The sequence below is a fragment of the Macaca mulatta genome, chromosome 19 (genome assembly GCF_049350105.2).
Source record: "Macaca mulatta isolate MMU2019108-1 chromosome 19, T2T-MMU8v2.0, whole genome shotgun sequence".
In the NCBI taxonomy this organism is placed as follows: domain Eukaryota; kingdom Metazoa; phylum Chordata; class Mammalia; order Primates; family Cercopithecidae; genus Macaca; species Macaca mulatta.
Window position 1 is genome coordinate 12,376,166 of NC_133424.1, and position 71,482 is coordinate 12,447,647.

Consider the following 71,482-nt stretch of genomic DNA (forward strand, 5'->3'; position numbering starts at 1 on the left):
AATTAAACATCCTTTTCTTTTTTCTTTTTTTTTTTTTTTGAGATGGAGTCTCACTCTGTCACCCAGGCTGGAGTGCAGTGGCACAATCTTGGCTCACTGCAACCTCCGCCTCCTGGGTCCAAGCAATTCTTCTGCCTTAGCCTCCTGAGTAGCTGGGGCTACAGGCTCTCACCACCATGCCTGGCTAATTTTTGTATTTTTAGTAGCGACGGGGTTTCACTATCTTGGCCAGGCTGGTCTCGATCTCCTGACCCCATGATCCACCCACCTCAGCCTCCCAAAGTGTTGGGATTACAAGCATGAGCCACCGCGCCTGGCCAATATATTTTTCTTCCCAGTCTCAGGTACGTCTTTATCAGCAGTGTGAAAATGGACAAATACATGATTATTTCACATTGTATGCCTGTCTTAAAATATCTCTGGGCCGGGCGCGGTGGCTCAAGCCTGTAATCCCAGCACTTTGGGAGGCCGAGACGGGTGAATCACGAGTTCAGGAGATCGAGACCATCCTGGCTAACACGGTGAAACCCCGTCTCTACTAAAATACAAAAAAAATTAGCCGGGTGAGGTGGCGGGCGCCTGTAGTCCCAGCTACTCGGGAGGCTGAGGCAGGAGAATGGCGTGAACCCGGGAGGCGGGGCTTGCAGTGAGCTGAGATCCGGCCACTGCACTCCAGCCTGGGCAACAGAGCCAGACTCCGTCTCAAAAAAAAAAAAAAAAAAAAAAAAAAAAAAAATCTCTTGTACCCAATAAATATATACACCTACTATGTACCCACACACACACAAAAGATAGTGTTCTTTGTGTTTTTAAATAGGTTTTGCCTTAAAGTCTAGTTAGTATGATAATGGTATATTCACTCTTGTTCTCTTTTGGTTGCTATTTGCATGGAATACTGTTTTGCCTCTGTATTAGGCTTTTCTTGCATTGCTATAAAAATACCCAAGGCGGCCGGGAGCGGTGGCTCAAGCCTGTAATCCCAGCACTTTGGGAGGCCCAGACGGGTGGATCACGAGGTCAGCAGATTGAGACCATCCTGGCTAACACGGTGAAACCCCGTCTTTACTAAAAAAATACAAAAAAACTAGCTAGGCGATGTGGCGGGCGCCTGCAGTCCCAGTTACTCGGGAGGCTGAGGCAGGAGAATGGCGTAAACCCGGGAGGCAGAGCTTGCCGTGAGCTGAGATCCAGCCACTGCACTCCAGCCTGGGCGACAGAGCGAGACTCCGTCTAAAAAAAAAAAAAAGTTATGGATTGGTTTCATTTAATGGCCTGAAAACACATGTTAACATTCTCCAAATCCCTGGTTCTTCTCTCTTGATAACCCTCATATGATGATTGCTCTGTGGTTCCTAAAGCTGCAATGTTTTCAGGTGCTGAGATATGTGGCAGTGTAGATAAGTCAGGGGATATCAGTTTAACTTGAATTTTCTATCAGGACATCCGGAAGATCATCTGCCGGAAGAACTAACATCTGATTGCAGATGTTGCCTCTTTGGTGGAAGGTCAATAACACAAATGTTGGATCTGTGGTGTTTGAGGGCTGAAAATATTTAAGCATTGAAGTTTCAGTCTTTTTTCTTTTTTTTGAGGTGGAGTCTCTGTTGCCCAGGCTGGAGTGCAGTGGCGCCATCTCAGCTCACTGCAACCTCTGCCTCCCAGGTTCAAGCGATTCTCCTGGCTCAGCCTCCTGAGTAGCTGGGATTACAGGTGGACACCACCATCCCCTGCTAATTTTTGTATTTGTAGCAGAGACAGGGTTTCACAGTGTTGGCCAGGCTGGCCTTGAACTCCTGACCTGAGATGAGCTGCCTGCCTTGGCCTCCTGAAGTGCTGGGATTATAGGTGTGAGCCACTGCACCCTGCCGAAGTTTCAGTCTTCATAATCGCAGATGCTTTAGTTGGAAACATTGTTATAGGAAAAGCTGTTTTTTCTTTCTCTTTGAATCATCAAACACATCTTGCAATGGTTTTGGCCATGTTATCTCTGGTGACCTGGAAGTGACTTTGATATTAAGCTTCAGAGTATGCTCAAACAAGTTCAAGACTTTTGGTGCTGTTGGAATGGTATGGATGTATTTTGCATGTAAGGCCATAAATTTAGGGGTCAGGTAGAAAATTATTGCTTTATTTGTCCCCTGAAATTCATATTTTTTTTTGAGACAGCGTTTTGCTCTTGTTGCCTAGGCTGGAGTGCAATGGCACAATATTGGCTCAATGCAACCTCCACCTCCTGGGTTCAAGCAATTCTCAGCCTCCCAAGTAGCTGAGATTGCAGGCATGCGCCACCACACCTGGGTAATTTTTTGTATTTAGTAGAGACAGGATTTCACCATGTTGATCAGACTGATCTCAAACTTCTGACCTCAGGTGATCCACGCACCTTGGCCTCCCAACGTGCTGGGATTATAGGGATGCGCCACCATGCTGGGCCCTGAAATTCGTATTTTGCAACCTTACCCCTAATGTATGGAATGAGGAGATTAGGATGCCTGGGAGGCAATTAGGATTAGTTGGGTAGGATTATGAGGGTAGAGTCCTCAGGAATGGGGCTATAAGGTTCCTTAGAGAGCTTGCATTTGCTGTCTATTATGTGAGGACGCAATGAGATGAAGAAAGCCTCATTTGAACAAGGAAGCTTGCTCTTACCACGCACTGAATCTACTATCACTTTGATCTTGGAGTTCACAATCTCCTATATACTGAGGAGCAAATGTTAGGTGTTTAATATGCCCAGCTTATGGCATTTTGTTTTAGGAGCCCCCGGTGGGTAAAGCACAACCCCATTAAAAGATAGGTCAAGGAGTTGAATAGACATTTCTCTAATGAGGATATACAAATAGACAATAATTACGTGAAGAAGATGTTCAGCATCACTCATGGTTTAGGGAAATGCAAATCAAGAGCAAAATGACATCTATATCCCCTCACCCTCATTAGTTTGCTTCTGTCCAAGAACAAAACAACATGCTGGCAACGATGTGGAATAATGAGGACCCTTGTACGCTATTGGTGGAAATGCAAAATGTCACAACTACTGTTGAAAACTGTATGGCAGGTAATCAATACTTTGAAAAAATGGAAATAACATCTACCATTTTTCCCTTCTGGGAATATAACCAAAAGAATAGAAAGAGGGGTCTGAAATGGGTATTTGTACACTATATTTAATGGGTATTTGTATGCTATAGCAGCATAACTTACCAGTAGGGAAAATGTGGAAGCAACTGTCTTGTATATTGACAGATGGATGATTAAGCAAAAGGTAGTATATGCATAGGATAGAATATTACTCTGCCTTCAAAAGGAAGGGCAGCCTGAGAAATGCTACAACACTGATGAACTTTGAGCACATTATGCTAAGTGAAGTAGTCCATTCATATAAAGACATACTTTATAAGGTCGAGTCACTTGATTTCTTGCAACCTTTCTCCAGACATGGGCTCCTTAAACTCCAGACCCAAAATGTTTTTGCTTATATGAGGTACTCAGAGGAGTCAAATTCATAAAGTAGAATGGTGATTGTGTGGAATCAGGGGAAGTGGGTAATGGAGACTTATGATTTAATGGCATAAAGTTTCAATATTGCAAGATGAAAAGGGTTCTGGAGATGGATGGTGGTGATGGCTGCACACCAATATGACTGTACTGAAAGCCAGTAATTCTACACTTAAAAATTAAGATGGGCCGGGTGCAGTGGCTCATGCTTGTAATCCCAGCACTTTGGGAGGCTGAGGCAGGTGGATCACCTGAGGTCAGGAGTTGGAGACCAGTCTGGCCAAAATGGCAAAACCCTGTCTCTACTAAAAATACAAAAATGAGCTGGGCATGGTGGTGCATGCCTGTAATCCCAGCTACTCAGAAGGCTGAGGCAGGAGAATCACTTGAACCCGGGATGCTGAGGTTGCAGTGAGCTGAGATTGTGCCACTGCACTCCAGCCTGGGAGACAGAGTGAGACTCTGTCTCAATAACAACAAAATTGTTTAGATGATAAATTGTATTTTATCTGTATTTTAGTACCATTAAAATGTGTGGGCTTGGTCAGAGTGGTGGGGAAAAACTGTAGAGAAAGGATGCAAACCTTCTGAGAGGTTGGAAGGTTCTGCAGAGCTCTGGGGGAGAATAGCTGAAGGCAGCTGTTCTATAACCCTGAGGCAGAGGGCATGGAGTAAGTACAAGGGAGTGTGGGGGAATTTATCTTTTTTTTTTTTTTTTTTTTTTGAGACGGAGTCTTGCTCTGTCACCCAGGCTGGAGTGCAGTGGCCGGATCTCATCTCACTGCAAGCTCCTCCTCTCGGGTCCACGCCATTCTCCTGCCTCAGCCTACCGAGTAGCTGGGACTACAGGCACCCACCACTTCGCCCGGCTAGTTTTTTGTATTTTTTAGTAGAGACGGGGTTTCACCATGTTAGCCAGGATGGTCTCGATCTCCTGACCTCATGATCCGCCCGTCTGGGCCTCCCAAAGTGCTGGGATTACAGGCTTGAGCCACCGCGCCCAGCCCAGGGAATTTATCTTAAACAGGCTTGTTTACTTGTGTTGACCAGGAACTGACCTTTGATCTTCCCTGTGCCTGATGTTCCCTGATAGGGGAACAATAAGTGTTAATTACCTACAGGTTGTGTTGGCTGCAGGTTTTCAGCATTGTGCCTGGACTGAATAAAAGCAAGCAGCTCCAGCTTCTTGGGGCTGCTTTCTGGCCACTAGAGCCAGGCAGTCACCTAGTTGCTGTTACTGTGCATACCTGTGTCTGGGTACTCATTTCATCCGTTGGCCAGGGTTTTCAGGACAGACCCGGCAGGTGGTGCCCCGTGTGAGGAATGCTGCAACAGATCGCCACGGATCCCTCAAAAATGAAAGTGAAGTGAATGTGCAGTAAGTAATTGGTGCCTGCTGGGGGTTTCCAAGTTCAAGGGGATTTTCAAGCTAGGGTTCCATAATGGGACAACAGTTATCAGCTCAACAGCAACAGTATATAAAGTATTGAAACACTGCTCTCTGGCCACTAGAGCTAGGTAGTCACCTAGCTGTTCTTACACTGCATTCCTGTGTCTGAGTACTCATTTCATCTGTTGGCCAGAGTCTGTGGGACAGACCCAGCATTAAAAGAGTGGGGAGCACAGTAGTGCAAAGACCCCACCGGACCACCAACATACCAAGCAGTCCTTGGTTCAATCCCTCCTTAACACTGTTTTTCCATTTTTCTTGTCCATGGAGGACTTGTTTCCACACGCTTGCTTTGACTCTGATGTCACCTTTCGATTTGATCCTCAGGTGTAGCTCACTTACTGCCTCACCTTTTCTCTACTGATCTTGTTGTTGATGGCTGCTGTGAGACCTTGGTTGTTGCCTTTTTAGTTTAAAAGGATTCAAATGAGACATGCAGCAAAGGAGATGCAGTATATGGCAATTTATTGCAAATAAAAAAGAGTATTTTGAAAGTTAAATGCAGAACAGACAGTATGCCCTGAGAGAGCGAGAGAGAGGATTCGGGGCAGGCTGCTCATAAGGATGAGACAGCAAACTGGCACTAGGGAGACTTTTTTTTTTTTTTAAGTTTAATAATTAGACTTTGGCTCTTTTGAGTGTTTTCAAGTCTGCTGTGGAGGAAGGGGGTAGGGGGAAGGTGGATATGCCCTGAGAGGCAACAGACTCCAGAACATTCCAGATACAGCCCTTCAGAGGCTGGCTAGTATTAAGGAAAGTGGTTAGGTTTGTGAGGTGTAACAGTGAATGATTGTGGCTTTTCCACAGTGTGTGCACTCAGGCCAGCTTGACTTGGAGGAATGCCATTCAACACTCTTAAAATGGCGCCATCCAGCCCTGGAGGTAACTGTGAAACAGGGTTTGTGCCTCCTCCATCATCCTCAGGGCACTGTGTGTTTCAGGATACTCTGTGGCACTGCTTTATTTCTTTTCTTTCCTTTTTTTTTTTTTCGTTTGGACGGAGTCTTGCCTGTTGCCCAGGCTGGAGTGCAGTGGCACGATCTCGGCTCACTGCAAGCTCCGCCTCCCGGGTTCACGCCATTCTCCTGCCTCAGCCTCCTGAGTAGCTGGGACTACAGGCACCTGCCACCATGCCCGGCTAATTTTCTTTTTGCATTTTTAGTAGAGACGAGGTTTCACCATGTTAGCCAGGATGGTCTCGATCTCCTGACCTCGTGATCTGCCCACCTTGGCCTCCCAAAGTGCTGGGATTACAGGTGTGAGCCACTGTGCCCGGCCTCTTTTTTTTTTTGAGATGGAATCTCGCTGTCGCCCAGGTTGGAATGCAGTGGTGAGATCTTGACTCACTGCAAGCTCTGCCTCCTGGGTTCAAGTGATTCTTTTCCCTCAGCCTCCCAAGTAGCTGGGACTACAGGTGCATGCCACCATGCCCGGCTAATTTTTTTTATTAGTGGAGACGGGGTTTCACCATGTTGGCTAGGCTGGTCTTGAACTCCTGACCTTGTGATCCGCTTGCCTCGGCCTCCCAAAGTGCTGGGATTACAGGTGTGAGCCACCATGCCTGGCCGGGAGACTCCTTTTATGGGCATCTTACATGATTATTCATAAGGGGCTGGGAAGAGGTGTTACTAGTAAGCACATTCTGGGTGGTCTTTTGGGTGTGTATGCACAGTAGCTGCACATTCTTGTTCATACCTCTCATCTCATTAGCATCTTAAATCGCCACCCAGGGGTGTGGTTTTTACTATTATAATGAGCAAAGGGTCAATCTGAAGACAGGTAAAATCAAAATACGCATGTTCCCTACAGGGGAAATTCCCTACTGGAGAGAGCTTTGCTTGAATGAGCTTGACTACAGTGCGAATGCTGAGGCTTATTGTGTTGACTGTACGATTACCAAGTCTCCAGGACATGGTTACTTCTTTGGCTACCTATCCTGTCTCATGGTCCTCCCTCACTTCACACCCATGATGTATGCTAACACCCTTTGGTTATCTGTTTAGAAGGGATAACTTTTCTTTGTTTTTTTTTTTTTTTTTGAGATGGAGTCTCACTCTGTTGCCAGGCTGGAGTGCAGCGGCACGATCTCAGCTCACTGCAACCTCTGCCTTCTGTGTTCAAGTAATTCTCCTGCCTCAGCCTCCCAAGTAGCTGGGACTACAGGCACGTGCCACCATGCCCAGCTAATTTTTGTATTTTTAGTAGAGACCGGGTTTCACCATGTTGGCCAGGATGGTGTCGATCTCCTGACCTCACGATCCGCTTGTCTCAGCCTCCCAAAGTGCTGGGATTACAGGCGTGAGCCACCGCGCCCGGCCTAGAAGTTATAATTTTAACTTTCCCTGCAGAACACTCATAAACATAAGTTAAGGATTGCAACGTTTTGTTCACAAACAAATCTTCCAGACTGTGAGGGTTAAGCAAGAGAAATGGAAAATAATAATAATGCGATACAGATTTTCCTAACTATAAAAAATTGAGGAAACATACTACAAAATGTGGAATGATTGCCCTATAATTCTACCTGGGCTGGAGGTTCAAGAAATGGACAGAGGGGGTCACTACATCCTCAGGAAAGAATTTCCTGATTTCAATAGTAGAGCAATGTCAAAGGAGAAATATGTGCTGTAACATGGGAACTTCAAAGTAGGATGAATGAAGGAAATCTTACCCCCCTAATAATATGGAATTTATGCAGAATCAATTTTTACTTCAGAAGGTCAGTAAATTCTGCTTTCATCCAATGTCTTTACATGTAGAATTATTTTTCATTATCATTGTTCTTACCTTTTGTAGTGATTACTCTGTTGTTTATCAAGTAAATGATAACTCATGACCATCAGCATCACTTTTCCTGTGATATGTCTAATTTTCAGTGATGTACAAAAATATCAACTACAGCTTTCATATTTTTGCATTCTTGGGGTATTTTATTACATGTGTAACAACTCTTGGGATTCCACACATAACAATACATTCTTAGGATTATTACTTTGCCATTGGTAGTCACTGGGTTTGTCCACTTCCTGTATGGTGTTATTTGCAAAAGAAACACACACATACTACATTTTTATATGTGTAGGTCCAACAACCTATCAACCGATTATTTCACAGGTAAAGAAATATACATTTAGTCTGTCTTTTATACTTACAATATTCTTTAATAGTCATCTTTGTTTTCCCCTTTTTGCCATCATTTGATGTCAGACTGAAGAACTTTCTTTGGTCTTTCTCGTAGGACTTGTGTGCTGGAAATAAGTTCTCTTAGTATGTATGCTTAAACCTGGGAAAGTCTTTGTTTTGACTTGTGATTTGAATGTGAGCTTTGGTGGATATAGAAATGTTCTATTATATATGTTTCAGAGTAGAGGAATAGCACCTAACTAAAGCAAATATGTCTGTTTCACCCAAACACTTATCGTTACACTAGTCTATATAAGTTAATGTCAAAAAACAATGAGCAATAGGAATAGGATGGAAGAAGGAAATACCGTGATTGAAGATGAAACCGTTGTTTGGGAAAGTAAAGACAAAACAACTGGAAAACTTTTTAAACTGGGGAGGGAGGCAGTTTGCTGTTTATGGACCAAACATATGATTGAATTAAAATCACATTTTTTGAAAATGTATATTAATTTCTGAGAATAGGACTAACACCATATGCCGTATCTGTGGAAAGGTATGAGTATTTCCTGATGAAATGACTGGCATGTCACCTCTATAGGTTTATATATGACTTTGGATTGAAGGCTCCTCATCCCAACCCTCACTGTAGAGAAATGGTTTAAATGTAAGTAATTCAGGAATCTGATCCAAATTAACTCTTGTATCATGTTGCAGAAAAATTCACAACATTGAAGAAATGTTATAAAATTTATACTTTTTTTTTTTTTTTTTTTTCTGATAGAGGGTTACACTCTGTCGCCCATGCTGGAGTGCAGTGGTGTGATCTCAGCTCATTGCAGCCTAGACTTAGACTCCAGAAAGCCTCTTGCCTCAGTCTCCCAAGTAGCAAGGACTACTACACACATGGGCCAACACACATAACTCATTTTTTAATTTTAATTTTTTTTTTTTGTAGAGACAGGGTCTCACTATGTTGTCCAGTCCAGACTGCCACAAACTCGTGAGTTCAAGCAATCCTCCAACCTCAGCCTCCCAAAGTGCTGGGATTATAGGCCATTGCTCCTGGCTTATTTTTAAATTAAATTTTATTTTATTTTATTTTTGAGATAGAGCCTTGCTCTGTCGCCCAGGCTGGAGTGCAGTGGTGCCATCTCAGCTCACTGCAAGCTCTGCCTCCTGGGTTCACGCCATTCTCCTGCCTCAGCCTCCCAGTAGCTGGGACTACAGGCGCCTGCCACCACGCCTAGCTAATTTTTGTACTTTAAGTAGAGACAAGGTTTCACCATGTTGACCAGGCTGGTCTTGAACTCGTGACCTCAGGTGATCTGCCTGCCTCAGCCTCCCAAAGTGTTGGGATTACAGGCGTGAGCCACCGCGCCAAGGCTATTTTTAATTTTTTTAGTCATGGGTTAGCTAGATCACTCAGGCTGTTCTAAAACTCCTGGACCCAAAAGATCCTTCCCGCCTCAGCCTCCCTCTCGGGTAGCTGGGACCACAGGTACTTGCCAACTCGCCCAGCCTTTTATTATCAGTGCCTAATGCTTAAGGAGGATGTGGGCTACTTTTTACTTTCAGATAAAAAACATTGAGGTGAGATAATTGTTAATTTTTTTTACACAAAGTTTCATAACTTGAATAGTTTCTCGCTTAAAGTGTTTAATTAAAATTTTTTTTCATTTTGTAGTCTCTTGGATCTTGGAGTTGATTGAAGTGTATTTTTAATAGCCAAATAGATTCACTTTTATATGGTTTAAAAATTGTTGGGTATATAAGGGGCATTTGAAACATCAGATTTTTGTATTTGCTGTGATTTTCCTACTGGCCGGTGTGCCAGGTACCGGATATCCTCCCGAACTGCAGGCAGGCCCGTCTCTTTCCTGTGAGAGTCACAACCGCCTCTTGGCGGAAGCGGAAACCCTTTCCTCCATCACGTTTCGCCCCTTGCAGGCCGGAAGCAGGCCTGCTCGCCTGGGAGCATGTTTGGTCGAATCTGGGTTGGGCGGCTTGGTCGCAGTGTGCCTGTGCTAGACTCGCGGCGCATTCATCGCGGCGCCCACAGCCACTCCAGTTCTCTGGTTGTTCTCGCGCGCCAGGAGCCGTGGGCCAGGCCATCAGGCCATACAAGTGCTGCTAAAGCGGCCTCGCCTTAGGCTGCATCATCTCGGGGATGTTTCACTTGTGTCTTCTCCCAGTTTCAGCCCCAGCCCCTCGAACCCACCGGGTCTCCACATCGCACTCTGATCAATATCCCACAGGTGAGGAATATGAAATACTCTCTAAAGTGGAGGCTGGTAAGTCGTTCTTTTCAAACTTTAACAAGAAACTACAGATCTTTTTAAAAGATTCTGATTCAGCAGGTCATTGGGGAAGGCCTGATGCTCTGCATTTCTGACTCGGTCCTCAGTGTAGTCCATGCTGCTGGTCCACGGACCGCAGTTAGAGTGCTGAGATAACAATAGACCTGGTTAGGCAGGCAGGCGGGGAACTGATCCCATGGAGCCTGGTGGGCCATATTGAGGACTTTTACTGGATTTCGAGCAGAGAAGCGATGTGTGGGTTGTGTTTTAAGAAGCTACAGAACAAGTTCTGCCGAGGTGGAAGCAAAGACAGGTTACCCGCTCTTCCTCTTTTGCCTCCCTGTCTGTTGCCTTGTCGCGGGTGAGCTATGACTATCTGGGCCGGTGGTGCGCCGGGTGTAAAAGAATTTACCAAGACAGTTGTAGGTAAAGGAAGGCAGGTTTATTAGATATAAGTGTGAAAATTCGTTGCGAGGAGGCAACAGGCAGGCCAGCAGAAGAGAAGTTGAATGCAGGAAAACAGGCTTGCTGAGGATTTTATAGACTGGAACTTGGGCTGATCGATAACGCCAAGGCAGCAGGGAGCTAATTTGCATTTTTTCTGGCGGCTGTGGTGTTTGATAAATTGAGGCTTTTGATAAGCAGGAAGTTTGTGAGTTACGTATATGAGCAGGAGGGCCCTATGTCCTGGGCCATAAAGAAAGCAGGCCTATAGCTTATCTTCCTCTTTTTGTTTATATGTCCTGGACCATGAAGGAAGGCAGATTTGTAGCTTATTTACTTTATCTCTTTGCTTTCTGCTGCTGTCGCCAGCCTGATTTTTTTTCTCCCTTAATTAGGACTCTGTGCCTGATTGCTTTTCTCTGCCTTCCTTACTTGCAACTCCCAAGGTCATGTGTCCCTGAGAGCGGCGGAGGTTGTTGCCTCCTAACTCAGCCCCAAAATACACAAAAAAAGGGACTGGACGGGGCTAAGGCTTCAGAAAAGCGTGGGCCTTGAGTAAGATGTTGCAGCTGGTCCAGCACCCTCGTGCCCCATTGCCCAGGCCTTGGCAGTCCAGAATTGAGTAACACATACCTAGATAACCCTCCACTGGTAAACCTGGAGGAAGATCCATCCTGTAGGAGATGAGAGCCTGGGAAAAGGACATCACTATGGAGGGACCTGAAGTTGTAGTGGAGGTCAGTGGATGGGGTATTGGAAGTGGCTTGGGGAGACCGGGAGATGAGTTTAAAGACCTCAGGTGCCGGTGGGTAAAGTTCTGACAAAGGAACCAGTAAGAAATAGGAGTCAGGTGATGAAACTGATCAGGACTGGGGAGAAAAAACAAGGACCCAACCTAGCGATCTAGATTAAACAATTATTCTGGGCAGGCAGGGGCAAGAAAGAGATAATGATCTGGAAAAAGAAATCGCCGGTGTAGGAGGGATACCAGCTGAGAAGAGTTGGTCCAAGGCTCTTAGTCTACACTTCACATCCTGGGGGGTGCACCTGGTGGGCAACTAGGAGAGAAGGAGGACCTGATGTCCAGTAAGGGAATCAGAATGTGAATGCAGTATTGCTGTGGGGAAGGAACCCAGGCCAGCTGGAGCCACCTAAGTGAAAACAAGGGTCAGTGCCTAGGGATGGAAGGATCTGAATGGAAACTCACTTAAGGCCAGGTGGGGTGACCTGAGTAGCAAACAGGTAAAAGCTGGGAAGGAGGACCTGATTTGGATGAGGCCGCTCACTGTGATGTCTATGAAGCTATCATTCCAGCTGCTGCCCACCTGGGAGCAGTTGGTCAGTACAGTCAGCTGCGTGTCCCATCTTGTGTATGAGGGCAGTAGTGAGGGCTGCCCTTCATGCCTGCCTTGATCACTGGCGGGAGACAGAGGACGTGGAAGTATGGGCTCTTTGGGGGGATGGTGCCTATGAGGAAGGTCTGATCCCAAATCTAGAGAATGGGAGTGTGGGCTGTATCATGGATTGTCAGGCCAGGGGTCTGGAGGGTATCATGTCCTAAATGCAGATGTTTTCTGGGCTGGTAGCAGGGAGCTGAGACCCAGCCTGGTGAGGCTCCAGATGAATCAATAACACTGGCTCAGGAGAGCTGGTGTGGGATCTGTTAGACCGAGGGGTCTGACTTCCTTACCTCCCACTCTACCTCTGTAGAAGTGTCTGTCTCTAGCATCATGTCAAAGCAACTGATGGCTTCCCTACCCCAGGCATCGCTGAGCTAAATTGGGTGGCAGGAAGGTGATCACCACCCAAGTACTCTTTTTTTTTTTTTTTTTTTTTAGACGGAGTCTTGCTCAGTTGCCCAGGCTGGAGTGCAGTGGCTCCATCTTGGCTCACTGCAAGCTCTGCCTCCCGGGTTCACGCCATTTCTCCTGCCTCAGCCTCCCAAGTAGCTGGGATCACAGGCACCCGCCACCACACCTGGCTAATTTTTTTGTATTTTTAGTAGAGACGGGGTTTCACGGTGTTAGCCAGGATGGTCTTGATCTCCTGACCTCGTGATCCACCTGCCTCGGCCTCTCAAAGTGCTGGGATTACAGGCGTGAGCCACCTCACCTGGCCCACCCAAGTACTATCTTATCCCTTGTCTCCTTTTCATCCCAGTCTGTGCCCACTGATCCCTTGGTTACTGGTCCCATTATCCACTCCAGCTCTTGGTACCTCTCTCCTGGGTACAGCTGAACCACCTGGGAGGAGCAGGCTAAGGAATTCTGGTGCCCCTCCTGCAGCAAGGCTATCAGTGGCCACAAGAGGATCGGGGGGTGGGCTGGAGTAAGTCCTACCCAGAGCAGGAGGGAGCCCCACGCAGTTCTCCCTCAGCTGTTAACTTCCCGGAGACCCACCTCACAGTCGAGAGCACCAACAGGCACTCCTCCCTCCACTCCCCTTACTGGGTCACCAGTTTCTTTCCACCCCAGGCATTGTTCACTATCCCCAATTATTTCAATTCCCACGACTCACAGGAAGAAATAGGCATATTGTACTGAGATTTTTCTTTTTTTTTTTTTTTGAGACGGAGTCTCGCTCTGTCGCCCAGCCCAGGCTGGAGTGCAGTGGCGCGATCTCGGCTCACTGCAAGCTCTGCCTCCCGGGTTCACGCCATTCTCCTGCCTCAGCCTCCCGAGTAGCTGGGACTACAGGTGCCCACAACCGCACCCGGCTAATTTTTTGTATTTTTAGTAGAGACGGGGTTTCACCGTGTTAGCCAGGATGGTCTCGATCTCCTGACCTTGTGACCCGCCCGCCTCGGCCTCCCAAAGTGCTGGGATTACAGGCATGAGCCACCGCGCCCGGCGTACTGAGATTTTTCTAAATGACATAAAAATATGTATTCATGAAACAGTCTTTTCAAGATAAGGATCCCATCCCTACTGCTTCCTCTCTCTCAGCCACCCCGATGGAATCTTGCAGTTTGTACTGTTCTGTCAGGCTCCTTTCACTCAGCATAATTGAGCTTCATCCGATAGTTTTTTGTTTTGTTTTGTTTTGTTTTGTTTTGTTTTTTTTATTTTTTATTTTTTATTTATTTTTTTTTTTGAGACGGAGTCTCGCTCTGTCGCCCAGGCTGGAGTGCAGTGGCCGGATCTCAGCTCACTGCAAGCTCCGCCTCCCGGGTTCACGCCATTCTCCTGCCTCAGCCTCCCAAGTAGCTGGGACTACAGGCGCCCGCCACCTCGCCCGGCTAGTTTTTTGTACTTTTTAGTAGAGACGGGGTTTCACCGTATTAACCAGGATGGTCTCGATCTCCTGACCTCGTGATCCGCCCGTCTCGGCCTCCCAAAGTGCTGGGATTACAGGCTTGAGCCACCGCGCCCGGCCCGTTTTGTTTTGTTTTTGAGACAGAGTCTTGCTCTGTTGCCCAAGCTGGAGTGCAGTGGCGCAATCTCAGCTCACTGCAAGCTCCACCTCCCGGGTTCACACCATTCTCCTGCCTCAGCCTCCCGAGTGGCTGGGACTATAGGCGCCCGCCACTATGCCCAGCTCATTTTTTTTTTTTGTATTTTTAGTAAAGATGGGGTCTCACCATGTTAGCCAGGATGGTCTCTATCTCCTGACCTTGTGATCTACCCGCCTCGGCCTTCCAGAGTGCTGAGATTACAGGTGTGAGTCACCGCACCCGGCCATCCAATAATTCTTTATTGTACATGAATAATATTCCATTTTCCAGAGTAAGCAAGATTTATTTCTCCAGCTATTGATGGATATTTGGGTTAATTTCAGTTTTTGGCTATTAAGAATTAAACATGAATATTCACATACCAGTGTTTGTAAGAACGTATCATATTTCTTTGTTTGAGACAGAGTCTCGCTCTGTCACCAGGCTGGAGTGCAGTAGTGTGATCTTGGCTCACTGCAACCTCTGCCTCTCGGGTTCACGCCATTCTCCTGCCTCAGCCTCCCGAGTAGCTGGGACTACAGGTGCACGCCACCACGCTCAGCTAATTTTTGTATTTTTAGTAGAGACGGAGTTTCACCATGTTGGCCAGGCTAGTCTTGATCTCTTGACCTTGTGATCCGCCCACCTCGGCCTCCTCAAGTGCTGGGATTACAGTTATGAGCCACCGTGCCAAGCTGATATTTCTTTAGAAGATTTTATTTTATTCTGCCTAGGAGTAAAATGGCAGGGTGTTGTGCCAGGTGTATGTTTAACTTCTTAGGAAACTTCCAAACTGTTTTCCAAGTGGCTGTTCCATTTTGTATTCCCACCAACATGATATGAGTTCCAGTTGCTTTGCATTGTCACCAACATTTGATACAGCCAATCTTACTAACTTCAGACGCCCAAATATGTGTAGTGGTATTAGAATTGTGGCTTAAATTTATATTTACTTAATGAATAATGATGTTGAATGATACTTCATGTTCTTATTTGTCACTGAAAAATATCCTATGGTCAAGTATTAATGACATTGATTGTTTTCAGATTAGTTTTTGAGAGTTCTTTATATATTCTGGATATAATTCCTGCATCAGATTATGGTTTGTAAGTACTTTCTCCCATCTGTGGCTATTCTTTAAAAATCCTTAGCAGTCTGTAGGCTGGGCGCGGTGGCTTACGCCTGTAATCCCAGCACTTTGGGAGGCCGAGGTGGGTGGATCACCTGAGGTCAGGAGTTCGAGACCAGCCTGACCAACATGGATAAACCCCATCTCTACTAAAAATACAGAATTAGCCGGGCATGGTGGCACATGCCTATAATCCCAGCTACTCAGGAGCCTGAGGTAGGAGAATCGCTTGAAGCTGGAAGGTGGAGGTTGCAGTGAGCTGAGATCGCGCCATTGCACTCCAGCCTGGGCAACAGGAGCAAAACTCCATTAAAAAAAAAAATCCTTAGCAGTCTCATGCCTATAGTCCCAGTGTAGCAGGATGAGCCACAGACAAAACTCCTCAGACACTGAGTTAAAGTAGGACGGGGTTTATTCGGCTGGGGGCATCGGCAAGACTCCTGTCTCAAGAGCCGAGCTCTCTGGGTGATCAATTCCTGTTCCTTTTTAGGGCTCACAACTCAAAGAGGGTATGTGTGAGAGGGTTGTGATTGATTGAGCAAGCAGGGGGTACGTGACTGGGGGCTGCATGCACCGGTAATTAGATGGGAACAAAACAGGATAGGGATTTTCACAGTGCTTTTCTATACAATGTGTGTAATCTATAGATAACATAACCGATATGTCAGGGGTTGATGTTGACCAGGCCCAGGGTGTGGTGCCGGGCTGTCTGCTTGTGGATTTTATTCCTGCCTTTTAATTTTTACTTTTTCTTTCTTTGGAGGCAGAAATTGGGCATAAGACAATATGAAGGGTGGTCTCCTCCCTTACCAGTACTTTGTGAGGCCAAGGCAGGCATATCACTTGAGGTCAGGAGTTTGAGACCAGCCTGGCCAACGTTGTGAAACCCCATCTCTACTAAAAATACAAAAATTAACCAGGCGTGATGGTGTGCTCATAGTCCCAGCTACTTGGGATGCTGTGGCAGGAGAATCACTTGAACCTGGGAGGTGGAGGTTGCAGTGAGCCGAGATCGTGCCACTGTACTCCAGCCTGGGTGACAGAGAGACTGTCTCCAAAAGAAAAAAAAAAAATTCCTTAGCAGTATCCTTCACAAAGCAGATTTTTATTTTAATGAAGTTTAATTTCTCAATTTTTAATGGATTCTGCATCTTTGTCATATGTATGCAATTGTAATGTAACCCAAGGTCAAATGTCACCCACATTTTCTTTACATTTTACAGTTTAGATTATACATTCAGTTTTGTGATCCATTTTGAGTTAATGTTTGTATATAGTGCAGGATATAGATCTATAGTCTTTATTTTTTTGCATATGCATATTCTATTTTTTAGCATTATTGAAAAGAGAATTTTTGACTGAATTGTTCACTTTGATGAAAAAACTACTGGACCACATATGTGTAGAAATGTAACTGGAACATTTATTCTGTTCCATGGATATATTTGTCTACTTGCCAAAGACATTGTCTTAATTAGGATTGCTAAATTTTCTTTGTTTTTTTTTTTTTTCAGAAGTGTTTGGCTATTTGTTTGGTTATTTCAGGTATTTTTTTTTTTTTTGAGATGGAGTTTCACTCTTGTTGTCCAGGCGGAGTGCAGTGGCGCGATCTTGGCTCACCGCAACCTCCGCCTCCCGGGTTCAAGCGATTCTCCTGCCTCAGCATCCCAAGTAGCTGGGATTACAGGCATGCGCCACCACACCTGGCTAATTTTTTGTTTTTAGTAGAGATGGGGTTTCTCCATGTTGGTCAGACTGGTCTCGAACTCCCGACCTCAGGTGATCCTCCCGCCTCGGCCTCCCAAAGTGTTGGGATTACAGGCATGAGCCACCATGCCTGGCCTTCATCATAATTTTATAACTTCATAATACGTTGTTAGTTTTCTTTTTCTTTTTTAAAAGGTTCAATGATTTTTTTTAAAGCAATAAAAAATGTAAAAAACCCTTTGTGTTTCCTGAAGTGGTTATCATTCCTGGTGTTCTTTCTTTCTGGATTTCCATTTGGCTTCATTTTTCTTTGCCCCCATGAAGTTTAGTGACGTGTCTTGTGGAGCAAGTATGCTGATTAGAAAGTCTTTCACTATGGCTGAATTAATAATTTCTTTTCCCTTCATTTGGAAAGATATTTTTTTGCTGGATATAGGATTCTCAGTTGACACACTTGTTCTTTTATTACTTTAAGGATGTTCTGTGGTCTCCTGATCTGCATTATTGCTGGTAATAAGTATGTAATGAATCTTATCTTTGGTTCACTGTAGTTAATGTGTGTTTTTCCTGTTGCCTTAAAGATATTTTAGTTGTTCCTGCTGTGAAGTAATTTACTGATGATGTGCCTTGGTGTAGATTTATATACATTTATGTTCATGGTTTGCTGAACTTTTTTGATCTCTGGGTTTATAATTTGCATCCAGTTTGGAAAATGCGAAGCCAATATTTGTGGAAATATTTTTTGTCATGTTCTTTCCTCTGCCAGAAAGTCTTGTTATTAGCAGATTATGTCACTTGTAATTTTCCCACTGCACAACTCACTTATGTTCTGTTCACCTTTTTTTTTTTTTTTTCCTGGATGCTTCATTTGGGATGGTTTCTACTGCTAGGTCACATGGTTCACTCATCTCTGCAGTATCTGATCTGCTGTTTATTCCACTCAGTGTAATTTGTTATCCCGAATGTTGTTTTCATGCCTAGTAGCTTGAATCATGTCTTTTTTTTCTTTCATTTTTAAATTGTTTGGAGGTAAAATATACTAACAGAGAATTCGCCATTTCAGTCATTTTAAAAATGTGCCATTCAGTAGTAGTAAATACATTTACAATGTGGTGTAACCAACGCAGCTATTGATCTCTAGCATTCTCTCATAACTCTAAACAGAAATTCAGTACTCATTGAACAAATCCCCAGTCTCCCTTTCCCCCCAGCTCCCAATAATGTCTATCCTACTTTCTCTATGAATTTGACTATTCTAGGCACCTCATAAAACTGGCAGCATACACTGTTTGTCCTTGTGCTGGGCATGGTGGTTCATGACTGTAATCCCAGCACTATGGGAGGCTGAGGTGGGTAGATCATGAGGTCAGGAGTTCAAGACCAGCCTGACCAACATGGTGAAACCCCGTCTTTACTAAAAATACAAAAATTAGCCGGATATGGTGGTGTGCACGTGTAATCTCAGCTACTCGGGAGGTTGAGGCAGGAGACTTGCTTGAACCTGGGAGGCGGAGGGTACAGTGAGCCAAGATCACACCACTGCACTCCAGCCTGGATGACGGAGTGAGACTCTGTCTCAAAACAAAACAAAAAATTTGTCCTTGTGTGTCTGGCTTATTTCACTTAGCATAATGTTTTCCAGGTTCATTCGTGTTGTATCATGTATGAGGAATTCATTGCTTTTTCTGTCTGAATGATACTTCATTGTATGGATAAACCACACTTTGTTTATCTACTTTGAACACTTGAGTTCTTTTTTTGTAAAGATTTAAAAAATATATTTAAAAAAAATAGTTTGAGGGTAACTGAACTCAATCATTGGCTGGAAGAGTTGTTTCTACAATAGTACAATAGTATTTTGGCTACTGTGAATTAAGATGGCTGTGAAATTGGTGTACATGTGTCTGTGTGAGACCCTGCTTCTTTTGAAAGTATGCCTAGAAGTGGAATTGCTGGTGTAAAGAGTAATTGATGTTTCCCTTTTCTAGTAATAGCCATAGTGTTATGTTTGTTTGTTTGTTTGTTTGTTTGAGACGGAGTTTCGTTCTTGCTGCCCAGGTTGGAGTGCAATGGCGTGATCTTGGCTCACTGCAACCTCTGCCTCTCAGGTTCAAGCAATTCTCCTGCCTCATCTTCCCAAGTAGCTGGGATTACAGGCGCCCGCCATCACACTTGGCTGATTTTTGTGTTTGTGTGTTTTTAGTAGAAACGGGGTTTCGCCATGTCAACCAGGCTGGTCTCAAACTCCTAACCTCAGGTGATCCGCCTGCCTCGGCCTCCCAAAGTGCTGGGATTACAGGTGTGAGCTACCGCACCTGGCCTAGCCATAGCGTTTTACACAGTGGCTGCAAGGTTTCACATTCTCCTCAGCACCACACGATAGGGGTTCCCATTTCTCCACATCCTCATCCATACTTGTTATATTCTTTTTTATTTTCTTAAGAGATGGGGTCCCACTATATCCTCCTGCCTCAGCCTCCTGTAGTGTTAGGACTACAGGCATGAGCCACCGTGCCTGGCCACACCCTTAAAACAAAAACAAAAACCAAAACCTAATAGCCACTTTAATGAGTGTGAAGTGGGATTTCATTGTGGGTTTTATTTGCATTCCCTTGATGATCAGTGATAATGAGCATCTTTTCATGTGCCTACTGGTCATTGACCTATTGTCTTTGAACAAATTTGTTTTCATTTCCTTTGCTCATTTTGAATTGGGTCATTTGATATATATATATATATATATATATATATTTTTTTTTTAGACAGAGTTTCACTCTTGTTGCTTGGCTAGAGTTCAGTGGTGTGATCTTGGCTCATTGCAACCTTTCCCTCCCAGGTTCAAGCAATTCTCCTGCCTCAGCCTCCCAGGTAGCTGGGATTACAGGTGGCCACCACCACACCCAGCTAATTTTTGTATTTTTAGTAGACACGGGGTTTCTCCATGATGGTCAGGCTGGTCTCGAACTCCTGACCTTAGGTGATCCTCCTGCCTCAGCCTCCCAAAGTGTTGGGATTACAGGTGTGAGCCACCATGCCCAGCCTGATTTTGTTTTGTTGTGGAACTGTAGGAGTTCATATATTCTGGGTACTAATCTCTTACGAGATATGTGATAGGAACATATGTTCTCTCATTCTGTAGGTTGTGTTTTTATTCTGTTGAGAGCATCCTTTGGTGCACAGAAGTTTTCAATTTTGATATAGTCCAGTTTATGTATTTCGGTTGCTGGTGCTTCAGGCAACCAAAGCACATATCTGAGAAATCCAGTATCATGAAATTTCCCCCAATATTTTTTTCTAAGTCTTTTTTTTTTTTTTTTTTTTTTGAGACAGAGTCTCGCTCTGCCACCCAAGTTGGAGTGCAGTGGCGCGATCTCGGCTCACTGCAAGCTCCGCCTCCCAGGTTCATGCCATTCTTCTGTCTCAGCCTCCCAAGTAGCTGGGACTACAGGCACCCACCACCACACCTGGCTAAATTTTTTTGTATTTTTAGTAAAGACGGGGTTTCACTGTGTTAGCCAGAATGGTATTGATCTCCTGACCTTGTGATCCGCCCGCCTCGGCCTCCCAAAGTGCCGGGATTACAGGCATGAGCCACCATGCCTGACAATTGTTTTCTAAGTCTTTTATACTTTTAGCTTTTAAGTTTAGGTCTGGATTAAATTTAATATTTGTAAAAGATGTAAAGTGATGGTCCACCTTTATTCTTTTGCAGGTAGACACCCAGTTTTTCCAACACGAGTGTTTGAAAGATTGTCCTTTTTCTATCAAATTACCTTGGCACTGGTGTCAAAAATCATTTGATCATATATGTGAGCACTTATTTCTTATTTCTAGACTTTCTATTCTGTTCCATTAGCCTGTGTGTACTTATGCCAGTACCATATGCCTTTTTTTTTTTTTTCTCATTGTAACCTTGAATTCCTAGGCACAAGCATTCTTCCTGCCTCAGACTTCCAAGTAGCTAGGACTACAGGCATGCACCATTGTGTCTAGCTAATTAGAAGAAAAAATTATGTGGAGATGGGGACTTGCTATATTGCCCAGGCTGGTCTTGAATTCCTTGCCTTGAGCAATCCTGTCACTCTGGCCTCCCAGAGTGTTGGGATTACGGGCGTGAATCACTGCACCTGGCCTCATGGTCTCTTGATTACTGTAGTTTTCTAGGAATTTTTGTAATCAGGAAGTATGAGTCCTCCAACTTTGTTCTTTTTCAAGGTTGTTTGGATATTACATGTCCCTAGACATTTCAAATGAATTTTAGAATGGGTCTTTGTATTTCTATATAAAAGGCTGTTTGGATTTTGAGAGGGACTGCCTTGACTCTGCAGATTGATTTGGTTAGTATTCTCATCTTGACAATAGTAAGTCTTGGAATTCATAAACATGTGATGTCTTTCCATTTATTTATGTCCTTTCAAATTTGTTTCAGCAACATTTTGTTGTTTTCAGTGTACAGGTTATTGGCCTCTGAAATTTATTTTAAGTATTTTACTGCTTTTGATACCTTTTAAATTTTTATTGTTAGCTCTTTTTCAGATTGTTCATTGTTAATTCATAGAAGTGCAACTGATGTTTGTGTGTTGATTTTGAATTCTGTGACGTTGCTGAATTTATTTTTGTGTTCTAGTATTTTATTTTTGCCCTGTGGGGTCTTGAGGGTTTTCTCTATATAGGATCATATAATATGTAAATACAAATAATTTCATACTTCCTTTCCAAATTGGATGTCTTTGGCTTGTTTTTCTTAATTTATTTCCCTTGCAACTCCCAATACTATATTGAATAGAAGTGGTAAAAGTGGGAATTCTTGTCTTTTTCATGATATTAGGGGTAAAGCTTTCAGTTTTTCACCATTGACCAGGTTACCTGTAGGGTTTTCATATATGCCTTTATCCTCTTAGGGAAGTTTCCTTACATTCCTGGTTTATTGAGTGTATTTTATTTAAAATCAAGAAAGTATTCAATTTTGTCAAATTATCTTTTTGCACCAATTGAGATGATAAATGCTTTTTTTCTTGGTTTCATAAATGGTGCATTACTACATTGCTACATGTTGAAACATCTTTGCCTTGCAGGAACACAGCTTCCATTTACAATCCTTTTCATAATCCTGCTGAATTCAGTTTGCTGGTATGTTGTTAATGATTTATGCTTCAATATTCATAACGGATATTGGTCTGTAGCTTCTTACAATGTCTTTGGCACTGCTTTCCTTTTTTTACTTTCTTTTTTTTTTTTTTTTTTGAGACAGTATTGCTCTGTCGCCCAAGCTGGAGTGCTATGGCGTGATCTTGGCTCACAGCAACCTCCAGCCTCCCAAGTTCAAGCAGCTCTCCTGCCGCAGCCTCCCGAGTAGCTGGGACTACAGGAGCGTGCCACTACACCCTGCTAATTTCTGTAGTTTTAGTACAGATGGGGTTTCACTGTGTTGGTCAGGCTGGTCTCGGACTCCCGACCCTGTGATCCACCTGCCTCAGCCTCCCAAAGTGCTGGGATTACAGGCATGAGCCACCACGCCTGGCCCATCTTTGGCACTTTCATATCAAAGTGAGGCTGGCCACATGAATGAAATGAATAGAAAATGTTCCCTCTTTTTCAATTTTATCTTTTCCAAACACTAAGTTTTTGGATTCTCTGTTGTTTTTCTGTTCTCTATTTCATTTATCTCTGCTCTAATCTTTATTACTTACCTCTGTACTACCCTTTAAAAAAAAAGAAGATGAAGTCTTGCTGTGTTGCCCAGGCTAACGTGCAGTGGCTATTCACAGATGCAGTCATGGCGCACTACAGCCTGGAACTCTTGGGCTCAAGTGATCTTCCTGCTTCAGCCTTCTGGGTAGCTGGGTCTATAGGCATATACCACCGTACCCAGCTTTTCCACTATCTTTAAAAAAAAAAAAGCTTACTCTTCTTTTTCTAGTCCTGTAAGTTATACAGTTAGATTATTTATTGGAGATCTTTATTCATTTTCAGTGAAGGCATTCTCACTATAAAATTTTCTCTTGGCACTGCCATTGCTGCATCTCAAAATTTCGGTGTGTTTGTTTTCATTGGTCTCCAGGTATTTTCTATTTTCTCTTGTGATTTCTTATTTGACCCATTGGTTGTTGAAGAGTGAATTGTTTACTTTCTGCATATTTGTGAATTTGCCTTCGAATATTGACTTCTGGTTTTATTTTAGTGTGTTAGGAAAAAGATACCTTTTATGATTTCAGGTTTTTAAATCGTATGAAGATTTGTGTCTTAATTATGGTCTGTGCTGGAGCATGTTCTGTGTGCACTTCAGCAGAATGTGTATTCTGCTGTTATTATGTAGAGTAGTTGTTTCATTGTGTTGTTCAAGTTCTTTATTTTCTTATGGATCTTATGTCTGGTTCTATTCGTTTTTGAAATTGGAGTAGGAAGTCTCAAACTCTTACTGTAGAACTGACATTTCCTTTTCTTTCTTTTTTTTTAGACAGAGTCTTGCTCTGTCACCAGGCTGGAGTGTAGTGGCGTGATCTTGGCTCACTGCAACCTCTGCCTCCTGGGTTCAAGTGATTCTCATGCCTCAGCCTCCCGAGTAGCTGGGATTACAGGCATGCACCACCACACCCAGCTAATTTTTGTATTTTTAGTAGAGACAGGGTTTCACCATGTTGGCCAGGCTGGTCTGGAACTCCCGACCTCAGGTGATCCGCCTGCCTCGACCTCCCAAAGTGCTGGGATTACAGGCGTGAGCCACTGTACCTGGCCTTCCTTTTCAATTTTTAAAATGTTTGCTTCATCTGTTTTGGGACTCTGTTACTTAGTGCAATTATATTTATAACTTATATATTCTGTATGACTTGAGCCTTTTATAAAGTGTTCTTCTTTGTGTCTTTTTAACAGTTTTTGACTTAGTCTATTTTGTATGACACTTGTATAGCCACCCCTGCTCTCTTTAGCTTACTATTTGCATGGAATATCCTTTTCTTTCATTCTCTTTCAACTGACTTGGGTATTGAGATCTACAATGAATGTGCTGTAGACAGGATACAATTTGATCATATTTTAAAAATTCATTCTCCCTACCTCTGTCTTTTTGTTTGGCAAGTTTATTCCATTTCCATTTAATGTAATTACTGATAACGAAGGCATTATGTCTGCCATTGTACTATTTGTGTTCTGTATGACTGATAGCTTTGTTTCTCATAAAAATATGAGGAATTCCTTATGTTTTCAAAATCAATGTCTAGTTTCTTGGCTTTTGATTGGAAACTTTAATTTATTAACACTTAAAGTCTTAATGGAGGGAGCATATCCACACTCTGCAGAGGGGACAGGAGGGCAAGTTGAATGAGCCACCTTGCCGGGCTAATTTTTGTATTTTTAGTAGAGACGGGGTTTCACCATATTGGACAGGCTGGTCTCGGACTCCGGACCTCAGGTGATCCATCTGCATCGGCCTCCCAAAGTGCTGGGATTACAGGCGTGAGCCACCGCACTCAGCTTCTGGGGACCCGTTTCGACCGTCTGGCACCCATGGTTGGGAATATGTTTAACCTCCTGAATTGGGGTTTTCCTGCTGAACTGCGTCTGAAAAACTGCTTCTCTGAGCTAGCTCGTGGTTTTGCTTTTCCTCTCTATTGATTCCTTTATAGAACATTGCTGCCATATAAGTCCAGCTTTTCCATGAATTTAACAGTTTTATCCTGTTGTCGATGTGTTTTTATTTTCTTGAAAATAAGCAGATTGGGCCGGACGCGGTGGCTCACGCCTGTAATCCCAGCACTTTGGGAGGTCGAGGCACGCAGATCACGAGGTCAGGAGATTGAGACCATCCTGGCTAACAAGGTGAAACCCCGTCTTTACTACAAATACAAAAGATTAGGCGGACGCCTATAGTCCCAGCTACTCGGGAGGCTGAGGCTGGAGAATGGTGTGAACCCGGGGGGCGGAGCTTGCAGTGAGCCACTGCACTCCAGCCTGGGTGACAGAGCAAGACTCTGTCTCAAAAAAAAAAAAAAAAAAAGAAAAAGCAGATTGAGATCAGGTGGGAGAAGGGCTTGGCCATATCGCCAGCAGCCTCATGCCAAATTCCTGATCCCTGGAGGACATCAGACACCCCTCCTCCTGCTCTGAGGCCAGGAGGTGGCGCCACTGGACAGTGAGTCTGGGATTCCTAGCACACACTTATGATTGCCCGTCCAGCAGAAAGAATCAGGAAGGGCCACTGAGTACAATCAATCAGGAAATTCTGCTTAAGAGCAAATTTCTCCCTAGGAGGGGTCGGGTCACTGCACTGGGAGGAAGCCCGTCTGCCAAGGGCTGTGTCTGGAACCTTTTCATCCGGCTCCACTCAGGGCCATTGGGTACAATCAATCAGGAAATTCTGCTTAAGAGCAAATTTCTCCCCAGGAGGGGTCGGGTCACTGCACTGGGAGGAAGCCGCCTGCCAAGGGCTGTGTTCATCCGCCTGCACTCAGCAGAGAGATCGCCTCTTCTGTTATTCAGTCTCCAGGGGGCAGGACCTGCAGCCCTATCCAATCATGGCCACGGGGTAGGGTCCTGAGAACTGTGGATCAGGCGCTGCCGGGAGGTGGGTGCGCGACGTCTTCGCCCCTCTAAACGCGGCTCCTACTCTGTAGCTAACAGACACCCACAGACGTGTCTGTAGCATCCTCTGTAACACTGGGACCCGTACTGCCAGCAGGAGCCGTAGGGAGGACCCTGGGACACCTGGAAGCCAGGAAATGGTGAGTGTGCGGGGCTGAGGGTCCCGAGACTAGGATGAGACTGGTTGGAACCGGCAGGAATAGGCTGTGGCGGGACCTGGGCCTCTTCGTGGGTGACTCCGGGATCTGGGACCCATGTCCCCCTGGCGCACCTCGGCCCTGGTTCCTCTCAGGCCGCAGGATGGGGCTGCGACGGCAGCCGGGACCCCGGGCCGTCCCGTCCGGTCCGGTCCCTTCACAATGGTCTGCGGCCCCGGCCCCGGCCCCGGCGCCCTCTCTGGTCAGCTCCGTGCCCGCTACCCCGCGTCTCCCCAGATTGTACGGGGGCCACGGGAGGGTCATGGGGGGAATCCTGCCTCGAGTATGGGTTCGTGTGAGAGGAGCGGTAGGCTGTGGGGTCCCCAGTTCCCCCTTTCTCACCTGGGGCTTTGAATTTTATCTGAGTTTCCCAAATATACGCAAAGCAGGGTCTCAAATCCGCGCCTGTGGTCCCTAGGCTGCCTTCTAAGGCTGGCAGCAAATTTGGGATTTCCTGATCCCTCTCTGCATTTCATAACACGGATTTCCTTTATTCAGTTCACAACAATATCCCTTCTTCGTCCTCCAGGCTATGTTTCAAACACAGGCAGTATTTTAATTGTCATGTTTTAGAGGGCAGATACAGCTCTTTTAAAAATATTTGCTTCGGGCACGGTGGATCACGCCTGTAATCCCAGCACTTTGGGTGGCCGAGGCGGGCGGACCGTAAGGTCAGGAGATTGAGACTATCCCGGCTAACACGGTGAAACCCCATCTCTACTAAAAATACAAAAATTTAGCCTGGCGTGGCGGCCTGTAGTCCCAGTTACTGGGGAGGCTGAGGCAGGAGAATGCAAGCTCCGCCTCCCGGGTTCACGCCAGTGAGCCGAGATCAAGCTACTGCACTCCAGCCTGGGCAACAGAGCGAGATTCCCGTCTCAAAAAAAAAAAAAAAAAAAAAAAAATTTGCTTTGTGTTTGTGAACATTTGAGAGAAAAACCTCCTGACACTCCACCGTGAACAATCTTTGTGTCTCTTTTTATCTGCCCTAGACACAGACACCTTCCCAGAATGTCTTGGGTTGAGATTCCTCTTTGGAAACTTTACAGTGGTGTGACCTCAGCCCACCCTCTGCCTTTTCCTGATCCTGGATTTCAGGACTACCTGGGGCTGGCCCAAGATGCCCACAGCTGCCAAGTCTCTTGGGGAAGTCTAGTGGATATCATCCCCTAGGTCACTCCTCCCAAAGAGCCTGCGGTGTGGGGGTGAGGCCTCCCCAGGGAGCAGCTGGATGCCCTGGGGTGGGAGCAGTCTCCTATATCATTATTGCAGAAAACTAATCCCTTGGGACAGGCCTTTTCTTCCCCTGCCATTCCTTGGGGACACATGGCTAGTCAGCCAATCAAATTCTGGTATGGAGATCAAACAAATTACTTCCGTCCTATAATCCTAGCACTTTGGGAGGCCGAGGTGGGCGGATCACCTGAGGTCAGGAGTTCGAGACAAGCCTGGCCAACATGGTGAAACCCCAACTCTACTAAAAATTCAAAAATTAGCTGGGCATGGTGGTATATACCCTTGTAATCTCAGCTACTCGTGAGGCTGAGGCAGGAGAATTGCTAGAACCCGGGAGGTGGAGGTTGCAGTGAGCCGAGATCGCGCCACTGCACTCCAGCCTGGGTGACAGGGTAAGAGTCCGTCTCAAAAAAAAAAAAAAAGATTTCTGTCCTCTGGATTCTCTGTCTAGTGAAAGGAGAAAACCACCCTCATTGAGGTGTTGCAAGAACCTGAAAAGCACAGTTTAGTGTCTTCTGGGAGGGTGGCCACTGAGCACTTCAGGGAGCAGCGTGGAGGTGGGGGGATGTCCTAGGTGATAGGATGATGTGACCTGACACTTGAGTCCGACACTTGAGTGTTCCAGGTCAGCACTGCCCCTCCCTGGGTTTAGCACCTTGAAAAAATTGGTTTATTCATTTCAGCTTCAGTTTGTTTGTTTGTTTTGTTTTTTTGAGACGGAGTTTTGCTGTTGTTGCCCAGGCTGGAGTGCAATGGTGCGATCCCGGCTCACCGCAACCTCTGCCTCCTGGGTTCAAGCGATTCGCCTGCCTCAGTCTCCCAGGTAGCTGGGATGACAGGTGCCTGCCACCACGCCTGGCTAATTTTGTATGTTTAGTAGAGATGGGTTTCACCATGTTGGTCAGGCTGGTCTCGAACTCCCGACCTCAGTGATCTGCCCTCCTTGGCCTCCAAAAGTGCTGGGATTACAGGCGTGCGCCACCGTGCCTGGCCATCAGGTTCAATTTTTTAATAACTGTAAAATGCACTGTATCATTAGAGATTGATGGAGAAGATAAAGTATTTCAAAACATGCCAGAAGAAGGTAGGTTTCAGGGAAAAAAAAGTCTTATATTCCCTTATAAAAATTCTTATTTTTCTTCCCAGAGCCTGTGTAGTAAGTTTCTCAGCTCCTTTTTCTATTGGGTGATTTCAAATGGAATTCTAGGCCTTAGCACGAAAATACTACCAGGGAAAAGAAATAGGGAAAAAACCTCTCTTCCATTTTGGTTACAGAAAAAATGAGTTGCCTTCAGAAGAAAGTGTGGTGGATTATACTGGTGAATTACAAAGATGTTCCATAACCTCAGTTCTTCTCCTTTGTGGGTTGAAGAATTTGTGACTGTGGATAAGTGTGTTTCCTGTTACGTGAACTTGGCAGATGAATGCTAAATCCTGTGGGACAGCATTTAGCAACACCTAAAGTACTCAATTATGATTTTTTGTGTACTAAATGATTATTATGGAAACAGTAATTCTGTGTCGAAAGAACACACTCAGAACTCCAAAGGGTTTTTCTGTTCTTTCAATAACAACCATCAACACAGAAGACTTTTGTGACCACAAGTGTGAGTTTTCTCCCTACCAAAAGGCAAGCAGTGTATCCTGCGGTGGACAGCAACTGGGTCTCTTCCAATTCAGTTTTTTTTTTTTTTTTTTGAGACGGAGTCTCGCTCTGTCTCCCAGGCGGGAGTGCAGTGGCACGATCTCAGCTCACTGCAAGCTCCGCCTCCCGGGTTTACGCCATTCTCCTGCCTCAACCTCCCGAGCAGCTGGGACTACAGGTGCACGCCACCACGCCGGCTAATTTTTTGTATTTTTAGTAGAGACGGGGTTTCACCATGTTAGCCAGGATGGTCTCGAACTCCTGACCTCGTGGTCCGCCCACCTCGGCCTCCCAAAGTGCTGGGATTACAGACGTGAGCCACCACGCCTGGCCCCAATTTAGTTTTGACATTATCTACCCTTGAGATAGTTTCAGAGCCCACAGATTGATGGCTCAGTCCCCACATCCCTCCCTCCCTGCCCGCCACTCCCTACCGTTCAGGTATCAGTGGTAAGTCTGGGCCAATTATAACCCACAGATTTCAAGTTGGAGTTCCTGTGCCGTCGTTGGGTTTAACTTGCTATTGTGGCTCGCAGAACTCATGGAAACACTTACTCATCTTCACAGTCATCTTTCATTTCATTTATTTATTTATTTATTTCTCGTAGAGTTGGGAGTCTCACTATGTTGCCCAGTGATCTTCCCATCTTGGTCTCCCAAAGTGCTGGGATTACAGGTGTGAGCCACCATACCTAACTCTCAGGTTTCTTTCTTTTTTCTTTTTTTGAGACAGAGTCTTGCACTCTGTGGCCCATGCTGGAGTGCAGTGGTGCAATCTCAGCTTGCTGCAACCTCCACTGCCCAGGTTCGAGCTATTCTCCTGCCTCGGCCTCCCGAGTAGCGGGGATTATAGGTGCACACCACCACGCCTGGCTAATTTTTGTATTTTTAGTAGAGACGGGGTTTCACCATGTTGGCCAGGCTGGTCACGAGCTCCTGACCTCAAGTGATCCACCCGCCTTGGCCCCCCAAAATGCTGGGATTACAGGTGTGAGCCACTGTGCCCAGCCAAGGATAGTTTAAAGGATACAAATAAACATCCAGGTGAAGAGACATATAGGGTGAGGTCTAGAAGGGTCTTGAGCACAGGAGCTTCTGTCTCTGGGGTTGGGATGTGCCACCCTCACAGCTGATGGATAAGTTCTTGTTTACCTTCCTATAAGCCTGCACGTGTTGAGCTGTCCAGGAGCTTTCCGAATCCTGTCCTCTGGGGCCTTATTTTGAGACCTCCTTGGATAGGCATGATTCACAACTATGTAGAAATTGGCTGGACAAAAAAGGTAGAATCTAATGCTGATAGACCGAATGGAGAAATCCACCAAGCCCTGTCTGTTCAGATTTTTTTTGGCTTCTCTATGTAGCATTCCTTCCTCCAGGGTATGGGACAGGACCCCTTCTGAAATGAGTGTCTGATGACCACAATCAGAAAAGCTGGGAAGATTAGACTCCTTCCTTGGGCAGGTGAAGGACAGCAGGAGAAGGTCAGTGAGAGAGAGTCTGTCTGCTGAGCCCTGCCTCTGAAGCCTAAAGTGCCACAGCAGTATAACAGGGCTGTGAGAATTATAAGCCAGGAGAAATGGATGAAAACCAATGTATATGTATCATAATATAGTAATGAAATGACATTTGTTGCCAGAGGAGGATGCTTTTCCTGCTGAGCTATAAAATATGGCTTAGTTTCCCTCCCTCCTATAAACATTGAATTTGAGTGATTCTGCTGGATTCATCACATATGGGTATTTTCCTTTAAATATCCATGGAAAGCTTATAAAGAGAAGTAGGTAGCCTTGACCGGGGAGCAGAGACCTGGGGCCGGTGGCTCTGTTAAGGCCAATCTGGACCCTGCAAAGGGAGGTAATTGCAAGTCATGTCATTGAGTTGGTTCTTTTAGGGAGCCTCCCCTGGAGGTGTCCCAGCTTGACCCCTTTATACTGAGAGAAGCTACAGAGCCCTGGAAAGCTGGGGATCCACAGGCAGAGGGGTTGGGGTGATGCCCTGTCTGAAGTTGTATTTGTTATTGTTGTGGGGGTGTTGCTAGACATTCTTGAGTAAAATCTAGATTTAACTAAGAAGTGACTTCATTCTAAAGGAGTACTGCAAAAGGGGGATAGCTCCAAGCATCAGATCTGCAAGCGTCTGTAAGGTTAGGGAGAAGAGGGTTTGTGTTTCAAAGGGAGGAGCAAACAAGATTACAAAGAAGGTGGGACGGGAGGGCAGGATGGAAGATGAAAAATCAGATCCTACATCAGAGGCTTTTACCCTGAAATCAGTCTGGTTTTTTTGTTTTTTTGTTTTTTTGAGACGGAGTCTGGCTCTGTCGCCCGGGCTGGAGTGCAGTGGCATGATCTCCACTCACTGCAACCTCCGCCTCCCGGCTTCAAGTGATTCTCATGCCTCAGCCTCCCGAGTAGCTGGGATTACAGGCACGTGTACCACATGCCTGGCTAATTTTTATATTTTTAGTAGAGACGGGGTTTCACCATTTTGGCCAGGCTGGTCTTGAACTCCTGACCTCAAGGGATCTGCTTGCATTGGCCTCCTAAAGTGCTGAGATTACAGGCATGAGCCACCGTGCCCGGCCTGTTCTGAGTTATTAATGAAGGCAGAACAGTTCAGCAGGTCATTTATGAGGCAAAGAATGAGAATTTGGAGAGTCTTTATTTGGCCTTTTTATAGGTTAAAAAGAGAGGAGGGGAGAGGGGACATATTCGAAGTAATAGGAAGGTTGCTTCTCTGCATTTGGCAGCTTAACACAAAGACTTAGGTGGTGGGGGGTTGAGGTGATTTCTTCAATTAGAGCTATTCACCAGGACTGTAGAACTTAGATAAAATTCAACATTATTAGCAGTTTGGTTCGCATTCATTGAGTTGGTGGAATCAGAGCATACATTGCATAAATTGAGAAAGTCTGTCAGGGCTAACCTAGGGAAAGACTCCTTTCATCCTGCCTGATAGAGAAAGGGTTTATGAATATGATAGTTATTAGGGTCTCTGATAAAAAAATGTCTTCTTTGTTCCTAGTTCCTGGCATAGAGGTCTTAAAATTGTTGGATTTTCCTGAGTGATAGAAGCGTGTCTTGTTATTCCAAACAAGCTCCTTTCAGACCACACCTTAACTGATGCTGATGAGGTCCTCAGAGTGGGGCCACGAGATAACTTGAGGGTGGACACTGGTGACCAGAAAGAACACCACATGACGAGAACGTTGGGACTTTAAATGTCATCTTTGGACCTCAGGAAAAAGAGTTTGGAGATTGAGTTATATAAAAATTTTTTGGCCGGGCACAGTGGCTCACACCTATAATCCCAGCACTTTGGGAGGCCGAGGCGGGCGGATCACCTGAGGTTGGAAGTTCGAGACCAGGTTGACCAACATGGAGAAACCCCGTCTCTACTAAAAATACAAACTTAGCTGGGTGTGGTAGTGCATGCCTGTAATCCCAGCTACTTGGGAGGCTGAGGCAGGAGAATCGCTTGAACCCGTGAGGTGGAGGTTGCAGTGAGCCGAGATTGCACCATTGCACTCTAGCCTGGGCAGCAAGAGCAAAACTCTCTCAAAAAAAATTTTTTTTCTGACAACATTGGGACAGCTTCCAGGCTGGTGAACACGCTGATATGTTGGGTGAGTGGTGACCCAGCAGGGGAAGCATTACCCATCTCTCCCCTTTTCTTGCTGTATACCTCTCCTCCACCTGGCTGTTCTTGTGGGGTTTTTTTGTTTTTTTTTTGTTTTGTTTTTTCCCCTGAGACAGGGTCTTGCTCTGTCACCCAGGCTGGAGTGCAGTGGTGCAGTCATAGCTCACTGCAGCCCCAAACTCCTGGGCTCATGTAGCTGCAAATTTTATTTTATTTTATTTTTTCGTAGCAATAGGGGCTCTCTATGTTGCCCAGGCTGGTCTCGAACCCCTGGCCTCGAGTGATCCTCCTGCCTTCATCTCCCAACATGTTGGGATTACAGGTGTTTAAGTTACTATACTTGGCTGCCATCTTATATAGCAAATTGAAAACCTTAACTAAGTTGTTTTGCTGAGTTCTACAAGTAGTTCTAGAAAATTATGGATCCTGGCCGGGCACAGTGGCTCACTCCTGTAATCCCAGCACTTTGGGAGGCCAAGGCGGGTGGATCACTTGAAGTCGGGAGTTCGAGACCAGCCCAGCCAATATGGTGAAACCCCATCTCTACTGAAAGTACAAAAATTAGCCAGGCATGGTGGTGCATGCCTGTAACCCCAGCTACTGGGGAGGCTGAGGCAGGAGAATCACTTGAACCTAGGAGGTGGAGGTTGCAGTGAGCCGAGATCACACCACTGCACTCCAGCCTGGGCAACATAGTGAGACTACATCTCAAAAAAAAAAAATTACTGAGGATGAAGTTGTTGGATTTATACACAGTTGGCTACAAGGTTGGTTCCCGGGGCTTGCAGATAGCATTTGTAGTTGGAGCTGGGTTGTGGGACAAGCTCTTAACTTGGGGATCTCTACTCACACTGGGTGGTATCAGAGTTGAATTATTGGACACCCAGTTGTTGGAGAATTGGTTGGTGTTTAGTAAAAGGCACATATTTGTTGTCTGAAGTGGCCTTGGGGAAAAAGACAGCCCAGGTCAGAATTTTCAACTGATTCTGAGTGGGTGTTTGTGATTCTTTATAGGCTTACCAAGTATTTTTCCGGAAGCACTGTTTACCTCCTTTGAGTTTTCAGTTACTTACTATCACCATTAATATTGTGCGGAAAAGGGTTTGTGTGTATGTGGCGGGGGATGTGCCTCCGTCTGTCTCACATGCTGTCTGAGGCTGTGGATCACCCGATTTGCTCACGTGCTCCACTGCTTATAGGACTTGAGTTCTCTCGAGTTTGATTGTTTTTCATTTATTTCATTGCAGAGAGTCAGTGATGATCATATTTTTAAAAAATCTTATAATATCACTCTTGTTTTTGTCCCTAAGTGGTAATGCTTCATGCTTTTTTTCTTCTTTTTTTTTTGAGACGGAGTCTTGCTCTGTTGCCCAGGCTGGAGTGCGGTGGTGCAATGTCGGCTCACTGAAAGCTCTGCCTCCCAGGTTCAGGCCATTCTCCTGCCTCAGCCTCCTGAGTAGCTGGGACTACAGGTGCCCACCACCATGCCCGGCTAATTTTTTGTATTTTTTAGTAGAGATGTGGTTTGACGGTGTTAGCCAGGATGGTCTCGATCTCCTGACCTCAGGTGATCTGCCTGTCTCGGCCTCCCAAAGTGCTGGGATTACAGGCGTGAGCCACTGCACCTGGCCCATACTTTTTTTTTTTTTTTTTGTAGAAAAAGTCAGTGATGATCATGTTTATTTTTCCCATTGGTCTGACATCTTGGCATAATGAAATATCCCATAAAACGTACAACATAAACATCTACAGCCAAATCCACTAAATCCCCACCAGGGCAGGGCTACAATTTTTTTTTTTTTTTTGAGACGGTCTCACTCTGTTGCCCAGACTGGAGTGCAGTGGCGCAATCTTGTCTCACCGCAATCTCTGCCTCCCATGCTCAAGTGATTCTCCTGCCTCAGCCTCCCGAGTAGCTGGGATTATAGGCATGTGCCACCATGCCCATCTAATTTTTGTATTTTTTTTTTTTTTTGTAGACACGGGGTTTCACCATGTTGGCCAGGCTGGTCTTGAACTCCTGATCCACCTGCCTTGGCCTCCCAAAGTGCTGGGATTACAGGTGTGAGCCACCATGTCTAGCCCAGGGCTACATTTTATAGCTAGTCTCCAGCAAGACACTGAAAGATCAAACTAGAACACATATAACACTTGAGAAAGACAAAAGTAAAACATTTTCAGAAGGCAAATGGTTTTATGACTTCAAAGTAGGAAGAATTTTCTTATGTAAGAAAATTAAGTAGGTCTAAAGGAGGGGACTGTTATAACAGATAATTATAATTCTAGATCAATTCAAATTTACTAGGAAATGCTAATAATGTGTGTGGAACAACAGTCTGGCCACTCATGCATGTGTGTTAATATCTTGTAAGTATTTATCTTCTTGGGATTTTATATCTTTTCACTGATTAGTATTAGTGTTGAGCATTTGTTCTATGTAGTGTTTCATCTTCTGGGAAATAATTTTTAGTCATTTTTTCGTGTTTGATTCATTTGTATATTTATTGCTTTATTTTAGCATACTCTGCACACTAATCCTTTTTATTTTATGTTAATTTTTTTTTTGAGATGGAGTTTTGCTCTTGTTGCCCAGGCTGGAGTCCAATGGCGTGATCTCAGCTCATGGCAACTGCCGCCTCCTGGCTTCAAGCAATTCTCCTGCCTCAGCCTCCTGAGTAGCCGGGATTACAGGCGCCCGCCACCATGCCCAGCTAATTTTTGTACTTTTTAGTAGAGACAGGGTTTTAGCATGTTGGTTAGGCTGGTCTCAAACTCCTTGACCTCAGGTGATCCACCCGCCTTGGCCTCCCAAAGTGCTGGGATTACAGGCGTGAGTCACAGTGCCCAGCCAGGTTTATCTTTTTACTCCATTATACAGGGACTCTTATTAATTTTTTGAGATGGATCTCTCTCTGTCACCAGGCTGGAGTGCAGTAGTGTGATCTCAGCTCATGCAACCTCCGCCTCATGGGTTCAAGTGATTCTTCTGCCTCAGCCTCCTGAGTAGCTGGGACTACAGGCGCACACCACCATACCCAGCTAATTTTTGTAGTTTTAGTAGAGACAGGGTTTCACCATGTTGGCCAGGAAGGTCTCGATCTCTTGACCTTGTGATCCGCCTACCTTGGCCTCCCAAAGTGCTGGGATTATAGGTGTGAGCTGCTGTGCTCTGCCAACTCTTCTTAATTTTAATTATGTTGAATTTGTCAGTTCTCTTCTTTGTACTTACTTTCTTACATAAGAAAATTCTTCCTTTGCCCCTGTGGCTTTGCAGGGTTTAGCCCCATAGCTGCTATCATGGGCTAGCATTGAGTGCCTGTGGCTTTTCCAGGTGCAGGGTCCCAACTGTTGGTAGATCTACCATTCTGGGGTCTGGAAGATGGTCCTCTTCTCAAAGTTCCACTAGGTACTACCCCAGCAGGGACTCTGGGGGCTCCAACCCCACGCTTCTCCCCCATACTGCCCTGGTACAGGTTCTCCATGAGGACTCTGCCCCTGCAGCAGGCTTCTGCCTGGACATCCAGGCTTTTCCATACATCCTCTGAAATCTAGGTGGAGGCACCCAAGCCTCAACCTTTGCATTCTGCACACCTGCAGGCTTACCACCACATGGAAGCCGCCAAGGCTTATGGCTTGCACTCTCTGATACAGTGGCCCAAGCTGTATCTGGGGGCCTTTGAGCCAAGGCTGGATCTGGAGCAGCTGGGATTTAGGGTAGTGTTGTCATGAAGCCATGCAGGGCAGTGGGGCCCTGGGTCTGGCTCACAAACCATTCCTCCCTGCTAGGCTTCTGGGCCTGTTATGGGAGGGGCTTCCATGAAGGTCTCTGAAATACCTTAAAGGCTTTTTCCCCAGTGTCTTAGCTGTTAACACTTGGCTCCTTCTTGCTTATGCAAATTTATACAGCCTGCCTGATTCCTTCCCTGAAAATGTGGTTTCTTTTCTACCACATGGCCAGGCTGCAAATTTTCTAAACTTTTTACTCTGCTTCCCCTTTAAATAGAAGTTCCAGTTTTGTGGCATTTCTTTGAGCATAGGCTGTTAGAAGCAGCCAGGTCATATCTTGAATGCTTTGCTGCTTTGAAATTTCTTCCACTAGATACCCTAAGTTATCATTCTTAAGTTCAAAAGTTCCACAGATCCTGACTGGGCACAGTGGCTCACACCTGTAACCTAACACTTTGGGAGGCTGAGGTGGGCGGATCACCTGAGGTCAGAAGTTTGCGACTAGCCTGGCCAACATGGTTAAAACCCTGCCTCTACTAAAAGTTCAAAACTTAGCTAGGCGTGGTGGCACATGGCTGTAATCCCAGCTACCCAGGAGGCTGAGGCAGAAGTGCTGGAACCCAGGAGGCGGAGGCTGCAGTGAGCCGAGATTGTGCCACTGCACTCCAGCCTGGGTGACAGAGTCACCACTCAGTCGCAAAAAAAAAAAAAAAAAAAGTTCCACAGATCCCCAGGGCAGAGGCACAGTGCAGCCAAGCTCTTTGCTAAGGAAAAACAAAAATGACCTCTGCTTCAATTCCCCATAAATACTAATAAGTATTGTCCTTTCCATCTGAGACTTCCTCAGCGTGAACTTTATTGTCTATATCACTATCAGTATTTTGGTCACAACCATTCAGCAAGCCTCTAGAATGTCCCAAACTCCCTTATCTTCCTGTTGTCTTCTGAGCCCTCCACACTCTTCCAACCTCTGCCTGTTAAGAAGTTCCAAAGCCAGTTCCACATTTTCAGATATCTTGATAGCAATGCCCCATTTCTCAGTACCAATTTTCTTGTATTACTCCATTCTTGCAGTGTGATAAAGAAACACCTGAGACCGGATGATAATTTATAAAGAAAAGAGGTTGAATTGGCCTATGATTCTGCAGACTGTATAGGAAGCATGGTACAGGAAGGATGGCATCTGCTCAGCTTCTGGGGAGGCCTCGGGAAACTGACAATCATGGTGGAAGGCAAAGGGGGAGCAGCACTTCACATGGCCAGAGAAGGAACAAGAGAGAGCAGGGCAAGGTGCCACAGACTTTTAAATGACCCGTTCTCACAAGATCTTACTATCACAAGAACAGTCCCACAGAGATTGTGCTAAACCATTCATGAAGTACCACCATCCGATCACCTCCCACCAGGCCCCACCTCCAATATTGGGAATTAGAATTTGACATGAGATTTGGGTGGAGATTCAAATCCAAACCATGTCCTTTTGCTTTTTTCTGTTTTCTGTTTGCAGGGTAGATTTTTCTCCATCCCTTTACTTCGAGCCTAAGGGTGTCACTGTGTGTGAGATGGGTCTCTTGAAGACAGCATACCATTGGATCTTGCTTCTTTATCCAAGTTGCCACTGTGCCTTTTAATTGGGGCATTTAGGCTGCTTACAGTCAAGGTTAGTATTTATTTATATGTGTAGACTCGATCCTGTCATGTTGTTAGCTGGTTATTATGCAGACTTGTTTGTGTGGTGGTTTTATAGTGTCACTGGTCCGTGAACTTAAGTGTGCTTTTGTGGTAGCTGGTAATGGTCTTTTCTTTCCATATTTAGCACTCCCTTCAGGACTTCTTGTACAGATGTTCTCTTTTATTGTAATCGCACAGGATGGGCTCTGTCCCCCAAATAATGTGTAGTGATGAAACACGTGAAATGTTATCTGCCAGGGTCACTCATTACAGACTCTGTGCCCAGAGTATTTTTTCATGGCTCTGTTTTCTGTTAGTTGTAATAGAATACCTGAAATCTGGCTGGGCATGGTGGCTCATGCCTGTAATCCCAACACTTTGGGAGGCTGAGGCAGGTGGATCGTTTGAGGCCAGGAGTTTGTGAACAGCCCAGCCAACATGGTAGAACCCCATCTCTACTGAAATACAAAAACAAAGCCGGCATGGTGGTGCATGCCTGTAATCCCAGCTCATTGGGAGGCTGAGGCATGAGAATTACTTGAACTGGGAGGTTGAGGCTGCAGTGAGCCAAGATTGCCCCACTGCATTCCAGCCTGTGCAACACAGCAAGACTGTTTCAAAACAAACAAAAAACACCCCTGAATTTGGGTTAATATGTAAAAAAATACCTATTTTGTACAATTCTCAAAGTTTGGAAATCCAAGGGCAAATGGGGTACATCTGGTAAAAGCTTCTTGCTCTTTACTATCTGAGGCAGTGGAGATCACTAGGCAAGGGGGCTGATTGTGCTAACTCTGGTCTGTTTCTCTTCTTACAAGGCCACAAGTCTTATTTGTAGGATAACCCATTAATTCATTACCTCTTCAGTTCATCAGTGGATTAATCCATTCATGAGGCACAGTCCTCATGACCTCTTAAAGGCCCTGCTTTCAGTACTGACACATTGGGGATCAAATTTTGTTATGAGCTTTGGAAGGGGAAATTATTCACACCTAGCAAGGGCTGATTAGGTACACTGCCTCAGCTGAAAATATCAAAATGAGGGAAAATGGGAATTAGGCAAATACCATATTGTTTGCATAAGTAGTTAAGGAACACACAACCCCATGTGTTAGTTATGTTGGTGCAGGTCTTCCTAAATCTAGCCCCTAGATACCATCAAAAGTTCAGCTTTCTAAATAAATATGTATGAATATGCAGTTATGTTTGGGACTCTCTCATGAGAGGTTGTACTGACCCACTATACAGAGACACACTAGAGGTGATCCAGGGAGCATATCTCAGTCTCTGAAATCATCAGTGAGAGGCATGTCCCTGTTGGCTGTTACTTTACTGAATATATTCAGTTCTAGTATCAGAATTGCTGTGATGGAGAAAGTGAGTGTAGACAGAAGAGGCTGACCAAGTCATTGAATAAATGTTTGGAGTCTGTAGCATTGTGTGAACTTCCTCTAAAGTGAGTGTAGATTCCTAGCGCTGTCAGTCTGAACCTTCCTCCTCTGCACATGTGGGATGTTTCAGGACTCAGTGACCTTTGAGGATGTGGCTGTGAACTTCACCCAGGAGGAGTGGGCTTTGCTGGGACCTTCCCAGAAGAATCTCTACAGAGATGTGATGCGGGAAACCTTCAGGAACCTGATGTCTGTAGGTAAGGATGACATCATTTCTTCACTTAGTCAATTACAGAACAAGTGTTTCCTGGTCATCTCCACTGCTCAATGATTTGGAACATGGTAGGCAATACAGTAGACCCTTGAACAAGGTGGGGGCTACAGACTCTGATCGTCCACACAGTCAATCAGATGCCTGTGAATTTAGAGTCCCTAAAAAGTTAACTACTAATAGACTACTGTAGACCAGAGCTTTATTGATAACAAAGCCTAATAACACATATTTTATGTTTGGTATATATCTATATACATATACATGGCCAGGTGTGGGGGCTCACACCTGTAATGCCAGTACTTTGGGAGGCTGAGGCAGGAGGATTGCTTGAGTTCAAGATTTTGAGACCAGCTATAGCAATGAAGTAATAATCCTGTCTGTATAAAAAATTAAAAAATTAGCCAGGCATGGTGGCACACCTGTGTTCCTAGCTATTCAGAAGGCTGAGGCAGAAGGTTTGCTTGAATCAGGAAGGTTGAGCTTGTGGTAAACCATGATTGCACCACTACACTTTAGCCTGGGCAACAGAGTGAGTCCCTGTATGAAAAAAATAAAAATAAAAATAAATGTGTGTGGCTGGGCGCAGTGGCTCACGCCTGTAATCCCAGCACTTTGGAAGGCCGAGGCAGGTGAATCACTTGAGGTCAGGAGTTCGAGACGAGCCTGGCCAACATCATGAACCCCCCATCTCTATTAAAAATACAAAAATTAGCTGGGTGTGGTGGTAGGCACCTGTAATCCCAGCTACTTGGGAGGCTGAGACATGAGAATCACTTGAACCTGGGAGGGGGAGGTTGCAGTGAGCCAAGATCACACCACTGCACTCCAGCCTAGGTGACAGACTGAGACTTTTTTTTTTTTTGAGACAGTGTGTGTGTATATATATGTTTAAGACAGTGTCTCTCAGACATAGACTTGCTAGGTCTACAGGCGAGTGCCACCATCCCCAGCTACTTTTTGTACAATTTTTTTGTAAGGTGGAGGGTCTGGAACTCTTGGCCTCAAGCTTTCCCCCTCCCTAGCATCCCAAAGTGCAGGGATTACAGGCATGAGCTACCATGCCAAGCCTGTTTGGTATATTATATGTACTGTATTCTTACAATAAAGTAAGTTTTTCTTTGGAAAAGGTTATCAAAAAAATTAGAAGATATATTGACTTTAGTAAGTAAAAGTGGATTATCAAGATGTTCTTCCTTGTCTTCACATTGAGTAACCTGAGCAAAAGGAGGGCTTGGTCTTGCTCTTAGGGATGGCAAGAGCTGATGAAAACGTGCATGAGTGGACTGTGCAGTTCAAACCCATGTTGGCCAAGGTTCAACTGAACTTTGGTGAATAAATCAGCCATGGCCACAGTGTCCCATGAACATAGAATCTAATAATTTTTCTGTAATTTTGTAATAACTTATGACTTTTATGGGTCTAAATTTTATTCCTAAAATGTAAAGACCAGATCACTGAAGATCTGTACAAGAATTCCAGAAGAAATATAAGGTAAACTGCACTTACAACCTAGAGCTATGTCCCTTAAGATATTGTTAGAATGGACCAGGTGTGGTGGCTCACGCCTGTAATCCCAGCACTTTGGGAGGCTGAGGCAGGTGGATCACGAGGTCAGGTGATCGAGACCATCCTGGTTAACATGGTGAAACCCTGTCTCTACTAAAAATACAAAAAATTAGCTAGGCGTGGTGGTGGGTGCCTGTAGTCCCAGCTGCTCAGGAGGCTGAGGCAGGAGAATGGCTTGAACCCAGAGGCATAGGTTGCAGTGAGCCAAGATCGCGCCACTGTACTCCAGCCTGAGTAACAGAGCGAGACTCTGTCTCAAAAAAGAAAAAAAAAGATATTGTTAGAATGACAAAATAATTTTAAAAGCAAGCAAAGAAAATGAAGCAGTCTTCAAATTCATTCATTTTTAGAAAAATTTTTCCACGCTGGGCATGGTGGCTCACGCCTGTCATCCCAGCACTTTGGGAGGTCAAGGGAGGCAGACTGCTTGAGCCCAGGAGTTCAAGACCAGCCTGGGCAACATGGTGAAACCCCATCTGTACAAAAACATAAAAGTTAGCCAGGCATGGTGGCATGCGCCTGAGGTCCCAGCTATTAGTGAGGATGGCTTGAACTCAGGAGGTCGAGGGGGTGATGAATCGTGAACATTCCACTGCACTTCAGCCTGGGTGACAGAGTGAGACCCTGTCTCCAAAAAAAAATTTTTTTCCAAAAAAAAAATACTTCCACAAGACATAAATATCCAGTGTTTTGGCCGGGCACGGTGGCTCAAGCCTGTAATCCCAGCACTTTGGGAGGCCGAGACGGGCGGATCACGAGGTCGGGAGATCGAGACCATCCTGGTTAACACGGTGAAACTCCGTCTCTACTAAAAAATACAAAAAACTAGCCGGGCGAGGTGGCGGGCGCCTGTAGTCCCAGCTACTCGGGAGGCTGAGGCGGGAGAATGGCGTGAACCCGGGAGGCGGAGCTTGCAGTGAGCTGAGATCCGGCCACTGCACTCCAGCCTGGGTGACAGAGCGAGACTCCGTCTCAAAAAAAAAAAAAAAAAAAAAAAAAAAAAAAAAAATCCAGTGTTTTCAAAATAGTTGCCTTGGAACCAGTGTTAACATTGATGTTCACAGTCAATTTCTTTTGATGATAAGTGTAATGCAGCCCTCTTGCAGAGTATTCGGTCCATTGATATTTACACCGTTCAGACAGGCCAGAAAACCTACACTTTCCATCGTAATGTAAAATATGTAAATCAAATACCTACTAATGAACATAAAATCATTTATAAACCAACCCTTTGTATTGTGCTTCTGATTTCTCACAGCAGTCATATGGTAGAGAGTCTGTGAAGGTAAAGGCCGGGCGCGGTGGCTCACGCCTGTAATCCCAGCACTTTGGGAGGCCGAGGCGGGCGGATCACAAGGTCAGGAGATCGAGACCACAGTGAAACCCCGTCTCTACTAAAAATACAAAAAATTAGCCGGGCGCGGTGGCGGGCGCCTGTAGTCCCAGCTACTCGGGAGGCTGAGGCAGGAGAATGGCGTGAACCCAGGAGGCGGAGCTTGCAGTGAGCCGAGATCGCGCCACTGCACTCTAGCCTGGGCAACAGCGTGAGACTCCGTCTCAAAAAAAAAAAAAAAAAAAAAAAAAAAAAAAAAAAAAAGAGAGTCTGTGAAGGTAAAGAAGATGGTCAATGTGAAGAAATCTTAAGCCTTATTCCACATGGTATAGTGAAGATGACCATGTGAAAGCAGTGTGTGTGGAGAAGGCAACATGGATCATTCATCTCTTAATTGCTGCATCAGAGCTGACACTGGACACAAATCATATGAGTATCAGGAACACAGAAGCCAGAAGCCACATAAGCAGTGTGTGAAAACCTTCAGCTTTTGCCACTCCTTTCAAACACGTGAAAAGCCTCACACTGGAAAGAAACTCCATGATTGTAGGAAATGTGGAAAAACCTTCATTTCTGTTCAAACCTTTTTTTTTTTTTTGAGACGGAGTCTAGCTCTGTCGCCCAGGCTGGAGTGCAGTGGCGCGATCTTGGCTCACTGCAAGCTCCGCCTCCCAGGTTCACACCAGTCTCCTGCCTCAGCCTCTCGAGTAGCTGGGATTACAGGCGCCCGCCACCACGCCCGGTTAATTTTTTGTATTTTTAGTAGAGACGGAGTTTCACTGTGTTAGCCAGGATGGTCTCGATCTCCTGACCTTGTGATCCACCCACCTCGGCCTCCCAAAGTGCTGGGATTACAGGTGTGAGCCACTGTGCCTGGCCCAGAAATCTTTCTTGTATCATTAGTAGAGTTGCCCACTTCATCACCAAAGCCATCAGGACACAAGAGAAGTCCTTAGGTTCTCTTGCCCACATAGCCCTAGACAACCACATTGGGACTATCTCCCTACTTCACAAGGTTGTGTCTGTGTAACACTTGCTTCTGCATCTGGGTAAATCTTCTAGTCAGGCTCAATTGGGAACATATAAGATCTTAAAACCAGCCAAATTTCTGAGCCTTCCTGTCTAGACTTCCTGGGTTACATTTCCAATCCTAAGCTTTCCCTTGTTCTCTGGAACAAATATTTTGGTTACAAGCTCCTTATGCCTTTTCCCCAGAAGTATGTAGAAATTATTCCTTCTAAAATGTGATCTTGATAACAGAGTGCAGTGGCATGCTCTTGGCTTACTACAACCTCCACCTCCCGAGTAGCTGGAATTACAGGTGTGCGCCACCATGCCCGGCTAATTTTTTGTCCTTTAGTAGAGATGGGGTTTCACCATGTTGGCCAGGATGGTCTCAATCTCCTGACCTCATGATCCACCCGCCTCAGCCTCCCAAAGTGCTGGCATTACAGCTTGAGCCACCGTGCCCGGCTGATACCAGGGAACTCCCAGAGCAAAGCACTAAATACTTTCATTCCTCTAAGGTCTATGACTCTAATCAGCAGAAAGTAGAGCAGTCATCACTCCTTTTCCTTCAAGATTTAGGAATGGACATAAAAGGGATTTGTAACTACGACAGATTATGTGGTACAACTTCTATATAATGAAGTTGAGTTTTCATTTGCCATGGACCCAACACTGAAGGTCACATAATCTGAGCATGTCCAGATGAACCAAATGTGTAACCATGGGTGGAACCTGTATACTCAGACTGAGGTGTGGAGATTAAAGTAAAAGGAGATACCAGGCTGGGCGCGTTAGCTCACACCTGTAATCCCAGCACTTTGGGAGGCTGAAGTGGGTGGACTGCCTGAGCTCAGGAGTTCAAGACCACTCAGAGCAACATGGTGAAACCCTGTCTCTACAAAAGATACAAAACAACCGGGTGTGGTGGCGCATGCCTGTAGTCCCAGCTACTTGGGAGGCTGAGGCGGGAGAATTGCTTGAGCCCCAGAGGTGAGGGTTGCAGTGAGTGAGATCGTGCCACTGCACTCCAGCTTGGGCTACAGAGTGAGATTCTGTCTCAAAAAAAAAAAAAAAAGATAACACATGGCAGAATCCAGGATCTAATCAGGTTGGGCCCTGGTATCATCCTGGTATCATCCCATGGCAGGATCTAATCGAGTCACATCAACCTGGCATCAGATCACTGCAAGATCCAGTGAGTTCATGTCTTACTACCCTACGCTTATAAAACTTGGCAAAGCCCCCAGTTCAGGGAGATAGATTTGAGCATTTCTTCCTTTCTTCTTGCCAGTCAAACTTGTAAGTAAAGCTTTTCTTTCTTCAAAAGCTGGTGCCATGCAATATATTGGCTTGTGTGTACATCTGGAAGTAAGCCAATTCATTGCTTGCTAACATAACAAAGAATCAGCAACTGAAAATGCAACAATTAAAATTATCCAGTCTGGGCCTGGCAGGGTGGCTCACGCCTGTAATCCCAGCACTTTGGGAGGCCCCGGGCGGTGGATCACCTGAGGTCGGGAGTTTGAGACCAGCCTGACCAACATGGAGAAACCTGTCTCTACTAAAAATACAAAATTAGCCGGGCGTGGTGGCACATGCCTCTAATCCCAGCTACTCGGGAGGCTGAGGCAGAAGAATTGCTTGAACCCAGGAGGTGGAGGTTGCAGTGAACCGAGATTGCGCCACTGCACTCCAGCCCGGGCAACAAGAGTGAAACTCCATCTCAAAAAAAAAAAAAAAATTACCAGTCTGTGGGAAAAAAAAAAGGAAAGAAATTGAGAGAATGTGTTACTAGTATACCTGCCTTGCCAGTCATGTTAAAGTTCTTCAGAGCAAAAGAAACATACAGGTTGGGAAATCAGATGTTTCAAAAACAAAACAAAACTTGTTAGAAAACAATTAAATGAAGGCATAAAAATGACTTTCTTTTCTTCTCCCTCATAGATAAATGTTCAAATGAATATCAACAATGTATTGGGTGGTTATAGCTTCTAACAGGTCAGATACTTGACAGGGATGTTATATGGGATTGGAAAGAAGAATTCAGAACACTAACATATTGGTACTACCCCAGAAACCTGTATAGTGTTACTTGAAAACGAAAGTCCATTAGTTGCAAAATGTAAACTGCAAACTATGGAATTCACTAATACAATTTAAGAAACAATGTAAATTTACTATACTAATAGAAGCAAGCAAATGGAATATAGAATGCTCAAAAGAAGGCAGAAAAATAGAGCCAGTAGAAAAAACCACAGGTACAACAAACAATACATATGAACATATTAATCTATGTCTATTACCACTTTGAATTTTTTTTTTTTGAGATGGAGTCTCACTCTGCCCAGGCTGGAGTGCAGTAGCGTGATCTCAGCTCACTGCAAGCTCCGCCTCCCAGGTTCACGCCATTCTCCTGCTTCAGCCTCCCGAGTAGCTGCGACTACAGGCACCCGCCACCACGCCCAGCTAATTTTTTTTTTTTTTTTTTTGTATTTTTAGTAGAGATGGAGTTTCACTGTGTTAGCCAGGATGGTCTCGATCTCCTGACCTCGTGATCTGCCCGCCTCGGCCTTCCAAAGTGCTGGGATTACAGGTGTGAGCCACCGCACCGAGCCTGAATGTGTATTATCTATATACACCAGTAAAAAAGACAGGCACTGGCAGAGTAGAATAAAAAAGAAGGCCCAGCAATGTGTGAAAGATAACAATTTTAAACAAAAAGACACATATACATTAAATAGAAAAGTACGGAGAAATATATGCCATTCTAGCCCTAATCAAAAGTATGGAACAGCTATATTAAATTCAGATAAATTAGGTTTTTTTTTTGTTTTTTTTTTTTGAGACAGAGTCTCTGGCACCCAGGCTGGGGTGCAGTGGTGTGATTACAGCTCACTGCAACCTGTGCCTCCTGAGCTCAAGCAATCCTCCCACCTCACTGGGACTACAGGCGTGTGCCACCATGCCTGGCTAATTTTTGTCTTTATTTTTTGTAGAGACAGGGTCTCACCATGTTGCTCAGCTGGTCTTGAACTCCTGGGTTAAGTGATCCACCCATCTTGGCCTCCCAAGTGCTGGGATTATAGGCCTGAGCCACCATGCCCGGCCCAAAACACGTTTTAGATCAAGGAAAATTACGAGGGATGGAAGGTTTTATAATGATAAAGAAGTCAATCCTACCTTGACATACAAGACATTAGTATCTATGCCCATAAAACACAGCACCGGCTGGGCGCGGTGGCTCAAGCCTGTAATCCCAGCACTTTGGGAGGCCGAGACGGGCGGATCACGAGGTCAGGAGATCGAGACCATCCTGGCTAACACAGTGAAACCCCGTCTCTACTAAAAAAAATACAAAAAACTAGCCGGGCGAGGTGGCGGGCGCCTGTAGTCCCAGCTACTCGGGAGGCTGAGGCAGGAGAATGGCGTAAACCTGGGAGGCGGAGCTTGCAGTGAGCGGAGATCCGGCCACTGCACTCCAGCCCGGGCGACAAAGCGAGACTCCGTCTCAAAAAAAAAAAAACAGCACCAAAATACATAAGCCAAAAACGCATGAAACCGCACGGCAAGGCCGGGCACAGTGGCTCATTCCTGTAATCCCAGCACTTTGGGAGGCCAAGGAGGGTGGATCAACTGAGATCAAGAGTTTGAGACCAGCCTAACCAACATGGTGAAACCCTGTCTCTACTAAAAATACAAAAATTAGCCGGGTGTGGTGGCACGTGCCTGTAGTCCCAGCTACTCAGGAGGCTAAAACAGGATACCATGGAATATTCACCAAGGCCGACCACATAGCATAAAATATACCTTAACAAATTTAAAAAAATCAAATCCCATCAAGTATGAAATCAAACCATATTAGCATTAAACTAGAAATCAGTAACAGAAGCATAGTTTAAAAGCCTCCAGAAAGTAAAGATTTAAACCACAAACTTCTAAACTATGCAACAGAATTCTCCAGAGATACTTAAACATTCCAAAAATTGGAAAAAAAACTTTTAGCAACATTTGTAGAATACAGCAAAGGCAGTGTTTAGAGGGTTATTTAAATAATTAAATGCAAACTCTTGAAAGTAAAGATCTAAAAAACAATGCTCTAAATTCCACTCCAGGAAACTAGAGAAAGACGAGCAAGATAAATGTAAATTAAGGAGAGGAAAACAACAATGAGAGAGAGATTAATGAAATTGCAAACAGGAAATCAATGGAAAACATCAACAAATCCAAATCCTGGTTTTCTGAAATGATGAAAATAGATACACACCCATGCTAACTCACAAAAGGGTGAGCATCTCTAAGATTCCCACGAACATTAAAAGAACCATAAAGGAATATTAAGAACAACTCCATGCCCATAGATCTGATACGTTACAAGATGAATCAATTCTTTGAAAGACACAATCAAAAAAAAAAAAATCATAAAAATAGAACTAAGTAAATGAAAGCAGTTCTATATATCATCTTCCAGAAAAGAGAAGCAGAGGGAACACTTTCTAATTCATGTTAGAAGGCCAACATTGCCCTAATACCCAAACTAGACACATATTAGACTTGAAGAAGGGAGATGAGGCCAGGCGCAGTAGCTCACGCCTCTAATCCCAGCACTTTGGGAGGCCGAGGCGGGCGGATCACGAGGTCAGGAGATCGAGACCATCCTGGCTAACACGGTGAAACCCTGTCTCTACTGAAAATACAAAAAAGCCAGGCGTGGTGGCGGGCACCTGTAGTCTCAGCTACTGGGGAGGCTGAAGCAGGAGAATGGTGTGAACCTGGGAGACGGAGCTTGCAGTGAGCCGAGATTATGCCACTGCACTCCAGCCTGGGCGACAGAGCAAGACTCCGTCTCAAAAAAAAAAAAAAAAAAAAAAAAAAGAAAGAAAATAAATAAATAAATAATAATAATAAGAAGGGAGATGAGATCAAGGAGGTACAACAGAATTGGCCAAGGTTTATTTGCTTACCTTTCCCCACATTCAAAAGGTTAGTCCAGTAGCTGGGTGTGGTGGTTCACACCTGTAATCCTAACATTTTGGGAGGCTGAGGTGGGTAAATTGCCTAATCCCAGGAGTTCAAGACCAGCCTGGGCAACATAGTGAAAGCTTGTCTCTATAAAAATTAGCCAGGTGTGGTGGTGCACACCTGTAGTTCCAGCTACTTGGGAGGCTGACGTAAGAGGATCGCTTGAGCCTGGGGAGGTCGAGGCTGCAGTGGGCTGAGATCACAGAAATGCACTGTAGCCTGGGCAACAGAGTGAGACCCCTTCTCAAAAACAAAAGTAAACTTAAAAACAAAAACAAGGTTACTCCACTGTCGCTGTGGAGATGGAGCTGTAGGCCACAGTGGCACACTGCTAGGTAGCATGTGATGGAAACCAGAGCAGCTAGGAAATTTCATTCTGGGAGCTCCACATGCCCTAATCTCCTCTCCTCACGTACTGGAAATGCTCTTTTCTCCGGGATTTCAATTCTCGCGAGGATTACTCCCTCTCCTGGAGAAGTTTAAGGTGATGACCATGGTGCCTTTTTTTCTGACACCACTTCTGAAAACAAATGTGTGGAGACTGCTGAACACCAACTGATTCTCCAACACCAGCTGGGTGTCCAGGAATTCAATTCTGATAGGGTTAGCTCCAAACTCACAAGCTGACTGCTCATGGCTTCCATTACAGGTGCCATCTGCAAGCCCCAACTGTGTATATATCCAACAGCTCCATCCTCAGGTTCACACATTTTCCAAAACTAGGCACGGAACTCAGCAAAAACAGTTTGTTTAGGGTTATCAGTTTATTATAAAGCATATCTCAAGAAGAGCCAAATGGAAGAGAGGTATACAGCTAAGGAAAGGGGAGAGATGAGCAAAGCTTCCCCTGTAGGGTGACACCACCCTCCCTGCACATCAATGCATTCACTCACCAAGTGGGAAGCTGTCCCAAAGTCTTTATTCAATAATTTTTATACAACTCAATCTCGACCCTCCATTTCCTGAGGTCAGAAGATGGGGCTTAAAATTTCAACCCTCGTCGTCATGCATTTGCTCTTTCAGGTCACCAGTCCTGATCCTGAAGTTACCTAGTAGCCGCATCCTGAGTCACGTCATTAGCACAACTCCAGGTAAGGTCTAAAAGGAGCTTGTTTTTTCTTTTGTTTTGAGATGGAGTTTTGATCTCGTTGCCCCGGCTGGAGTGCAATGGCGCGATCTCGGCTCACTGCAGCCTCTGCCTCCCGGGTTCATGCGATTCTCCTGTCTCACCCTCCAGAGTAGCTGGGATTACAGGCGCACACCACCATACCCGGCTAATTTTTTGTATTTTTTGTAGAGACAGGGTTTCACTATCTTGGCCAGGCTGGTCTCGAACCCTTGACCTTGTGATCTGCCTGCTTCGGCCTCCCAAAGTGCTGGGATTACAGGTGTGAGCCACCGTGCCCAGCCTTTTTTTTCTTTTTGAGATGGAATCTTGCTCTGTCATCCAGGCTGGAGTGCAGTGTGCAGTCTTGGCTTACTTCAATCTCTGCCTCCTGGGTTCAAGCAATTCTCCTGCCTCAGCCTCCCCAGTAGCTGGGAGTACAGGCCTGCAACACCAAGCCCAGCTAATTTTTGTATTTTTAGTAGAGACGGGGTTTCACCACGTTGGCCAGGCTGGTCTCAAACTCTTGACCTCAAGTGATCCGCCCCCCTCGGCCTCCCAAAGTGCTGGCATTACAGGTGTGAGCCACCGTGCCTGGCTTTGAAAGGAGCTTGTTGGGGATAACAAAACTAGGGACAAAGACCAAATATAGTTTTTATTGTATCACAGACTCAAACTCTCATATTCATAAACCCTTTGTCCAGCAGGCAGAACCAAAAAGTATTTTTCTCTAAATAGGCTCCTGACAGAATTTCTCATTTTATGCAACTTACACTCTGATTAAACCAAGTCAGTGAATGCAAAATGAAACTGCTGCTGATGCTGAATTTTATCCAAGCCCTATAATTGTAGTAAATAGCTATGATTAAAGATATTATTCCAACTTCCCCACCAACCAGTCCAGGGTATTCTGGACAAGCAGCCAAATGCATTGTAATAACCTCTACAATACTTAGACTATACCCATTTTTTACTTATAACGAGGCCAGATAAACACTGACCAAATTCTCATTCTTTGTCTCATAAATAACCAAAACAGCTGTGACTTCACTAATCAGTCTGAACAATATACGGTAAAGTAAACGTTGCTTAAATTTCTCTCCTTCCTCCAGACCCTTGAACTCTGAAGTACCCTCAGCCTGAGCCAGCACACAGCCTCTCTCCTTCACGACCCTGTGAAGAACAAGCTGAAGGCAGGGTAAAACATGCTCTGATCTAGGATGTGATTTTCACTCTCCATCCTGCCCTCCCCCTCCCACCTTGTTTGCTCTTCTGTTGGAAAGAAAAAACACTTTTCTGCCCAATCTTTGAGATGTTTGCTTATCTTATGCTTGGTGCTTCTCCCTTTCCCTCTTTGCATTCCTTTCTAATGAAGTCATTTCTTCTAAATCCCTATTTGTTATCCCTGAGAATGTCTAGCAACAACCTCGCATCAATAACAAATACAGCCTCAGACAGGGCATCACCCCAACTGCTCTGCCTGTGGAATTTCAGCCCTTTTCAGTACAAAGGGCTTTTCTCATGGTCAGCGTGATCAGGCTGGGACACCTGCAGAGGCTTCCAGAAGAACCAACTGAACTAGGCCTTCAGTGATCTTTTTTGTGCTCACAACTGGCCTTAGCTTGGAGTCACTGGCCTCAGGTCTCTGCCCCTCAAGGCTACTCATTTACCCTTTTATGCCTTACATGGATATTTAAAAACAAAATATCATCTGGGCATGGTGGCTCACACCTGTAATCCCAGTGCTTTGGGAGGCTGATGTGGGAGGATCGTTTGAGGCCAGGAGTTCAGTGGGCAACACAGTGACCAGTGTGGGCAACATAGTGAAATCTCATCTCTACAAATAAAAATCAGCCGCACATGGGGGTACATGCCTGTAGTCTCAGCTGCTTGGGAGGCTGAGGTAGCAGGATTGCTTGAGCCCAGGAGTTTGAGGCTACAGTGGGCCATGATTACTCCTGCCTGGGTAACAGAGGGAGACCCTGTCTCAAAACAAACAAACAAACAAAAAACCAATGCTTGATGAATGCAGCAAAATCACTCCAATTCAGTGTTTGTGTTTATAGGAGGGAAGGGAATTGTAAGGCACTTATATTTTATAGCTCAATAGGAAAAGCGTTAAGTAACTACCCATTTCAGACAAATATTTAATTTCTACTTCCATAATAAATTGTTTAGTAAACTAATATTATTTCAGTTCCTTAGGCTGTTGCAAATTCCTCTCCCATAGAATTTAGCATTAATCTGTCAGGTGCACATAAAAGGAACAAAAAAAGTTAACCCATTGACCCAAATTCTCTACCCTATAAAGGAGAGGAACCGAAGTTTTGATGAGTCTTTGTAATTCATTGATGTACCTCCGACACTTTCTCATGAAAATATATTCATTTTTTTTCTGCAGCCATAATGGAAAACAGGTTTTCTCAAATTATTTTCCCTCCTAGTATTTTCTCTGCTAAGCCCTCAAATTTCACTTGAAATCATCCAATAAAAAAACAGACCTGAGAAATTTACTACACAGGCTCTGGGGGGGGGGGGAGTAAGATTTTTAAAAAATGAAGACCAGGCGCAGTGGCTTACGCCTGTAATCTCAGCACTTTGAGAGGCCAAGGTGGGAGGATCACATGAGGTCAGGAGTTCGAGACTAGCCTGGCCAACATGGTGAAACCTCGTCTCTACTAAAAATGCAAAAATTAGCCAGGTGTGATGGCAGACACCTGTAATCCCAGCTACTCAGGAGGCTGAGGCAGGAGGATTGTTTGAACCCAGGAGGCGGAGGTTGCAGTAAGCCAAGATCACGCCACTGCACTCCAGCTTGAGCGACAAGAGTAAAACTCCATCTCAAAAAAAAAAAAAAAAAAGAGAGAAAAAAAAAAAGAGCAATATAGGACTAAATATGTAATTTGTTTCCTGAAATCCAACTCTTCCCTCTTGTTTTCCCTCTATCTCTAATGACAGGATACATTTTATAATAAAAAAGTAAATCTGAAATGAGTTTACAGATTTATTCAAGGTGACAAATCCATGGAGGGGCAGTGCTAACTGAAAACAGACAAGTCTGACTCAAGTATCAGGTCAGGTTCTCCTATCACCTGAGATACACCCCTTCCCATGCTGCTCACGAAGTGCTGAGTGACCACCCTCCCAGGAGACACTGCACTGTGTGCTTTTGAGGTTCTTGTACCACATCATTGGGGTGGGCTTTCCTTTCCTTAGGGTCAGTTTTTACCCTTCACTATGTGGCAGGCCAGGTCTCACTAACACAGGCCTCCATAACAACTGTTTCAGCACTGACTGAGTGGTTAAGTTAAACATTAAAAGTTGAGACAGCCAATGCCTCTAAACAAAGGCTGGAATGTAACGAAAACCCACCAAGAGTTTTGCCTAGGCCTTTCCTGGGCCTTGAAGCATGACAAGATAACGAAAGAATTCTTAATGGGACCCAACAAGCTTTAGTGGGGGTCTGAAGAAACTCCCCCGGCCTCCACAAACAGGTTTACTGGGGGTCTAAGAAATTCCCCAAACCTCCATGATTTAGCAGGAGACAAGATAAGGGTAATCACCCCAGCACCTGGACCCATTTAGATTAAATGAATTTACTGAGGTTTCAGAGGAAGGTCTTCAGGACTCAGATCTTAGTTATAGATTAGAAGAAGTTAATCACTTATGTGTTTAGATGAATGCACACTTACATGTAGACATATGGCTTACAAGGTATATACGCTCTGGAAAACTTGGTAATTTTGAGTTGGGCTGGTGATAATTTCCAGGTCTTCTCCCTGTAACTGGTTACAGAAATAAAAATTCTCTTCTTCCCCAGTTCATTTGCATTTTGTTATTGGGCTTTGAGAATAACCAGCCCCACTGTTTGGTCCGGGAACAACTAGGCTAAGAGAATCCAAAGAACAGGGATCATTTCAATCCTTTCCCTTCAATACCAGCAATTGAGTGGCTGACCAGGCATGTGTCTCCATGAAATGGAAACTACACTCGGGGTGAGAAGAGCTGTGTCCCAAGGGCTTTGCTTGTGGTATGAAGGGTAAACCAGGAGACTCCTCCCATCCCAGGGCTTCCAGCTTCTGCCCTGGGACCCCTCACCCCTACATCTCTGGCTCTCCCTATGGGAGAAGTGACCAGGAACTGATATTCATGAAACCCTCCTAGACAAAGCTGCTGTGTGCACCTTATGCCAGCCCAGGCAGTTCTGAAATACACCACCACGAAAAGATAGAAGATGGGCTGAGGACACATCACCCCGTAAAATTTTCAAAGGAGAACCTCAACCCAAAGACATTCTAATAAAGTGCCTGTGCCCAGGGAAGATAAAAGAGAGGCATAAATTTAAGAGCCATAAACAATGGCTCTTTTTAAAAGTGTTTTCCCTTATGTTCATGAACATTTCATGTGTGAGGAAAGCAGAGGATAACCAATTAACACTCTGTTTAAAAAAAAAAAAAATGTTTAGGTTGGGTGTGGTGGCTCCCAAGGTGTAATCCCAGCACTCTGGGAGATCACAGCGGGCGGATCATGAGGTCAGGAGTTTGAGACCAGCCCGACCAACATGGTGAAACCCCGTCTCTACTGAAAATACAAAAATTAGCCGGGCGTGGTGGTGCACACCTGTAATCCCAGCTACTCAGGAGGCTGAGGCAGGAGAATCGCTTGAACCCAGGAGGCGGAGGTTGTAGCAAGCCAAGATGGTGCCACTGTACTCCAGCCTGGGCAAGAAGAGCGAAACTCCGTCTCAAAAAAAAAAAAAAAAGTTTATTTGCCAAGGTTAAGGACGCATCCGTGACACAGCCTCAGGAGGTCCTGACCACACGTGTCCAATGTGGTTGGGGTACAGCTTGCTTTTATATTAATACATTTTGGGGAGACACAATACATCAGTCAATACATGTAAGAGGTACATTGGGTCCGTGTGGAAATGAGGGACAACACAAAGTTGGGGGGAGGGGCTGGTTCCCAGGTCACAGGTAGATTTTCCCATAAGTGGTTGTAGAGACCAAAGTTTCATCACGCAGATGAAGCCTCCAGGTGGTAGACCTCAGAGAGAATAGCTTGTAAATGCCTCTTATCAGACTTAAGTTCTGTGTTGATGTTAATACTGATAGGCTTTTCCTGGATTGCAAAAGGGAGGCCAGTATAATGGGGCACGTCCAGCTGAAACGGTTTGACTGTGTCCCCACCCAAATCGCATCTGGAATTGTAATCCTTTCGATTTAGGCTATTGTGCCATAGAGCCTGCTTGCAGGAATTGTAATCCCCATATGTTGAGGGAGGGACCTGCTGGGCGGTGATTGGATCATCGGGGTGGTTTCCCCCATGCTGTTCTCCTGATAAGAGAGTTCTCACGAGATCTGGTTGCTGGATAAGTGTCTGGGCTCCCGGCTTCTCTGTCCCCCTCCTGCCGCCATGTAAGACTGCCTTCCTTCCCCTTCTGCTATGATTGTAAGTTTCCTAAGGCCATGAGGAACTGTGAGTCAATTAAAACCTTTTAAAAATAATAAATTACCCAGTCTCAGGTAGTATCTTTCTAGCAGTGTGAGAACAGACTAATACACGGACCACCCTTCCATGATGGCCTGAACAAGTTTTTTCAGGTTAATTTTGTAGCGCCCTTCGCCAGGAGGAGGGATCTGTTCAAAATGATTGGGGAGCTTAGAATTTTATATTTGGTTTAAAGAAGGAATAAAGTAATAAAGCACTGGGGACCTCAGACCGTAGCTCCTTCCACGCACGAACCCCACACACGAGTCGGAATTTCCCCCCATGATCCTCCCGTGGCCCCCGCATTATCTGGGGAGACGCGGGGCTGCGGGCGCGGAGCTGCCTAGAGACGGCTCCGGGGCCGGGGCCACAGTCACCGCGAAGGAACGGGACAGGACGCCCGGGGTCCCGGCTGCCGGCCCAGCCCCACCCTGCGGCCGAGGGGACCGAGGGCCGAGCTGCGCCAGGGGAATTCCGGTCCACAGAGCCCGGAGTCGGGGTAGGGAGCCCGGTGTCCCGCCACGGCCAGTTCCAACCAGCCCCTCCTCCCGTCTCGGGATCCCTGGCCCCTCACGCTCACCATTTTCCGAATTCCTCCGTGTCCCGGGGTCCTCTCTGCGGCTCCCACGACCACTGCAGGTCCTTGTGTGACAGAGGCTGCCACAGACTCTCCAGAGTGCCTCTCAGCGACAGAGACAGGAGCCCAGCGAAGTGGCGTGAAGACGCCACCAGCTTCGTCAACCTCGCACCCTCCTACTTGCAGGGCGCCTGATTGACAGTTCCCGCGAACCCGCCCCGCGGCCCTGATAGGATAGTGCGACAGATCCCGCCCCCTGACGACTGAGTGACAGAAGAAGCGATTTCACGCTGGGGAGTGGAGACCGATGAACAAGTTCTAGACACAGCCCTTGGCAGGGCGGGCTTCTTCCCTGCGCTGTGCCCTGACCCCTCCCAGGGGACATCTGCATTTAAGCAGAATCCCCCGTCTGTACTCAGTGGGACCTTCCTGCTTTTTCGTCCTAGACTGGGGGTCACGAGTGTGTGCAGGGAAACCAAGACATTGCCCAGTGGAGCCATTCCCTGGCCTCGGAGTAGGAGAGGAGCCGAGGCCACACGGGCCACACTGCAGCAAGAATAAGGGCTTAGGCTGGGCGTGATAGCTCACGGCCGTAATCCTAACACTTTGGGAGGCCGAGGCCAGCACATTGGTTGAGCCGGGGAGTTCGAGATCATCTCGGGCAACATAGTGAGAGCCGGTCTCTACAAAAAATACAAAAATTAGCCGGCAATGGTGGCCTGTACCTGTAGTCCCAGCTACTCGGGAGGCTGAGGTGGGAGAATCACTTGAGCCTGGGAGGTTAAGGCTGCAGTGAGTCAAGATCGTGCCACTGCACCCTAGCCTGGGCGACAGAACGAGACACTGTCTCAAAAAATAAATAAATAAATAAATAAATAAATAAATAAATAAAAATAAGGGCCCGATGTGTTCCAGGGATCAGGAATTTTGGATGAGGCTGTTGGCTGCATGGCCAAGACTTTCTCCCACCTTATCTCTCAATCTACTCATTTTCAGCCAAGGAAGCAAAAACATGCCAATGGAATAAAATCATTAGATGTATGGAAAAAGTGGAATCACATAGTAGCAATATTTTATAAGGAAATCGAAAGAGAAGAAAAGCAAACACTTGAACTAGTCGAGATAAGTAGCCTGCTGCACCTGCAGTTCACAAACCCGCAGTCAGAAGGTGATACACGTTCCCAAGCTTGTGAGTCAGACTTTGCTGAAACGGAGACCCAGAGTGGATCCTATCCTGGTTATGAGGCAGGGGCACTTAAAGATTTAACTCTAGGAACTCAACGTGGCCTCCTGCCCCTTCTCCAGAATGTGGAAATGCTCCCTCCTTCAAGATCTTCATTTTCTTTTTTTGTTTTTTGTTTTTGAAACGAAGTCTCGCTCTGTCGCCCAGGCTGGAAGGCAGTAGCGCAATTTCGGCTCACTGCAACCTCCGCCTCCCAGGTTCACGCCATTCTCCTGCCTCAGCCTCCCGAGTAGCTGGGACTACAGGCGCACGCCGCCATGCCCGGCTAATTTTTTGTATTTTAGTAGAGACGGGGTTTCACCGTGTTGCCCAGGCTGGTCGCAAACTCCTGAGCTCAGGCAATCCGCCCACCTCGGCCTCCCAAAGTGCTGAGATTACAGGTGTGAGCCACTGCTCCCGGCCCACTAATTTTTATATTTTTAGTAGAGATGAGGTTTCGCCATGTTGGCCAGGCTGGTCTTGAATTCCTGACATCAGGTGATCCATCTACCTCAGCCTCTCAAAATGCTGGGATTAACAGGTGTGAGCCATCCTGCCGGGCCAAGACCTTCCTTTTCGCCAGCAGGAAACTCTCATCTAAAAATCAGTTTAATGCATTGACCCATGTTAACTGTCAATTCATAACTCCTTTTCCAGAAAGCAATCTAATGAGTCTTTAAATCTGACCTTCACAGGTTTTCGTCCTATATACAAATTACAGCCTGCCTCCTGTGACTCTGTGCATGCCCAAGGCAAAACACTTGAATGTACTGAGATCTTCAGTATTTACAAAAAAAGACGGTCAGATTAAAATATTCTGTCTATGCCCTCAATAAGCAGGTAGTAGAACAGGTTAGAGAGGACAACATCAAATAAAATGGACATGGAACTTACCCATGATATCACAGTCTATCCTGGAGGATTTTTGTTGTTTTGTTTTGTTGTGCAGACAGGGTCTCACTGTGTCACCCAGGCTGGAGGGCAGTGAGTGGTGTGCTCCCAGCTCACTGCAGCCTCAAGCTCCTGGGTTCAAGCCATCCTCCTACCTCAGCCTCCCAAGTAGCTGGAACTACAGGCATGCACCACCATGCTTGGCTAATTTTTTAAATTTTTTGAGGTAGACATGGGTCTTACCATGTTGCCCAGGCTGGTCTTGAACCCCTGGGCTCAAGCAACCCTGCCCCCTCAGCCTCCCAAAGTGCTGGGAATACAGGTGTGAGCCACCGTGCCTGACGATCATCGTTTCTAAAAAGCAATTTACTTCAAAAGAGTTAGAGAACCACAGGTGGGTTCCCCTGCGGCCAGTTAGACTGTTTGAAAAGGAAAGCTATTTACGCAATAATGTGCAGCTGTCTAGGAAATGCCCCAAAGTACGCAGAGTTACAATCTCAAAAAGGACGCAACCCCCTAGCTGCATCTACTTGTGATTTTCCTGCTTTCCAGGGCACTGCAGCTTCTCAGAATCCAGTCCTTTAGCTGTTCTGAGCAGCTGGAGGCCATCCGCAGGGGTAGGCAGGCTGCCCAGGAAGCCCCAAAGGGAGCTCCACTCTCCTCCCTTTGTAGGCTCAAGATTGCTCTCAGCTTAAAGTCACTGGCCTCAGGCTCTGCTGCCCACTCCAGGTTTTTAGGGCTCAGAAAACAATGCTCCTCAAAAAAGGCCTGGGAAGCAAAAGCTGTTCTCTAACCTTCTCTTGCCCTCCTATCTCTCAGTCCCATTTCCTACCAAGGGTAGTTCTAGAAGCTAGAACCCCTCTTCCCCAAGAGCAGTCGTAAAACACAAACAGATAACTTTCCCTGTGCCTGCCTTTGGAAAAACTGGTCACAAAGAATTTATCTGACCTACTTTATTTGACTGTAGGTCATAAGACTGTCATTTAAGAGAGGATTCTGGCCGGGCGCGGTGGCTCACACCTGTAATCCCAGCACTTTGGGAGGCCGAAGCAGGCAGATCACGAGGTCAGGAGATCAAGACCATCCTGGCCAACATGGTGAAACCTCGTCTCTACTAAAATACAAAAAATTATCTGGACATGGTGGCACGTGCCTGTAATCTCAGCTACTTGGGAGGCTGAGGCAGGGGAATTGCTTGAACCCAGGAAGCAGAGGTTGCAGTGAGCCAAGATCGCACCACTGCACTCCAGCCTGTCAACACAGCAAGACTCTGTCTCAAAAAAAAAAAAAAAAAAAGGATTCTGTCTCATACCTAGAAGGAAGGAATGCTACTCAGACCAAGAAAAATCTAGACAGACAGGTCTTGCTGGGTTTCCTCACTCAGTCTATCAGCATTCAATCATAACTTTTTTGTTCAATCAGATTTCTACATAGCTGTTCACACATTGTTTAAACCCAAGCACAAAAATGTACAACTTTGCCTATTATCTCCGAGTCTTCATTCTGAAGGCTCCTGTGTATACACATTAAATAAAATGTGTATGCCTTTTCTCCAGTTAATCAGTCTTTTGTGAGTTGATTTTTCAATGCAACATAAGAGGGTAAAGGAGAACTTTCCCCATGGCCCCTACAAGGTTATTCACCTGCCTTTTACCAACACTGGTTGGTTAAATGAGACAAAGACCCTTAATCCCACTGTTTGAATAAGAAGCCAGCAGACTCCTGGGTTTTCTCCTATGTTTATATATAAAGTAGAGGAAGAAAACTCTAAGGTATTTTATATGGGTTAAAAAATATTTTTATTTTTATTTTTATTTTTTTTGAGACGGAGTCTCACGCTGTTGCCCAGGCTGGAGTGCAGTGGCGCGATCTCGGCTCACTGCAAGCTCCGCCTCCTGGGTTCACGCCATTCTCCTGCCTCAGCCTCCTGAGTAGCTAGGACTACAGGCGCCCGCCACCGCGCCCGGCTAATTTTTTGTATTTTTAGTAGAGACGGGGTTTCACTGTGGTCTCGATCTCCTGACCTTGTGATCCGCCCGCCTCGGCCTCCCAAAGTGCTGGGATTACAGGCTTGAGCCACTGCGCCCGGCCAAAAAATATTTTTAAAAACACCCTGGAAATGGTTGGCTGTGGTGGTTCATGCCTGTCATCCCAGCACTTTGGGAGGCTGAGGCAGGCAGATCACTTGAGGCTAGATATTTAAGACCAGCCTGGTCAACATAGTGAACCCTTATTTCTACTAAAAATACAAAAATTAGCCAGGCATGGTGGCCCATGTCTGCAGTCCCAGCTACTAGGGAGGCTGAGGCATGAGGATTGCTTGAACCCGGGAGGTGGAGGTTGCAGCAAGCCAAGATTGTGCCACTGCACTCCAGCTGGGGTGACAGAGCGAGACTCTGTCTCAAAAAATAAAGGCCGGGCGCGGTGGCTCAAGCCTGTAATCCCAGCACTTTGGGAGGCCGAGACGGGCGGATCACGAGGTCAGGAGATCGAGACCATCCTGGCTAACACAATGAAACCCCGTCTCTACTAAAAATACAAAAAAATTAGCCAGGCGAGGTGGCGGGCGCCTGTAGTCCCAGCTACTCGGGAGGCTGAGGCAGGAGAATGGCGTAAACCCGGGAGGCGGAGCTTGCAGTGAGCCGAGATAGCGCCACTGCACTCCAGCCTGGGCGACAGAGCGAGACTCCGTCTCAAAAAAAAAAAAATAAATAAATAAAAATATAAATAAATAAATAAAAATGAAAAAAATTTAAAACCTGGATATAATTATTCCTTTGAGAAAACTAACATGCTAACAAACTTATTTTCATCTTAACAATTATGTAAAACAACTAATCAGGCTGGGCATGGTGGCTCATGCCTGTAATCCCAGCACTTTGGGAGGCCAAGGTGGGCAGATCACTTGAAGTCAGGAGTTCAAGACCAGCCTGGTCAACACGGTGAAACGCTGTCTGTACTAAAAATACAAAAATTAGCAGGGTGTGGTGGTGCATGCCTGTAATCCCAGCTGCTTGGGAGGCTGAGGCACGAGAATCACTTGAACCTGGGGAGGTGGAGGTTGTAGTGAGCCGAGATTGAGCCACTGCACTTCAGCCTGGGTGAAAGAGCAAGACTCTGTCACAAAACAAACAGACACAAAGACACACACACGCACACACTAATCAAAAGTGAACTCTCCCCTTTTCCCTCTGTTTCAGCAGCTCCCTGACCTTCACAGTTCATGGTTGTCATCATGTGCTCTGTACCTGGTGATGGACATGTCCGGTTTATCCATTTGAAACTCTCAACCCCACTCCATCACCACTGACCCATCCAATAATTTCTGCAGCTAAATTCTAAGCATTGTGTAAATACCTCTTCCCTTTAACCAGTCCAGCTGGCCCAGGTTGAATACACCTGTGGCTCTCTCATTTCCCTCAATTTCAATTATTTATTCGAAACTATCTTCCAGGATTGACTGTGATATCTTGTATGATGACCACATTTATTTTATTTGCTTCTGTTCTTCCTAACCCATGTCGCCACCTGTTCATTGAGGGCACAGACAGAGTATTCTAAGCTGACTATCTATCACCTGCTGTAAATTCTGGAGGTCCCAGCGCAACCCGGAGAAATCTACAGCCCAGAGAGGATGTTAATGCCATCCTTACCACAAGAGGGAGCTTCTTATTTTTCACTTCCAGAAAATGACTAATAACAGAATTTTGGAGGAGTTTTGCATAGAGCAATATAGATGATAGAAGTAAAGGTAACACCATTCAATTTTGTTTCATTTTCTTTCTTTTTTTTTTTTTCTTTGAGACAGGGTCTCACTCTATTGCCCAGGCAGGAGTGCAGTATGACGATCACAGCTCATTGCAGCCTCAACCTCCTGGGCTCAAGCAATTCTCCTGCCTCAACCTCCAGTTAGCTGAGACCACAGGTGTGTACCACCATGCCTGGCTTACTTTTTAAAAAGTTATTTGTAGAGGCGGGGGTCTCACTATGTTGCCCAGGTGGTCTTGAACTCTGGGCTCAAGTGGTCCTCCTGCCTTGGCCTCCCAAAGTGTTAGGATTACAGGTGTGAGCCACTGTGGCCAACCTGGTTTCATTTTTATGATTTAACTTTTCCTAGGTTAAAAAAGCAAATAAGGCCAGGCACAGTGGCTCACTCTGTAATTCTAGCACTTTGGGAGGTCGAAGCTGGAGGATCACTTGAGCCAAGGAGTTTGAGACCGGCCTGGAGCCTGGGCAACCTACTGACCAAAGAAAGAGAAAGAGAGAGAGAGGGAGAGCAAAAAAAATCTGTGAATCTTAACTGAATTTCTCTTAATATGAGAAGTGCAAGGAAATATCTCTACAAACAGAAAGATGTAGGAGTAACTGAGGTGGTACAAAGGATTCTCTCTGAGATGGTGACATTTACTGTGAGACCTGAAATAATATATTAGGGCAGTAAAAACTTAGGGCAGAGGATTCAGGGAAGATGGCAGAGTAGCCAGCATAAAAAAGCTGTCTCAGGCCGGGCGCAGTGGCTCACGCTTGTAATCCCAGCACTTTGGGAGGCCGAGGGGGGCAGATCATGAGGTCAGGAGTTTGAGACCAGCCTGACCAGCATGGTGAAACTCTGTCTCTACTAAAAATACAAAATTGGCTGGGTGTGGTGGTGCATGCCTGTAATCCCAGCTACTTGGGAGGCTGCGGTAGGAGAATTGCTTGAACCCGGGAGTCGGAGGTTGCAGTGAGCCAAGATTGCACCACTGCACTCCAGCTGACAGAGTGAGACTCCATCTCAAAAAAAAAAGAAAAAAAAAAAAAAAAGGCAAGCTGTCTCAGCCAGGCGTGGTGGTTCACAGCTGTAATCCCAGCACTTTGGGAGGCTGAGGTGGGCAGATCACCTGGGGTCAGGAGTTCGAGACCAGCCTGACCAACGTGGAGAAACCTCGTCTCTACTAAAAATACAAAATTGGCCACGTATGGTGGTGCATGCCTGTAATCCTAGCTACTTGGGAGGCTGAGGCAGGAGAATCGCTTGAACCCCGGAGGCGGAGGTTGTGGTGAACCGAGATCGTGCCACTCCAGCCTGGGCAACAAGAGCGAAACTCCGTCAAAAAAAAAAAAAAAAAAAAAGCTGTCTCCCTGCCTAGACAACCATTGCATTGACAGAATCATCCGATGTAGCAATGTTATAACTGTGCAGTCTACTGAAGCTTTGCAACTTCCATAAAAAGGATTAGACAGTAAACTATGGCTAATTGTAGTCATTTTATCACTTAGCATAATACAAGCTATCCTTCCCACCCTTACCCCTGTTGCAGGCAGCTGCACATGAGTGTTTTCCTCTAATTTGGCCTCGGGATCTCTCTCAGAAGTGTGGCTATAAACTTTAGTGCTGCATTGACGGGGCTCCAGGACACCTGGTTGTGGATATTTACAGTGTCACTTTCATGGGGTCTAATGTTTAAGTGTTAACCCAGACCAAATGTCCTTCACAGGAAACTTGACTATACTGGCAGATGACCTTACGGTTCTACCTCTGCCAAATTAATCTCTACCAAGATAGCCACTCTCTATAGAGCCCTGACCTGGTAATAAGCTAGACGTACGTGTGGCAGTCAGGTGAGATGTGTGAGACAGCATCAGGCAGGCCAATATATGCACTGTGGGAGTTTCAGAAGGAGAAGAGACAGAGAAAGGTCAGGGGAGACTATCTGGAGAACTAATAGCTGAAAATATTTCAAATTAGATAGAAGCCATGAATGCAGACACACAAGAAGCTCAACGAACTCCAGGTAGGATGAATGCAAAGAGAAGGACATGAAGACGCATTATACTCAAATTGTCAAAGCCAAACACAAAGGGAGAACCTTGAAGGCAGCAAGGAAGAAGTGAATCATCACATATAAATGATATTTCATAAGATCATCAGCAGATTTCTCATCAGAAGTGTTGAAGGCCAGAGGTAGTGGGCTGATGCATTCAAGGTACTTAAAAAAAAAAAAATAGCCATAGTGGCACATTCCTGTAGTCCCAGCTATTCAGGAGTCTGAAGTGGGAGGGTTAGTTGAGGCCCAAGAGTTCAAGGCCAGCCTAGGCAACACGGCAAGACTCCATCTCAGAAACAAAGACAGTCAAGAATCCAATATCTGGCAACATCATCTTTCAAAAGTGAGGAGGAAATTAAGGCATGCTCACATGAACAAAAACTGAGGTAGTTTTGTTCTTTTTGTTTTTGCCATTAGATGTATCCTGTGAGAAACGCAAAAGCCTTCTACAGGTTGAAATAGAAGAACACTGGACAATATCTGGAAGGCGTATGCCCAAATAAAGATCTCAGCAGAAACAAATGCATGGACAATTATAAATGCAAATATTACTGGACAATAATTGTGAACTCCAGTTTTTGTCTTCTACATAATTGAAGACACAAATCCATTGAAATGATTAGTCTAAAAGCTAGCATTTTAGACTTGGCTTTTGAACTCTATATTTTGTTTTTTTACACAGTTTAAGAGACTAATAAAAAAGAAACAGGCCGGGCGCGGTGGCTCAAGCCTGTAATCCCAGCACTTTGGGAGGCCGAGACGGGCGGATCACAAGGTCAGGAGATCGAGACCATCCTGGCTAACACGGTGAAACCCCGTCTCTATTAAGAAATACAAAAAACTAGCCGGGCGAGGTGGCGGGCGCCTATAGTCCCAGCTACTCGGGAGGCTGAGGCAGGAGAATGGCGTGAACCTGGGAGGCGGGGCTTGCAGTGAGCTGAGATCCGGCCACTGCACTCCAGCCTGGGTGACAGAGCAAGACTCCGTCTCAAAAAAAAAAAATAAAAAATAAAAAAAATAAATAAATAAAAAAGAAACTAGGCTGGGCGCGGTGGCTCATGCCTGCAATCCCATCTCTGTGGGAGGCTGAGGCGGGCAGATCACAAGGTCAAGAAGTCGAGGCATCCTGGCCAAAATGGAGAAATCCCGTCTCTATTAAAAAAAGAAATACAAAAATTAGTTGGGCGTGGTGGCACACGCCTGTAATCTCAGCTACTCGGGAGGCTGAGGCAAAAGAATCACTTGAACCCGGGAGGCAGAGACTGGAGACAGAGTGAGACTCTGTCTCAAAAAAAAAAGAAAGAAACGAATGCACTGAAAATATGTTTGCATTTTCGAATACATAAAGTATAAAGATGTAAATTTATGACATCAAGCTGAAAGGTGTGTGAACAGGCATGCCATGGAGCATTGTATTTTTATGCTATTGATGTTTAATTGGCATAAATTTAGAGTGTTATAACCTTAGGATGGTAAACACAATCCCCATGGTAATGAACAGAGCAGTAGTGTATACACAAAAGGCAACAATAAAGAAATTTAAATGTTTCACTACAAAAAGCAATTAAAGAGCAAAATAATGGAGAAAATGCATGAAATGAGAAGAAAAAAGCTACAAGGCATATTGAAAACAAATAGAAAAATGACAAAACCAAGTCCTTATCAGGAATTACTTTATCTATTCATTTTGAGACAGAGTCTTGCTCTGTCGTCCAGGTTGGAGTGCAGTGGTACGATCTTGGCTCACTGCAACCTCTGCTTCCTGGGTTCAAGTGATTCTCATACCTCCCAAATAGCTGGGATTACAGGCATGCGATTCTCCTGCCTCAGCCTCCCAAGTAGCTGGAATTACAGGCATGCATCACCACGCTCGGCCAATTTATTTGTATTTTTAGTAGAGACAGGGTTTCGCCATGTTGGCCAGGCTGGTCTGGAACTCCTGACCTCAAGGGATCTGCTCGCTTCGGCTTCCCCAAGTGCTGGGATTACAGGCATGAGCCACAGCGCCTGGCAATGTGAGTTAATTTTAATGTATAATGTGAGAAAGGGTTCTCAGTTCATCTTTCTGCAGGTCAGTATCCTGTTTTCCCAGTACGTTGTTGAAAACCCATTCCCTATTAAAATGTCTTGGCCCATTTGTTGAAAATTAATGAGCAATAAACAGAGTGTCTTAGTCCATTTGTGCTGCTATCATGGAATACCACAGACTGGGTAATTTATAAAGAATAGAAATTGATTTTCTCACAGTTCAGGAGGCTTAGAAATCTATGAAGGCACTGGCATCTGGATTCAGCAATGCTGCATTCTCACAGGGTGGAAGACAGGAGGGCAAGAGAGAGCAAATTGCATTCATCAAACCCTGTATAATGGCATTAATTATTCATTAGGGCAGAGTCCTCAAGACCTGAACACCAAAAGGCCCCACCTCCCAATAGTGTTGCAATGCAAATTAAGTTCTTATTTATTTATTTATTTATTTATTTATTTATTGAGACGGAGTTTCGCTCTTATTGCTCAGGCTGGAGTGCAATGGCGCCATCTCGGCTCACTGCAACCTCCGCCTCCCTGGTTCAAGCAATTCTCCTGCCTCAGCCTCCCGAGTAGCTGGGATTACAGACATGCACCGCCATGCCCGGCTAATTTTGCATTTTTAGTAGAGACGGGATTTCTCCATGTTTGTCAGGCTGGTCTCGATCTCCCGACCTCCCAAAGTGCTGGGATTACAGGCATGAGCCACTGCGCCCGGCCAAGTTCTGACTTACAAATTTTAGAGGGAACACAAATATTGAAACCATAGCAAAGGGAATCTTGATTCCGTCTTGCTGGTCTATATAGCTGACAATTTGCCAGTAAATCTGGTTACTTTACTACCCACCCTGATGATGGAACACCCCATTCCATTCCACATGATAGTCATGCAGGTATAGAAATGGTTTTAAAGCCACAAGAGCATCCCTTAGACAACCTAGATGTACTTCTATTTTAGGATACATCCTGTAAATGAAATTTTCTGGAAAACATAAAAATGGGTCATAGCATGGTTGCTCCACATGCAACGCTCGGGGCATTGTCTTCACTCACGGTAAAATCAGCCCAAGGACTGAACTCATAGCTCTTAGGAAAGCTTGCACATTGGCAGACAAGAAAACTGCCACAGACAGTAAGCTTCCCCACGCGTAATCTCAGCTCCTCAGGAGGCTGAGGCAAGGGGATTCTTGAGGCCAGGAGTTGGAGGCCAGTTTGAGCCACACGGCCAGATTCCACCCCAAAAAGAAAAAAGAAAAAGAAAACAGCTACAGTTTACACTGACACCAGACATGCTTTGGGAATCTTTCATGCAGTGGACACAGTCTCAAAACCTGGAAGATTTACAACTTGTTCTGGTTACCTATTACCTATCACCTATCACCTATTACCAATGGACATGTAATTCATGCACTATTACAGGTTATTCATCTTGCTACCAAAGTGGCTACTGTTCACTGTTCAATCCATATTAAGGAGACTTATCCTATGTCTTTCAGGAATGATAAGGCTTAAATACTGCTAAATAGAAAGACAGAAATGTACCCCTTTGTCCTTTCTCCCCCCAATTTATAAGCCTGCCTTTTTTCTTTTCCTTTTTTTTTTTTTTTTTTGAGGTGGAGTCTTGCTCTGTCATCCAGGCTGGAGGGCAGTGGCATGATCACAGCTCACTGCAGCCTTGATCTTCCAGGCTCAAGTGATCCTCCGACTTCAGCCTCCAAAGTAGCTGAGACCACAGACATGTGCCACCATGCCCAAATAATTTATATTTTTATTTTTTGTAAAGATTGTCTTTAACTCTGGTTGATATGACTATCAAATAAATGTCCTTCAGATAATCTGAAGGAGACCAGTAGATACAAAAGGAAGACAAACAATTATTGGAGAGATTATATACCTGTCTCATGATTAGGGATGAAAATCAGATTATACCAAACATACTCCCTGTAGCCCCTTTCTTTCTTTTTCTTTTTTTTTCTTTTTTTTTTTTTTTTTTGAGACGGAGTCTCGTTCTGTCACCCAGGCTGGAGTGCAGTGGCCGGATCTCAGCTCACTGCAAGCTCCGCCTCCCGGGTTTACGCCATTCTCCGGCCTCAGCCTCCCGAGTAGCTGGGACTACAGGCGCCCGCCACCTCGCCCGGCTAGTTTTTTGTATTTCTTAATAGAGACGGGGTTTCACCGTGTTAGCCAGGATGGTCTCGATCTCCTGACCTCGTGATCCGCCCGTCTCGGCCTCCCAAAGTGCTGGGATTACAGGCTTGAGCCACCACGCCCGGCCTCTTTTTTTTTTTTTTCTTTGAGATGGAGTTTCACTCTTATTGCCCAGGCTGGAGTGCAGTGGCACGATCTCGGCTCACTGCAACCTCCGCCTCCCTGGTTCAAGCAATTCTCCTGCCTCAGCCTCCCGAGTAGCTGGGATTACAGGCATGCGCCACCACGCCCAGTTAATTTTTTGTATTTTTTAGTGGAGACAGGGTTTCACCATGTTAGGCTGGTCTCGAACCCCAGAGTTCAGGTGATCCACCTGCCTTGGCCTCCCAAAGTGCTGGGATTACAGGTGTGAGCCACCACACCCAGCCAGCCCCTTTCTTTTGATCTTTTGCTTTGCACTAATCTCCCACCAGTTGGGACATTTACAGAGATGGGAAATGGTTAAGAAAATAAAAGGCAACTGGCTGTGCCCTGGCATTTACAAAATTTCTGACCCAATTATTTCTCACAGCACTACTTACTTATAAATGTCACACAATTTCATTCCTATGTATATATTCAAGAGAATTGAAAGCAGGGACTCACACAGACACACGTATTCTAATTCTATAGCAGCTTGATTCACAGTAGGCAAAATGTGATTGTGGAAACCCACATTTTAATCAACATATAAATGGATGAGAACAGTGTGTTTTAACTATACAATGGAAAATTATTCAGGCACTAAACAAGAATTTCTGATACCTGCCATCACATGGGTAAATGTTGAAAATATTATGCTAAGGCCGGGCACGGTGGCTCACACCTGTAATCCCAGCACTTTGGGAGGCCGAGATGGGCAGATCATGAGGTCAGGAGATCGAGACCATCCTAGCTAACACGGTGAAACCTCATCTCTACTAAAAATACAAAAAATCAGCTGGGCGTGGTGGTGACAGGCACCTGTAGTCCCAGCTACTCGGGAGGCTGAGGCAGGAGAACCCGGGAGGCGGAGCTTGCAGTGAGCCAAGATGGCACCACTGCACTCCAGCCTGGGTGACAGAGGGAGACTCTGTCTCCCCCGCCAACACACACAAAAAAAGAAAAGAAAATATTATGCTAAGTGAAATTAGCCAGATATGGAAGCACAAATATTGTACGCTTTCACTTATATGAGGTGCTTAGCCGAGTCAAATTCACACAGACAGAAAATAGAATAGAGATTATCAGGACCTGGGGGTAGGAAAGAGTAGGGAATTATGTGTATGTATATGGAATACTAAGTAGAAATAGCAAGTGGTATGGTAACATGTATAGTATGATCCCATCCAGTATGTATTTTAGTTTGTACCAGCATTGAAAAAGCGTCTTCCAGATGGACAGTCCCAGTGGTTACACTTGCCATAGGCAACCGTGTCCCCTGGGCCACATCTTGGAAGTCTATCTGAATTACATTTCAGTGCAATTTATTCTTACAATACTGCAATAAAACAGCTCTTATCAAGGCACCCAGTGATCAAACCCCTGCCAAAATCTACGTCAACCCTGTTTCCTTGTCTTACTCAAACTCTCGGTTACCTGTGACAGAGTTGGCCACTCTCTCATCCTGAAATACCTTCTTCTGGAGGCTTCCCTGAGAGGAAATCCACCTCTTACTCCTCCTGCCTCACTGGTCTGCCTAGTCTCTTCCAGGTTCTTCTGCTAACCTCAGGGGTCACCAGCAACTGGACTCCTCTTGAGCACTCAATTTTTTTTTTTTTTTTTTTTTGAGATGGAGTCTCGCTCTGTTTCCCAGGCTGAAGTGCAGTGGCATGATCTTGGCTCACTGCAACCTCCACCTCCTGTGTTCAAGCAATTCTCCTGCCTCACCCTCCCGAGTAGCTGGGACTACAGGCGCCTGTCACCACACCTGGCTAATTTTTGTATTTTTATTAGAGATGGGGTTTCACCATATTGGCCAGGCTGGTCTCAAACTCCTGACCTCATGATCTGCCCACCTTGGCCTCCCAAAGTGCTGGGATTACAGGCGTGAGCCACCGCACCTGGCTGAGCACTCATCTTCTGTTATAATTTGCTCCTAACTCTGAAAACAGGTGGCCTGTTCTGGACTCAGGGCTTCAAACAACCTCCACATGATAATATTCTCCATATTCCATCCGGATCTTCCTCGCAAGCTCCAGACTCCCAGGTCCAATGGCCCGCTCAACATCTTCCCTTGTTTGGCTCAAATATATCATGGCTGAACATGAAGCGTAACCCTTGACTTCCCCTCCTATCAACTCCCCTGAGTCTTGTTCCTCTGAGTGAGAGGCAGCACCCGGGGCTCTGAACAGTAGGATGCATCCTGGACTCTCCTATATCTTTTCACTTCATCAGAAGTTGTATAGGAGCTACCTCTGCCTGATTCACCCCTACTCAGGCTTCCGGTTTTATTTTGAGCATCACTCCCCACACCAGGGAGGCCCCCACTAACCTCTCAGACTCGTTTGGGAACCTCCTCCATTGTCTTATGCTCTCAGATCCACACACCCTTCTCTACTGCACTGAACACTATCAGCACTGATCCTTTATCTTTATGTCCAGACTCCACTAAATAGTCGGAATGGTAGAGCCTTTCTCTACCATCCCATCCGGCTCCAAAAACACTGCTCAGGTTCATATCAAGATTTCTAAATACACAACCTTCTGTTAACATCCACTAACACTACCCAAGTCCAGGCCAGCACAACCTATCTTGCAACTACTAGTATGGTTTTCAAACTGGTCTTCCAGCTCCCCTCTACCACCATTTTTCCCACCCAACAGAAGGAGTAAGCTTCTTCAAATGCTAATGAAAATTGCAGCTTTGCTCAAAATCCAGTAACTGTCTATAACATGGTGACAAGATCCCATGTGATCTGGCCCCTGCCTATCTATTGAAGCCCATCTGTTATTACCTTGGCACTCTATCTGTGGTCCAAGGAACAACAATATAAATGACACCTGGAAGCAAGTTAGGAATGCAGACTTCCTTTCTTCTTTTCTTTCTGTCTTTCTTCCTTCCTTTCTTCTTTTTTTTGAAATGGACTTTCGTTCTTATTGCCCAAGCTGGAGTGCAATGATGCGATCTCGGCTCACTGCAACCTCTGCCTCTCGGATTCAAGCAATTCTCCTGCCTCAGCCTCCTGAGTAGCTGGGATTACAGACACGCACCACCACACCTGGCTAATTTTTGTATTTTTAGTAGAGATGGGGTTTCATCATGTTGGCCAGACTGGTTTCGAACTCCTGACCTCAGGCAATCCACCTGCCTCGGCCTCCCGAAGTGCTGGGATTAGAAGTGTGAGCCACCGCGCCTGGCCAGGAATGCAGACTTTTATGCCCTAGTCTTAACCTGCTGAATCAGAAGCTGAATTTGAAGATCCGTATTTCCTGTGAAAGTTTGAGAAGTGAGTCTCATAAGCTTCCCCCTCAGCCTGATTCAGCCCTATGGGTATTGCATATTCCTCACCACTGAGATATTTGAATCAACAGAATGTCTGAGGTGGTGGAGATCCAGGAGGGCTGCAAAATGCTTGGGCTGGAACTGGGAGAGGTCCCAAGAAGACCATGCGGCCAAGGGCGAGGCTGCCTTTCCAGCACTGCCGTGGCATGTCCCACCACTCCTGAAGTACAGGAATGGCCACTCATGGGAACAGATTGGGAGTGACTGTGTGCGCAGTCAGCAACACACTGAGGCTGGAGTGCTTGTAGCAGGACGAGCCACACACAAAACCCCTAAGACACCGAGTTAAAGAAGGAAGGGCTTTATTCGACCAGGAGCATCGACAAG

General features: G+C 45.5%; 5 long non-coding RNA genes across 6 annotated transcripts; 2 read left to right on the top strand and 3 right to left on the bottom strand.

Annotated features, from left to right (window-relative positions):
- Positions 1 to 10,012: 10,012 nt before the first annotated feature.
- On the top strand, positions 10,013 to 53,286 carry LOC100425173 (uncharacterized). Its single transcript, XR_001441262.3, has 5 exons — positions 10,013 to 10,329; positions 37,610 to 37,762; positions 39,295 to 39,421; positions 49,388 to 49,455; positions 50,582 to 53,286. It is a non-coding gene; the product is annotated as an uncharacterized LOC100425173 (long non-coding RNA).
- Positions 10,792 to 26,764, bottom strand: LOC144336751 (uncharacterized). Its single transcript, XR_013409075.1, has 2 exons — positions 26,701 to 26,764; positions 10,792 to 12,557 (listed from the first exon to the last, which is right to left on the bottom strand). It is a non-coding gene; the product is annotated as an uncharacterized LOC144336751 (long non-coding RNA).
- LOC144336726 (uncharacterized) lies at positions 25,003 to 35,048 on the top strand. The gene is made up of 4 exons (XR_013409050.1): positions 25,003 to 26,462; positions 29,038 to 29,474; positions 32,250 to 32,698; positions 34,439 to 35,048. It is a non-coding gene; the product is annotated as an uncharacterized LOC144336726 (long non-coding RNA).
- LOC144336716 (uncharacterized) lies at positions 46,165 to 48,222 on the bottom strand. Its single transcript, XR_013409039.1, has 3 exons — positions 48,083 to 48,222; positions 47,088 to 47,949; positions 46,165 to 46,289 (listed from the first exon to the last, which is right to left on the bottom strand). It is a non-coding gene; the product is annotated as an uncharacterized LOC144336716 (long non-coding RNA).
- On the bottom strand, positions 52,461 to 55,720 carry LOC144336690 (uncharacterized). 2 transcript variants are annotated; one of them, XR_013409012.1, is made up of 2 exons: positions 55,540 to 55,720; positions 52,461 to 54,929 (listed from the first exon to the last, which is right to left on the bottom strand). It is a non-coding gene; the product is annotated as an uncharacterized LOC144336690 (long non-coding RNA). The 2 variants fall into 2 exon arrangements; XR_013409011.1 differs by having other exon boundaries at positions 52,461 to 54,945; positions 55,540 to 55,713.
- Between the last annotated feature and the right edge of the window lie 15,762 nt (positions 55,721 to 71,482).